Source organism: Diplotaxodon limnothrissa, linkage group LG6, assembly GCF_057381915.1.
Source record: "Diplotaxodon limnothrissa isolate DT_005_m linkage group LG6, D_limnothrissa_male_GT1.1, whole genome shotgun sequence".
NCBI lineage: Eukaryota > Metazoa > Chordata > Actinopteri > Cichliformes > Cichlidae > Diplotaxodon > Diplotaxodon limnothrissa.
This window is the reverse complement of record NC_140601.1, coordinates 36,403,902-36,462,691: the sequence shown is the minus strand read 5'-3', so window position 1 is coordinate 36,462,691 and position 58,790 is coordinate 36,403,902. Positions and strand designations below refer to the sequence as shown.

General features: G+C 41.0%; 1 protein-coding gene across 2 annotated transcripts; it reads right to left on the bottom strand.

The window, feature by feature from the left end:
- Positions 1-3,116: 3,116 nt before the first annotated feature.
- On the bottom strand, positions 3,117-56,094 carry grk4 (G protein-coupled receptor kinase 4). 2 transcript variants are annotated; one of them, XM_085355151.1, is made up of 16 exons: positions 55,792-56,094; positions 42,773-42,868; positions 33,628-33,740; positions 32,547-32,624; positions 31,885-31,985; positions 25,277-25,369; positions 24,742-24,805; positions 24,338-24,478; positions 20,109-20,299; positions 15,416-15,453; positions 14,800-14,889; positions 13,971-14,179; positions 10,340-10,477; positions 7,993-8,130; positions 6,637-6,768; positions 3,117-5,398 (listed from the first exon to the last, which is right to left on the bottom strand). In XM_085355151.1, exons 1-16 carry the CDS (start codon positions 55,841-55,843, stop codon positions 5,342-5,344), a joined length of 1,731 nt encoding a protein of 576 aa, XP_085211277.1. In that variant the 5' UTR covers positions 55,844-56,094; the 3' UTR covers positions 3,117-5,341. The 2 variants fall into 2 exon arrangements, with proteins under 2 accessions (XP_085211277.1, XP_085211278.1); XM_085355152.1 differs by having other exon boundaries at positions 5,350-5,398; positions 6,591-6,768.
- Between the last annotated feature and the right edge of the window lie 2,696 nt (positions 56,095-58,790).

Sequence of the window (58,790 nt, the reverse complement as noted above, 5' to 3'; positions counted from 1 at the left end):
TAAGTGTGCTTGACTTTCAGGGTTTGAGTTAGTGGCCAGATTCTCTAATTCAGGATTGTCTTGTAGAGAGCAGAGTTCATGATTCCATAAATTACGATAAGTTGCCCAGGTCCTGAAGCAGCAAAGTAGGCCCAGACCATCATACTATCACTACTTTAGAATTTATTCTAATAGGCACCAAATCAAAACTGACTAAAGTTCCAACCAGAAGTCTTTCATTATCCAGTGATAACTGTGTTGGCACACCTTCCCCTCCGGTTAAGAGTCTTGGTGTCATCCTCGACAGCACGGCACATATGAATAATATCACTCAGTCTTCTTATTTTCATCTTCATCATATTAACCGCCTTCGTCCTTCAATCACTCCAAACAGTACCGCCATACTTGTCAATGCTTTTGTTCCATCTCGTTTAGATTACTGTGTGTGTCTGACAAGGTAATCAGCAACACAGGGGCACCACAAGGGACCGTCCTCTCCCACTTCCTCTTCACCCTCTACACCACAGACTTCAGCCACTGCACAGAGACCTGCCATATTCAGAGGTTTTCTGATGACTCTGCAGTGGTTGGGTGCATCAGCAGGGATGATGAGATAGAGTACTGGGCTGTGGTTAACTCCTTTGTCACGTGGTGTGAGCAGAATCATCTTCTGCTCAACATGGCAAAGACCAAGGAAGTGATCATGGACTTCAGGAAGACCAGGAAACTCTTGACCCCTGTTTCAATCCAGGGGGTCAGTGTTGACATTGTGGATGACTATAAATACCTCGGAGTATACATTGACAATAAACTGGACTGGGCTAAAAACACCACAGCACTTTACAGGAAGGGCCAGAGTCATCTGTATTTTTTGAGGCGGCTGAGGTCCTTCAACATCTGCCGGACAATGCTAAGGATTTTCTATGAGTCTGTTGTGGCCAGTGCAATTCTCTACGCCGTTGCATGCTGGAGGAGCAGGCTGAGGGTCGCAGATGCCAACACTCAATAAACTGATCCGTAAGGCCAGTAATGTTATGGGGATGGAGCTGGACTCCCTTACGGTGGTGTCGGAGAGGCGGATGTTGTCCAAAATAAAGACAATGTTGGATAATACCTCCCACCCACTCCATGACATGCTGGTCAGTCACAGGAGCACGTTCAGTGAGAGACTGAGATTACCAAAAAGCACCACTGAACGACACAGGAAATCATTTCTGCCTGTGGCCATCTCCCCGTACAACTCCTCCACTTAACACACTGTATACCGCAATAGCTACACCCTTTTTTGCACACGCTCTTCTTTCTTTAGATGTTGTTCTGGGTTTTTTGGTGACCTTCTGGATAAGTTGTCAATGAGTTCTTGGAGTAATTATGGTAGTCGCATCACTACTGGGAATGTTTACCACTCTTCTAAGTTTTCAACATTTGTGGATAATGTCTCTCACCTTGGTTAGAAATGGTTATGTAACCCTTTCCAGACTGACAGATGTCAGTGACTTTGCTCCTTAATTGTTCTTGAGTTCCTTTAGATTGAAGCACAATGTGTTGCTTTTTGCAATATTTCTGTCTACTTCAGATTGGTTTCTATTTACATGATTTCCTGATTAAGAAGGCTGTGATTTACCAAGGGTAGCATTACCTTTCCACATATGGAGCGTGATGGCAAAATGCAAACTGCATCCAGGACAGAAACAACTCAGTTTTGCTGCTAACACAATTTCGGCTCTTTGCAAGCATCTCAGCAGACAGCATGCTAACGCTTAGATAGCCAACAACCCAGAGTGATGTTAAAGCTGATTGAATATTGACCACAGCCCCAGATATGCTGCTTAGTGATGGTGATGACTTTCAAAGCAGAGCCAATGAGAATCGATAAGGATTTTTAATCCATAAGTGATATCGATAATGGAATTGCTAAATTCTTATGAATTCCCATCCCTAGCTTCATCATGCCTTTAAAATGAAATCATTTAAAAATTGATTTTGTAATTACCTGGGTTATCTTTGTCTTACATTAAAATTTGATGAATGCTGAAACATCTAAGGGTGACAAATATGCAAAAAATAAGAAAAGAGGAAGGGGGGGGGGATACTTTTTTTTCCCCCAGCACTAGATCATTACATTTTATACTCTTCCAATCGATGGCCTTTTATTCACAGTAATAAAACAAAAAACACAGATCAAATAAGTCAAGACACAAGTATTTTTATACAAATGGCAGTGTATTATTTCATAATTACAAATGTCAGATATGGTACAACAACCAGTGATACAACTTGTACAAGAATTAACAATGACTGCAGTGGTTGAACGACATGACTGTACAGATACAAAATAAAGAAGAAAAATCAAGAAGTCCCAGGCCGAGTTTGAAAACCCATAATCCATCCATCATTTCTCCCTTTCTCGAAAATATTACTTAACTGACAAATCTGGACAAAAGAACGTGAAACCCCGCAAAACCTCCCAGCCTGTGTCGGTGGTCATCCCAAAGCTAGACTTGAGTAAACTAAATAACTTGCGCTTCGAAACGTCGCTGGTGAGCGCCATCCCAGTGTTCGGGAAGTGGCTTGACTCACCATCAGAGTCTTGGAGGAAAGGCAGAAGAGAAGGAATGCGCTTTATGAATTCAAAGACTCAGCTGGTCGCCTTGCGATTCATAAAGATGTCCTCAGATACCAGTGAGATATGTTGGCACTAGAAGGTCATAATTTACATATACAAGGAACCTGAAGTATTACAAACTGATACATGCTTGAGTAATAAAACATATGCATTTTTCTAAACAGGCATTACAATGCACTTAGTGCGGACATTCAAAACTGTTGAGCTGTTTAAAGTTCCTTTACGCAAAGGGATTTCTCTAAGAATGGACGGAAGGATAAAGAGGCTGAAAAAAGGCAGGATGTCAAAAATTAACTTGGTTATTGGCACATTTAATAAAGGCTGTCAGTCTTTCTCTACTAAATTCTTCAGATAACAAAGAAATTCTAATTTAGTTTATGTCGCTTTTGGTATCACTGGCAAAAAAACAAAATAAAAACAAACCAACAAAAGTTTAAAGACACTTTTCCCATAGTCATTGTCAAAACACACCATTAGTGCAATGGAACGAAAAACAGAATTTCTTCACTGCTATATGGAAGGTGTAAGAGTAAAGATGGTCAAAACAATGATAGAGTCATGGGTGGTGAACACAGTTTAGTTTCCTTGTGAGAATGAGTGAATCAGTTACATGTTAGAAATACATAATTTACAAGGTTTTTGAGGCTAAAGAGCTAAAAGGCTAAAATCTACAGAGGCAAGCAAAATCAGCTTCAAATGTGCCTGAGAGCAACAACAAACGAAATAAAGACACTAAGAAACTCAATGACAAGAAGCCGGCGACAGCTAGATGCACCCATCTGATTCCTGATAATGGAATGTGCAACAGGGGACAAACTCTTAGAATAAGCCACTTCTCCAAATTAGGTAATTACATAGGGGACCTATATGTGTGCCACTTTAAATGTATACAGTTTCAAAAGTGTTAGGAATTGAATCAAGCTCCTACATGATTCTGAAGCGCTGTATTGACAAAATGCAGACTTTGCTTTTCTGTAGAAAAAAAATTGATTAATCATTTAGGTTATACACATAAAACTAACATGTGCAGGTGGGGTATTCACAGCATTAAAAACAGAAGGTGGAAGTAAACAGCAACTGCCTCCAAAGCTAAATTCATAAAATGGGTCTGAAATGCCTCAGAAAAAAGCAAATGGTGAACATGTTTGTTTGTTTTTTTATATATATAAATGGGGAAAGTAAAGAAAATGTATTTGCTCTTGGCTGATTAACTTGGAAGGAAACAGGGCTGTAGGAAAATGTAAAACAATCTTGTTTCTGCAATTCAGAACTCAACTGATTGTTAATTTCTCGGCATCTGCGCACATGAGCAACTTTCTCAGGTCATTCCTGAGAGAGCAACATCCAAGCTCTGAATATAGTAGTCAAAGGTGCCCATCATCAGTAACAAATTCTACATGTATCTCAAACAGTTATAGCTAGGGAGGATAAATGGAGGCCAACTAGCGATCAGCCAAGCACAAAGGCCAAAGATGGCTGACATCTGAACCAGCTGATCAGGCGCAAGAGTTTTTGTTGTCGTTTCTTTTTTAAAGAAGCAGTTGTCAGCTGCAGGCCAGGTCTATGTTACATTTCCAACATCGCCTCCTTTATCATCTGTCTTCCTGTTCCAACTCAGTCAAATGTGTCCAAACACCCAGAGGCTTTCTGGTCTGCTTAAAACCATATGCATGCTAAACAATTCAAAACAACTGGACACAGTCAGAAAAGGAAATAAAAGCCAGAGAACACAGCAAAGAAAAAAAGACGAGGAATAGAGATAAATCACCCCAAAAATATTCAACCTAAGTGAATAATGTAACAGACTTTTACTCAATAGCTGTGCATCTAAAAATTAATGTTCTGAGCTTTTGCAGCTCATGAAAAAAAGATTTCTAGAGAGGTCCAGTAATGATGGGGATCAGGCTTCATGTTACTGCAAATGGCCTCCACCATATCATATTTACTATTTAACTCTTACACGTGCTAAATAAACCACAATTAGGAGTAAACTCGCCACCTCTGCTAGAACTGGGTCGGTACAGGCACCTAGAAGACAGTTCACTACACGGCCACCTGCATAACTGGGCTGAAGAGAGGGATCAGATTACCTCAACCAATTTAAATACACAGGGGCAGTAAGTCCTTGAAACAGACAGGAAAAGTTAAGCAGTGTGGCATTAACACAGCAACGGTAGTCTAGATTCATTTTTAACCCCGTTTCATTAGAATCTACACACTTCATTTAGAACTACCTGAGCCTTGAGGCATTTGGAGGCTAGGGTTAGTTTGAAACCAGGCAGAGCTGATGTACTAAAAACATGTCACGCTGGCCAAATCAAAGACAAAATTACAGCTCACAAGAAAACAAAAAGGCCTTATGCTACATTGAGAAAATAAAAAGACTACTGGTACTGTGCTTCTTAAAAACAAAACAAAAAAAAGCTCCCCAACACACTTTATCCATACTCATTCCAAAAGAAAATAAAAAAGGAAATAAAAATGTAAATGTATGCATTCAAGTGGTACTTTTATGGCTTTTTGTACAATACAACCTTTAGTGAAAATATACATCTAGACATAAATTCAAGTACAAATGTACAAAATCTTTAAACTCATACTTTTTTCTTTAATTATAATACACTTTTAATACAGCTCATAAATACAGGTCAACATTCACTGAGTTCCTAAGATTTGCGCTCGGTTGGAGTTTGTGGAGAAGTTCTGCGGCGGAAGGGTGCAGGTGAAGGGAGTGGTTTAAAGTCGCGAGGGCCCTTCAGTCTCGTCATCGCTGTAACTGCCCTCAAAACAGATCTGGGAAGGAGTAAAAGTGAGGATATATCACTAACATTGGAAACCTGCATCGCTGCACCAGCTCACATGTGCAAGATGATGTCACCCTTGCCTGTAACCCTCACTTAACCACATTAGATGTGGTTTTTCGGTAGGGCCAAAGCTGGAATTGGTAAAATACTCAACTGCAAGCGAGTTAGAAGATGACATACTGCAAGACATGCAATTCAACGTATCCATAATAACCAGAATAGAAAGTGGGACTGCTATGTAAATGTGTGCTGTTAAAGCACAAGCTCTCTCTAAAGATGTGAGCAGGCATCTTTTACTGCAAAGAGATGGCTGATCTTTGACTGATGTTCATTTTCTGAATCCAAGAGGGACCAGAGAACAGTGTCTGCAGTCTTCATCTCAGTCTTCTATGATCCTGACAGCTTCCACTAATAAGATAAGTTGGCCTGGAAGTAACCTGAAAGTCTAAAACAGGTCAGGAAGGGAAAAAAATCTGTAACTCTCATTCTCCTTATTATCTCTCATGTTCAGTGCAGCTACTTTTCCACATAGGGCCAGGCATATTTGGATGACTTTTTTTCCCACGATTTAAAACCAGAATTTTTGTATTTACTCTTGTTAAAATTTGTTTGATAACCTGAAACACCCAAGTGTGATGAGTATACAAAAAAAAAAACAAAAAACCCAGAAGACATCAGGAAGGGCGCAAATACTTTTTCATGACTTGATACACTATATACACACAATATTGCCCCACCTAAACCATGGGACCCTAAAGGGCAGTAAGGGATCACGTATCTTCTTATTCAAATCTCTGGGATCAAACAGAAGTTGTGACAAAAAAGGTAGGAATCTGTGTGAAATTACAAGAATTCAAGGGAAGTTTAAAGCACAATATAAGGTCCAGTAATAACAAACAGGAGGGACATAGTGAAAATACCCTGTAAGCTGAACAATCCTGCAAACAAACATGCTGTTAGAATCATTTATCATCACTGAATTTACATCACTATTAGCACATCCCCTAAGCACAAATCACCCCTTAAGAATATGCAAAGCTTTAGTGAGGAAGGGTTACAAAGAGAAGACGGGCCTTATTCAAACAAAGTTTCACAGCTTAGAGATAATATTTCAACATGCTGAGTTTGGATAAGGCCTTGGGAAAAAAAAGAAGCAAGGAAAGTAGGAAGAAAGGAAGTACCTTAGCCCCCACCCCCTCGCACAGTTGCCGGAGCACTAGCACTTGCCTCTCTTCTGAACAGGCGGTAGAAGAAGCCTCTCTTTGGTGGAGGGTTAGGCCGGTTCATGTCCAGGTCTGGGCACAGTGTCCCGTCTGTCTCGTAAACGTTGATTTCTTTGAAGCACTCCATCTCGATCATCTACACACACAAAGAGAGTGTGAGTAATTAAACCTCAAACAGGTGGAAATTAGTTAGTAGTCAAATCTGCTGCAAGGAATCTTTTGTCTTTTGAGATGCTCCCTGCTAATAAACACACACATAAAAATTAATATGTTGAACATTTTGAAAATAAAGTCTAAATTTCAAGGTTAAAGCCAAAAATGTATTTTGAAAAAAGGGGAAATGTGGAGATTATCGTTGTTGTTGCAAGACAAACTGCCATGTTTGCTATACCCTCTACAAAACGCAATGTTTAGAGCACCCAGTTAAACAAATTGATTGGTCGTCTCGTGATATAAAATACATCCACTTTATTGCACGAAGGTGTAACCATCGATAACCTTGCATCTGTCCATTGCCAGCCCTTTCCTTTTGTCCGCTCTTTCAGGTTGTGTTTGTCCGTCGGACCAGATGCAGCTTTTTGCACCATCTTTTCATCGTCCTCATATTTATCACCACACTTTATGTGCTAAAAGAGAAATCATTTCTTTCTTGGTTACAAGAAAGGGCGAAGGTGGCTCAAGAGTTGGGAGTTCGTCTTGTAATCGGAAGGTTGCCGGTTCGAGCCCCGGCTCGGACAGTCTCGGTCGTTGTGTCCTTGGGCAAGACACTTCACCTACCGCCTACTGGTGTTGGCCAGAGGGGCCGATGGCGCGATATGGCAGCCTCGCTTTTGTCAGCCTGCCCCAGGGCAGCTGTGGCTACAACTGTAGCTTGCCTCCACCAGTGTGTGAATGGGTGGATGACTGGATGTGTAAAGCGCTATACAAATTTGCCATTTACAAAAACCAATTCTTGAGTATGATTTCACTAACTCAGAGGGTACAGAAACTGCGGCAGTTTGCCTTGAAGCAAAGACTGTAATCTCCACATTTCAACTTTTTTCTCAAAATAAAATTACAACTTTAATCTTGAAATTTCAGCTTTATCCTCAAATTGGTCGTTAATATTTTTTTCTTATCGTGGCCTTAATACTCCTTCGTAGGAGTGACTGTCATTCCCTCTCCATTCACGTTGGACATTTAGGACATAACTGAACACCTGCACTTACACACATGCGCCAACTTCACATGCAATGTACACTTATTATTACTCTGTCTTCCAAATTCATCTTAAAGCAGAGTGCACATCATTTATGCAGGTGTTTCTATGTGCTGTGGGTGTAAACAATGACATCATCTCAACGGCCTGAGCTCGCAGTACCTCGTTCTGCCAAGGGATGGAGACACTGCCTGTGACAAACTTGGAATAAAAGTCGTCATCTGTGGGGTCAAGGTTCACGCCTTTGACAGTGGAGAACTGCTCAATGTCCAGGACATCTTTACAGTACACAGCTCGAGGCTAACAGAGAAAAAAAGAAGGAGAGCATTGGAATGACTCAGTAATGTCTGAATGATAAGGGAAACGCTAAACCAGACATACAGTGGGGCAAAAAAGTATTTAGTCAGCCACCGATTGTGCAAGTTCCCCCACCTAAAATGATGACAGAGGTCAGTAATTTGCACCAGAGGTACACTTCAACTGTGAGAGACAGAATGTGAAAAATAAACCCATGAATCCACATGGTAGGATTTGTAAAGAATTTATTGGTAAATCAGGGTGGAAAATAAGTATTTGGTCAATAACAAAAATACAACTCAATACTTTGTAACATAACCTTTGTTGGCAATAACAGAGGTCAAACGTTTACTATAGGTCTTTACCAGGTTTGCACACACAGTAGCTGGTATTTTGGCCCATTCCTCCATGCAGATCTTCTCGAGAGCAGTGATGTTTTGGGGCTGTCGCCGAGCAACACGGACTTTCAACTCCCGCCACAGATTTTCTATGGGGTTGAGGTATGGAGACTGGCTAGGCCACTCCAGGACTTTCAAATGCTTCTTACGGAGCCACTCCTTTGTTGCCCGGGCGGTGTGTTTTGGATCATTGTCATGTTGGAAGACCCAGCCTCGTTTCATCTTCAAAGTTCTCACTGATGGAAGGAGGTTTTGGCTCAAAATCTCAGGATACATGGCCCCATTCATTCTGTCCTTAACACGGATCAGTCGTCCTGTCCCCTTGGCAGAAAAACAGCCCCATAGCATGATGTTTCCACCCCCATGCTTCACAGTAGGTATGGTGTTCTTGGGATGCAACTCAGTATTCTTCTTCCTCCAAACACGATGAGTTGAGTTTATACCAAAAAGTTCTACTTTGGTTTCATCTGACCACATGACATTCTCCCAATCCTCTGCTGTATCATCCATGTGCTCTCTGGCAAACTTCAGACGGGCCTGGACATGCACTGGCTTCAGCAGCGGAACACGTCTGGCACTGCGGGATGTGATTCCCTGCCGTTGTAGTGTGTTACTGATGGTGACCTTTGTTACTTTGGTCCCAGCTCTCTGCAGGTCATTCACCAGGTCCCCCCGTGTGGTTCTGGGATCTTTGCTCACCGTTCTCATGATCATTTTGACCCCACAGGATGAGATCTTGCGTGGAGCCCCAGATCGAGGGAGATTATCAGTGGTCTTGTATGTCTTCCATTTTCTGATGATTGCTCCCACAGTTGATTTTTTCACACCAAGCTGCTTGCCTATTGTAGATTCACTCTTCCCAGTCTGGTGCAGGTCTACAATACTTTTCCTGGTGTCCTTCGAAAGCTCTTTGGTCTTGGCCATGGCGGAGTTTGGAGTCTGACTGTTTGAGGCTGTGGACAGGTGTCTTTTATACAGATGATGAGTTCAAACAGGTGCCATTCATACAGGTAACGAGTGGGGGACAGAAAAGCTTCTTACAGAAGACGTTACAGGTCTGTGAGAGCCAGAGATTTTCCGTGTTCGAGGTGACCAAATACTTATTTTCCACCCTAATTTACGAATAAATTCTTTACAAATCCTACCATGTGGATTCATGGATTTTTTTTTCACATTCTGTCTCTCACAGTTGAAGTGTACTTCTGGTGCAAATTACTGACCTCTGTCATCATTTTAAGTGGGGGAACTTGCACAATCGGTGGCTGACTAAATACTTTTTTGCCCCACTGTAAGTGAAATCAGATGGATTCTTGATTAACATGAACTCTTCACATGCTTAGGATTTCCACAGTGCTCTGTTTTTCCTCAACGTGGCCTACTCTTGTGTATAACCCAAAATAGAACCACAGATAACACTATCTATTTTCAACTATTGATTTAACCCCTTAGGTCAGTACTCTCCCTCCCTCATTCCATTTACGGCACTGAAAATCCAATGACTTTCACTTTTTTTTCTTTTCTTTTTTCTTTTTTTTATTTTTTATCTCTAAATCCCAGTTAAAGAAAACATAAACCCAACACAAAATTACAGTGCTACAGAGTTTCTGGTTAAACTAAATTTATCTGGGAACATCATTGCCATTAAAGAAGGGCAGCTAACATAACGACAGTGAAATTACACACCCACTTCTCACCATGATAACAAGCTGCTTATGTGCGTTTGTTTACTGTGACAGTGGCATTTCCTGCAGAGTTTTTCCAAGCTCTGAAATGTTCCTGTGTGTACTGTGAGTTTGGAGATGTGAGGCTCTTACATCTGGGATGAAGGGAGGGTCCAACATGTTGGCCTCCAGTCGTTTAAAGTTGATATTTCTGAAGATGGGGTGCTGCTTGACCTCTATGGCCCCGCCACCCTGACAGCCCAGTCTCTCCTTGGGGTCCTTGGCCAGGAGCTAAGACACAGCAAAAGAAGAGGAAGAAGGAAGACACTTATAAACACTGCAACCTTCAAGAATGATCTGCATTTGGCTCAATTGACCGAGGTAGATAATTTTATTGCCTTATACATTTCTCACTAGAAAGGACATCAAATTAAAAAACCCATTTAATAAATCACACACAAAGAAGAGGGAGGAGGTTTCCTGTGATGCAGGCTTTTACGACTAATCCCTCCAGTTCAGTGTATACAAAACACACATAGCTGAGTTGCATGTAATCCTCTTGACTGTTTGTTTCCGACCCCACATAATCTAATAAAGACTACGCAAATCCATATGCTCAAAGGTTAATGCAGCTCTATTATGGCTAGAATTAGAGAGCGTCACTGTAAGGACTTCTGGGTAATATTACCAGCACACCACCTACAGTGCAGCAGGCTGACGGTGCGGATTGAGGGCTGTTGAGTGGTTTGATACTAGCAGACACTCTCACTGGCCCCGTTGTCATCCTGATGCCGATCGCTTTCACAACCACCAAACCGGCGGCGTCTCACTTTTCACCACATCTTTTACGCTCTCTCTCTCTGGTTGTCCTTCGTTTCTCTTGTCCTTGTGCAACTCTCGTCCAATTTACACCAGGATTCAAAGCAGATTTTCACTCTCGCTTTCTCCTCTTGAAAAATCACATCACTTGTCTATTTTGGGATGTGGTAATAGCCATCTCTTTGGCACAGCAGATATGGTCCCCCACCACCCCCACCCCTCTCCTTTGCTGCATTCTCTCCTCTTCCTTATTTTCTTTCTCCCATTTCTTGCTGAACCCTTTCGTCTCCCTGCTCCCCCAACTCCTCCTCTCCCTGGGGAGTCTTTAAATCTGCTGAACCGTGGGTCACAATGTTCCACGGCGTCACACAAAAAAATGTACCAATGCTGCTTATAAGCAGAGCAGCTCAGTGGCTCCATCATGGAGATTGTGTCAGACAGAGGAGGGGGGGAGAGATAAGCTAAGTGAGCTGAAAGGAGCAGCTCATCTCCTTAAACAAACTGAGACACAGGGTGAAATGACCATGTATCATGTGAATTAGGTAAACAAAGCTTTTCAGCTTTTTTCAGCTCACTGTTTTGTCTTTACAGTGAATTCCAGCCAGTAAAACTGAAAGTGCTCGCCCAAGCCAGTGGTGTGATTCCACCAGATGCAACTCCTCTGAAAGTCTATTTTTGACAGGAGCCGCGTTGAGGCGCACAGAGCAGAAAAGAAAGGCAGGGAATGCAGGAACATCATATAGCACACAGCTTAAACATACCGTCCAAAAGCTGACTGTCACAATCCCGCCACAATGACACAAAAGGAAAAAAAACAACATCCAACCAAAAGCATCCATGGCTGCCCGTAAAACAACATGCATGACCTTGACCTGGAGGCACAAGATAAAATAGGTGATAACTGTTTGCAAGCGGAATTCTGACCAATACTACAGCATTAATTGTGATTCCTGTGAATTGGGATCGATAGATAGACTAAGAATACCTTGGCATGGCAATTTCTTCTGACGATGCTGTCTGTGTTGAGAGCTCAGTGGATCTGCGTTCGACTACTCCGCCTAGGCTGCACTGTCGAGCGCAGATACACTGAGCGCAGCGCAAGCTAGCAAGACAGAAGCTAAGCTCGTTGCAACATGGCAAATGCCTCAACGCTACCCGAAATTGAACCTCCCCCACCCTCATTCCGATCTGGCGTTTGGAACTATCTTGGTTTTCATGTATGACCCTGATGGTAAGTGCGTCATGGACACAAGTAAAACAGTATGCCGGATGTGCCACGCAATGCTCAGTTGGTGGGAACTAGTGCGCAGTTAGCTTGTTAACGTGTTGACGCCGTCCAGCCCCACGCACGGGGCGATCCGCGGTAACTCGTTAACAGAGATTTTCCGCGTTATGACGTTAAAGTCATTTTAACGAGATTAACGGTGATGGATATTTACGCCGACATCATCCTAATGCAAAGACAAGTGGAAGCAGACAAAACAACAAGCAGCATGCTACAAACTTTACCGGAGTCATTTAGACAGCCGTTAGCACATGATTCTCCTTATGGGGACCTGCTATGTTTAATATGCTGCTGAGAATATAGCCCAGAAGAAGCGTAAAGTATAGCTTTTATTTTGAAAAGAGCCATTTCTCTGTAATAAACTCTTTTCCAAAGATGAGGGATTTCTCGATCAGATAGGTTTATTTACTTTTTTTAAATTATTTTGTTGTTTCAGCAACATTACATTTAAAAACTGTACTTTTGAGTTAAAATATATATTTATAATTTTAATAAATGACAAATTAAAAAGGCATGAACATTTTTTTGTATTGAAAAAATATCAAACCGTGACACCCAAGTATCGAACCGAACCGTGAATTTTGTGTATCGTTACACCCCTACTATATATATATATATATATATGTATATATATATATATGTATATATATATATATATATATATATATATATATATATATATAAAAAACTAAACTGAAAAATCTCATCATTGTTTCCAGGATCAGCAGCTATGTCAGCTAAAATGAAGGTAAAACTGATAAACCCTCCACCAACTCAACCCCAGTTTCTCCAGGTCAATGCTCTGGATACTGATGGGAGACACTGCAAAGCTTCTTATGACAGCAGATACATAGGTGCCATTCTGGAACAGCTGGACTAACTGTGGAACATGAATGGGCTACAGGCACAGTTACAGGTCTCATACTAACAGCAGTGACAAGGACATTGGCAAAAAGCAAAACCAGTCACAGGGTTTTGCTTTAGCAATAGTCTCTGCAATCCCTTTCCCTTTTTTGGGGGTTTTGTGGTTGCTGCCTCTCCAGTGCACCTGTTGCCACCAAAGCAGGTGACAGATTCAGAACTTTTCAATATTTCCTAATTTGACAGAAAGATGAAGTTTAACTTACTTCAAATAAAATGTTCCCTTAAGTTGTTGAGCAGTGTAGTCGTCTACCTCAGTGTAAACAGTGTAGCTTTTTCACAAACAGAGAACTAGGCACACACTGACAGAAAAAATGTGCAGTACGGTAATCTTGGCTTGCCTCTCACCCACTAATTTTCTCCTTCCTACCTGAACTGAATGAATGAATATAGTTAAAAACTAATGTGTAGAATTTGGTCCACGTTAACTCAATATATAAAATAAAAACACCTCTTTAAAGATCTTATAGTAATTTAGAAATTAAGAATTTGTAGTAACATAACTTTACTGTAAAATTCAGCAAACGAGTTTTTCTTTAAACCAAATAAAAGCTAATAAATGAACAAAGAAAGAAATAATGCTACTCAGAACATAAAAGTTGCTACATATGACAATAATGACACGCTATATAAAAAGACCTGAATATTAAGTCATTGCTGCCACCACATCACTTTGTATCTTCATTTGCATTTGTTGGTTCCCGTCCTTCCACCTTTCACCTATTCTCAAAACTCTCGCTGTCATTTCTTCAGCCTCACCTGTCTGCAGATGTCTTTCGCCTCCTCAGAGAACTTATCAGAATATTCCTCCTGGTCCTCCCGCACTCGTCTGTCCACCTCCTCACGCTTGACACGTTCCTTGCGCTTGCGGAAAGGTGACTGGCCCTGGATCATCTCAAAGATCAGACAGCCCAGCCCCCACCAGTCCGGACTGAAGGTGTAGCTCTCATTCTGGATCACCTCGGGTGCTGAAATGGGAAGGAGTCATGAAGGGTGAGGAAAACTGACAGACAGCTGTAAAATCGGAACTTGAAATGTTGGCTTAACGTCGAATCGCATTTTTCCAGAAATTTCAGCGTTGCCAAAAAACCACCATACACACGGCCCGTTTTACTGACAGTGTCACAAAATGAGAGGACGTGGTATGCTCATCATTAGGTCTCAGGTGGCCATAAAACTCAAGAGCTGCCAGTATGTCCAATACAATAAAACAGAATAATATTATCATAGGTTGTTCTGTCTCGACTCTAGCATATGGCACATTCAGTTCAATTTAATTTATGTAGCATGACTTCACAATTACAACAATCACCTCAACATACTTGCACATTGTTTTTAGATGTGAGAATGTGCCAGACTTTGGTCTTTTACAAGTCTTGTCAAACTCTTCCAGTGTATCGGAGGCATAAGGAGAACTGAGATAGATGCTGAAGTTCAAATAAGGAAACCCAATACATGTGAAGAGAAGTTAGCAGAACAGTGCTGTGATTTTGCTAAATCAGTGCCCTGAGCAAAGACTTGAGAACAAAAAGGAGGAAGAAGATCGACATCACTGGGCACAATGCAATGAAAAGGAACCAGTTCTTACCCATGTATCCAACGGTGCCTACTCTCCCTCGTATCGTCTCCCCTTCAGGGATTTGCACAGCAAGGCCCAAGTCTGAAATTCGAATATGTCCTAAACGATACCCACAGATAAATCGCAAAATGAGAGAGTGTTCAATTTATGTTTCAGATTTAAATGCATGCTTTCTTAACAATAATTTTCAAGTTATAACTTACAAGGCACACGACAACATGCACACAAGACATCCACAGTGCCGTGGAAATGGCCACGTTACACTGACTTGGAACAGAAGCGGGGAGAAGGAGAACGAGGGGAAAAGAGCGGTGCTAAAAATGAGCACATTCCTCAATTTCAAGATATGCCCAATTTGGAGAATAAATGATCTAAGTGTGAGTCAGAGGAAAGAGCGTGATGTGAGAAACTTGAGATGACTTTTCAGCCCCAAAAGATGGGGAGACGTTCTGCTGCTGGGCTTGAACATTATGAACACGACAAGTTACAAAGTGCGTGTTTGTTTTGGACATTATGAGCCACAAGTTACAGAAAAAAAATAACGACAAAACAAAAAAATGTCTTTGGAACACACGTGAAGTAAATTAAACAAGAAAGCAACAGTGAAAAAAGAGCTAGGACATACCACGGTCATCCAGAAGGATGTTTTCAGGTTTCAGATCCCTGTAAAGAGAAAAAAAAAATGACACATTAGAGATGAATTCTGATTTTGTGATAATTTTAACAACAGGGAGAGAACATTAAACCCTTGGATAAATATTTGTATTATTTATGAATTTACTATTCTGTTTTCATTAGTTGCCTCTTCTCTTCTTGAGCTACTACAGCCTTTCATGTATCATATATCTTTATTTGCTTCATTTATTGCACCGGCCTGTAATCTCCTGGCTGAAGCTTTAAAACTTAAGCCTTTTTTAATTAAGCCCAGTCTATTCTATTCTATTTAACTTGCACAGCAACATGTTATTTTACTCTTTTGTAATCAAATCTATCGGACTGCTGCCAACTTAAAACCACAATGCCAACTGTGAAGGTTACTGTAACACATGCTGAGATCAAGACGCACGGCATGTTGTTATAACTACACCGGCCATGTGCATGTGGGTCTTTTAAGAACATCAGTGTTTATGTTAACATTACTCTCAGGCCCCATTGAGTTTGACATGTGAATTACACCTCACTGAAATCAGTACACCATTAATCTGGTCACACTTCATCATTCAAGATTTCCTTCTGCACCCTTCCCACTGTTACCCTCCGGTGGAATAAATCGCTTCATAACACCAGAGCTGGAACAAATGGTTGGAAATAGTGCTGGGTTTTTTGTTGTTGTTTTTTTCAGCCATCTTGAGCACTGAAGTTTGCCACTTAGGTCTTTTTCCTCAATGTATCCATATTATATTACTCTGCTGGGTTAAATTTGTTTTCAAAACGCACATTATTATTCTCTTACTGTACATTGTTACTGTACATATCTTATCACCCCTGGCCTGTTATGCACCATTATAGTTCCTGTTTCTTTAAGGTCAGACTGGACTCATACAAAGCCCAGTTTGCTTTGACTGGTCTGTTGGAATGACAAAAATGAGGCACAGCTGGTTACATAATGGCGTAAGGTTAAACTATAGCTCCAACCACAGTATAGCCACTGAGATTTTTGATGGCTGTGATGACTTGGAAATCCCAAGTTATACTTTTATGTTTATATATGTCATCTATTTTTAATCTAAATGTGACTTTTTTCTTTATAAAAAGGAACATCCTGGTGTATTTAATATGAGAGGTTTTTTTAATGCAGCTACAGAAAATTAAGATGGTACACAAGCTTAGGACAGAAGGCTACGCCCTCACAGTAGCTGAAAAATATAGCTAACATTGCAGCACAGACATAAATTTGTCACACGGCATAATTAGTACAAGTTCAGGATTTTAACACTTAATAGCTGCAGATTGAAAAATAGCCTGGTTTACATTAGTCTTTATGAGCTTCTGTCACTATTTTACAGTTGTTCCCTTGTCTGATTAGAAAAACAGAAAAGCGTGTCAGGGAGAATGGGTTTATTAGGAATTCTGCTGTTTTAAAATACAGTTTATAGAAGTACACAGAGTGGAAGAGAATAAACAGACGGTAATATTAGTCCAATTTACCCTTAGCCACACTCGAATGTATCTCCAAATATATATCATGTTTGGATATTGTATATTTCCTACATATTAATTTCATTGGACGCTTTGCTCAGCCGGTAACAGAAAATTTGGTGTGCTATAGCTCAGACATTTCACAGTTAAAAGTGATGAAAACCAGCTCTATCAAGGAAATAATGGCAGGCTATCCAGGTGCAGATGGGTGCATCTGGATTTAGCTGGAGCAGCTCTTCATTCTTTGTTTAACTGCATTTTAAAGTAGACTCTTAGTGGGTATTATGCCACCAAAGTTACATAGATACCAGAAAGGTTTGGACTACAAAGAAACTTTTTTGCAGCTTAACTGCAGTGTTTTCTGATGTTGAAAATAACCACATTTCATCTAAGACCACTATAGGCAAAAACAATTTCTATTCCATCTGCAGTAATTCATATTTGGCAGAAGGCTTCACCTTTCCATTCACATACTTGGAAAGGCAGAGGCGGGGGAGCAGCAACAAGACAGTCAGCCACAATCAAATATGGAAACATGACATGAAATATGGAGCTGGGTTCCAAGCAGCTTGCAGATCTATACTGAAGGTAGGATAAGGCAGCTTAAAGTATGCCTTATGTGAGATTTACTAGTTAGATTTGTACAAGGATCTTAGCTGAGCCACTGGGTGATGTGGGTTAGCACTGAGATCAGGTGATTTATCAGGATCTTGAACTTGACAGAACTGAACTGCCAGAAGTAATGTTGGGCATGGACTTTAGCCTTTGTAACTTTCCAAAGGTTTTACAAGCACTTTAAAATAGTATCCTAAAAATTTGCAATACAGGGAGTGCAGAATTATTAGGCAAATGAGTATTTTGTCCACATCATCCTCTTCATGCATGTTGTCTTACTCCAAGCTGTATAGGCTCGAAAGCCTACTACCAATTAAGCATATTAGGTGATGTGCATCTCTGTAATGAGAAGGGGTGTGGTCTAATGACATCAACACCCTATATCAGGTGTGCATAATTATTAGGCAACGTCCTTTCCTTTGGCAAAATGGGTCAAAAGAAGGACTTGACGGGCTCAGAAAAGTCAAAAATAGTGAGATATCTTGCAGAGGGATGCAGCAGTCTCAAACTTGCAAAGCTTCTGAAGCGTGATCATCGAACAATCGAGCGTTTCATTCAAAATAGTCAACAAAGTCGCAAAAAGCGTGTGGAAAAACCAAGGCGCAAAATAACTGCCCATGAACTGAGAAAAGTCAAGCGTGCAGCTGCCAAGATGCCACTTGCCACCAGTTTGGCCATATTTCAGAGCTGCAACATCACTGGAGTGCCCAAAAGCACAAGGTGTGCAATACTCAGAGACATGGCCAAGGTAAGAAAGGCTGAAAGACGACCACCACTGAACAAGACACACAAGCTGAAACGTCAAGACTGGGCCAAGAAATATCTCAAGACTGGTTTTTCTAAGGTTTTATGGACTGATGAAATGAGAGTGAGTCTTGATGGGCCAGATGGATGGGCCCGTGGCTGGATTGGTAAAGGGCAGAGAGCTAAGTCCGACTCAGACGCCAGCAAGGTGGAGGTGGAGTACTGGTTTGGGCTGGTATCATCAAAGATGAGCTTGTGGGGCCTTTTCGGGTTGAGGATGGAGTCAAGCTCAACTCCCAGTCCTACTGCCAGTTTCTGGAAGACACCTTCTTCAAGCAGTGGTACAGGAAGAAGTCTGCATCCTTCAAGAAAAACATGATTTTCATGCAGGACAATGCTCCGTCACACGCGTCCAAGTACTCCACAGCGTGGCTGGCAAGAAAGGGTATAAAAGAAGAAAAACTAATGACATGGCCACCTTGTTCACATGATCTGAACCCCATTGAGAACCTGTGGTCCATCATCAAATGTGAGATTTACAAGGAGGGAAAACAGTACACCTCTCTGAACAGTGTCTGGGAGGCTGTGGTTGCTGCTGCACGCAATGTTGATGGTGAACAGATCAAAACACTGACAGAATCCATGGATGGCAGGCTTTTGAGTGTCCTTGCAAAGAAAGGTGGCTATATTGGTCGCTGATTTGTTTTTGTTTTGTTTTTGAATGTCAGAAATGTATATTTGTGAATGTGGAGATGTTATATTGGTTTCACTGGTAAAAATAAATAATTGAAATGGGTATATGTTTGTTTTTTGTTAAGTTGCCTAATAATTATGCACAATAATAGTCACCTGCACACACAGATATCCCCCTAAAATAGCTAAAACTAAAAACAAACTAAAAACTACTTCCACAAACATTCAGCTTTGATATTAATGAGTTTTTTGGGTTCATTGGGAACATGGTTGTTGTTCAATAATAAAATTATTCCTCAAAAATACAACTTGCCTAATAATTCTGCACTCCCTGTATACTTCCGTAAAGTTGGCAGAGTTTAATCCAAGATATCCTTTAGTGAGAACCAAATCAAAAACTGCAAAATCTTAAAATTTGAGTCAAGACCATTCCCTCTCAAACTTTACGTCCAGCCTGTTAGGCATCGTGTTACAGGTAACTTTGATGGCATCACTGTGAAAACATCACGGTTATTTCTGACTTTAGAGAGTTCCTTTCAGAACCCCAAAAGACATAATCTATTTTTTTTCCTTTTACTGGTAACGATTCACATGAGAGCAAGCTGAACTTTAAATGCCAGGGCATTTAGCCAGCTGTAAGCAAATACTCTTGTACCACAACATGCTTACATAACGTGGTTCTAGGGCTTTAAACCTCACAATATCGTCCACAGAGACACAGATCCTTAAATATCTGTGAACAATTCCCAGCTCCTAAGCTCAATGCAGCAAATATGATGTCAAATCCATCCATCCATGTGGAGCATATCCACAAGAGGTGGGGTACAGCCTGCACAGGTCAAACTCACCTTCACACTTACAGGCAATTTAGAATTACCAATTAACCTAATAAGCACATCTCTGAACTTTGGGAGAAAGCCACGGTATCCGGAGAGAGCCGAAGTCATGAGCAGCACATGCAAACTCCACCCAGAAAGGCCAAAAGCCAGCCCGTGAAATCGAACCTAGGATAATCATCCTGTGAGGCGGCAGTGTTAACCAGCATGCCACCCATAATATGGGGCTACTGTTTAATTTACTATCTACACCTATTCCAAACTTTTTTCTGACACCATGTGTGAGCTTACCTGTAAACTATCCTCTCACGGTGCAGGTCCTCAAGGCCACAGCAAATCTCAGCAGCGTAGAAGATGGCTCTTTGCTCATCAAAGCCTGAGTTCCCCATGTTGTAAATGTGAAACTTTAAGTCACCGCCATTCATTATGGTCAGCACCAGGCACAGCGCATCCTTGGTCTCATAGGCGTATGCTAGACTAACCTAGGAGAGGGAGGCAAATTTGGGGAAGAGGTAATAATGGGAGGAGGCAAGAAGAAAGGAGAAAATGTTGAAGAGGGCATGAGTGTGCTGGAGGAAGAGGGAAGAGAAGTGCTAAGAGACTACTGAGTGGCTAGAAGAGCATAATTGCTTTATTTGGTTTGCTTAATGTCCCAAATAATCATCCATTATCCAGAATGGAACGTCAAGAATGTACACAAAAGAAACAAGGAGATATATAACAGATACAGAAAATCATCCTCTCTCTAATCCCACCATCCGTCTCTTTTCTTCCCTCATTCCCACCAGCCTCCCTTCATTTCCCCTCCCTGTGGGTCAGTGACACACAGGGTACAGTGTGCGCATACGTTGTTGTGTACAAGCAGGAAGTTGCTGCCATCAGGAGGATTTCCATCTGCTAGAGCATGTAGTCAGAAACAAACCACAAAAGGAGATGGGAAATATTCTCATGGGCCAAGTGAACAAAACACACACACTCATATATACATATATATACAAAATGTACCTAAACAAACACACAAATATGTGCTCCAAACCAAAGTAAATAATCTTTCTAAATTCTTGTTTATGTGCTGGCAAAATACATCAATTTATTGTGGCACCACAAAAGCCTTTTAGTTTGCTTAGTGATTCATTAAAATGTATGAATCACTATGAGCAGACATCCAAAAACTCTCCCAAATATCGAAGACGTTCAAGTGTGTAATCAAATGTTCAGTAATTGCTACTCTAGTATTATCGGTTCAGCTTTTGTTGTGTATGTCTTGCTGTATTTATGGTTTACACGCATGCAGCAAGACCCTTAACGTCCTGAGCTCTACTCCTTTGCCTAAAAGTTAAGCATTTTCGTAGAAGTGTGGTTTATTTCATTTATTCTTATTTATTTTACTGTGAAAAGGGAAAAATCCTGTTTCAAAGAATATGAATAAAAAGTGTCAGCAAAAATAATAGAAATATTCAGATAATTCTCATATTTATCTTTGTATTTTCATGCTGTTCTTCTATGGAAAAACATGAAATTACAAGTCTGACTTATCTGCAGGGGAAAAAAAATATATTATATAATAATTTCATTATATTGGTACCGGTATCAAAAAAAAATTCAATATGATATGATAGTGAGTCAAATCTGCATCGCAGTGAGGCAGCTCTACCTCATCCTCACCTGCTGGAAATTTTAAAGCAGGGTCACCCTGCTCCGTGTCTCACACCCACACACAAAGAATATGCGGATAGGTTATTGGTTAAAACATACAGCAAACTAACAGTATGCACTGACTAATACCATGCAGTGATCACAAAAAGGTAAAGCAGAATAGCGAGAGAGAGAGAAATGAGGGGTTTGAGAGAGCACTTGACTCTTCTGCTTGCTACTGCTGTTTGGTCAGTGTTGCTAGGCAACAGAGCTGCTCTCGTAGGTAGAGAGGCACATGAAGAGTCATCAGTTCTGCCTGCAGCACCGCGAACAAACACGCACACACACAAACACGCACACACACAGAATCATGTGCCAATCCCAGGTGACAAGAGCTGCAAGTCTGAGGTTCTGTAACAAGCCCACTCTAGCCTGTGTGTGCGCGTGTACGTGTGTGCACATGCATGCTCGTACACATGCTTCTGCCATGACTCACTCAAACAAGGACAGGCTACATAGCTCATGCTGCATCACAAACCAGCTAATCCAGCGTGTAGTACAACTCAAACGGCAGCCAGTACATTCAAACAGTGAACATGGACAGGCTTTGAGGCAGGGCTGCAGGAAAGCCAGGTTACTGTACTACAGATAAATATCACTGTTAAGTCAAAGTCACACAGTATTTTTTCCTTTATGCACAAAGTACACACTGCATACAGACCAGACATTTACATGAGTATTAGCCACTCCTTGCCATGTTCCAAGAATGTTAAATGAGGACTTGGTGTAATTTTGTTGTCTTTGGAACAATCAGTTTTGAAATAAGAAGCAACACTGAGCCAAAGCTAAGCTTTCTTTTCCGGCCTGAGCACCTGAGATGTGTTTGTGCATGCAGCTGGACGAAATGGAAAGAGAGGCACACATCCCCAGTTTTCCAGTGGGATCGGAGTCTTGATGAGAATATGTAGTATTTAAGCTGGATCAAAAAATTCAAGCATTTCATTTTTTATATTCATGACATGTTGAAAGGGGAATAAAGAAAATCAGAGCGCAATACAAGAGGAAGCAGTGCACTGCTAGACAGGTATGCACAGTCAGACAGAAAAGGGGGGCAAGAAAACTCAACTCAGTTATTCCACAAAACTATCGCTTAATAAAGTCCTACTTTAAATATGAGCCATGACTAATACGATATTTCTTTTAGTAGTAGACTTCTCCTTTTGGTTTAGCACTGAAATTAAAAGATTTAACAATAACCTCTACAGCAAGGGAATCTGGTGGCTCTGTTACATTGTGCTAGCATGCTTTCATAGGCAAGAGTGACTGTAGTGTTACTGCGGTTATACAATGAAGAAACATTTTTATCCTGATGTGAATGGTCTCTTTTTTTGTCCGTAAGACACGAGGGTTTACTAAATGGTTTAACGAAGCTAAAAGTGATTCAAGTCATATGTTATGGCCTTAACATATTTTGGAACAAAGTGTTATATAGCACACTTCAAATCACGCAGTGAGGGAGTATCTCAAAAGAATTGTGTTCCATCCATCCAGCAGACTTCTACAGACTTGGAGAGTCAGTTCAAAGGCACACTGAAGCTGTTCTGTTAGCATGCGGCAACCCAATACCACACAACGACACTTTATGTTGTTTTTTCCTTTAATTTGTCACCTGTCGGTAGGTGACTCCCTAAAAAGGTTTCCGATGCGCTGCTAGCCAAAAACCACTGCTTACTCATGCCTATGGTTCAATTTATAGAAATCCTCCATAGGAAAATCAGCCAAGAGCAATGGCATCACTAAGAGCCGGAGGCACAGTGGCAGGCTAATGATTTTTCTTTTCCTTAGGCTGGCACACATGCTCAGAGAAAGGATACTGTACCATTTCATTCTGCAAGCAGCTGCTCTGCTAAAATGTGACTTGTGTCTGCAACTCAGATGCCGCGGGTTCTCTTTTTAAAAACAATTCAACATTTCTAACAGCCTTTGTTTTAGGTGGTGCGGTTGGACAACAAGGAAGAGCAATTTTGATGCCATTTCCTGATGAAGGTGGCACCAATACTATTGTGGCATTCTCTGGAGATCGTTTTAGCTTGTTCCTCAGATTGATGCTTCCTCAGAATTTTCAGTTCCTTAAATATCACATTTGGGTTACACACTTTAACATGCTGCTTTTACTTGATGACAGATTTGTTTTGGTGAAATGAATTCCAGTCACATATGGCAGGAATGTCTGAGAAACTTAAGAGTGTCTGCGACGTAATGCTGAGCTGTCACAGAGTGGCAATCTTAAAGTAAACCATCATAGAATTCTGGGGGGAGCATTATTTTAACACCTCTGCCCCAAGAAGGCAAAAAAAAAAATTTATTAATCTAAAAATACACAGGAACAAAACAGTAATTCAGTAATGCATTGACAGATGATTGAGGGCTGACAGTATGCTCCAAATGAAATCAAATCTGGCGTGTTTGCAGAATAGCAGGTTTCTTATGAAAATAGCCAAGCTGGCTTCGATTGCTGCAGCACAATCAGCGAGCGCAGCTGAACTTGTCAACGTGTTTCCACATCCTCCCTAAACGCCCCGCAGAATGCTCTCACCTGCCACTGTTCAATAAGATCATGCGTCTTTTCCCCCCTTTTGTAGTTTTATCTCATCATGTCTTTTTTCCACTGTGGCTCACAACCTCACTAAACAAACAGAGCTCGAGTTGTGGCGTCTATCTTTAAGAGCTGATCGACAGCCTTTGCAAACACGCCATTCCGTTTCATTTGCAGGATCCTGCAGCCGACAGTGCTCTCACATTCACGCATGCACGGTCTCGCACATAGACGGGCAAAACAAGTAAAATTCGGTTGAAAGGTTGAATAAGAAAAAAGTAGTACTTACTACAAAACTACTGTTAACTTTTTCTAAAATGCGTTTTTCGTTTAGTGCCATTGCTTCACCTTTTCTTTTCTTCACTCGTTTCTTTTCCAGCTTTTTACAGGCGTACATCTTACCGGTGGCACGTACTTGGCAGGCACAAACCTGGAAAACAAGCAGCGAAAAAAACGTGATCGCACTCACATGCGCATTAAAAATAAAACACACGCCCCTAAAATATAACTAATGGAAGTTAATATGTCACACTGCAGATTTTCCCACCCAGCATCACTGGAGTGGCGACAAACGCTGGTGCATTAACTGACAGTTAACAGTTACTTGTAACCAATTAACTCATTAAAGTTTAACTATAACTTTAGTCATTATAATTCCACCTTATAAAACATTATTTATTCCTCATTTCTTACCTCGCCAAATCCACCTTTTCCTAGTACTCTGTAATGTCTGAAGGTATTTTTGGTTACTGGTTGCCTGCAGAGGTGCAATGAAGAATAAGAAAGGGATAAAGACAGAGAGACAAAACACAGAGGAGACATTAAATAGGAGTTTATTTCATTTTCACAGACCATGTGATGTTGCAGACAGAGTAATGGTCTGATATATTATTAATCCACCCTGATGACTGCTGTTTCCACCCTGCTTTGGTTTCAAAGCCATTATGCAAAGCATCATCAATTATTAACCACTCACACAGAATCACCGATTGGCACTACCACCTGTTTTAGTGCAAAAACCGTTCCTGCTGCTATACTTTAATATTTACTTTTTCGTTATATATCTCTTTTACTGCTTTAGCGACAGTCAAAGACAGTAATTGTTCAGCCTCAGACGACCTGAACAGGGAACGTTTAGTATGTGCATGTCACGTTTTTGATGTAAATCTTAATGTACATGCTTTGCATGTTTGCTTTTCCAAGTGTGTAATACGCTGTGACTACCCACCTCTCCAACCATTTCCACTGCAGGAAGCGAGAGAAGTACATGGACTCCTGGTAGGAGGAAAATGGAGCTCCACTCAGATAATCACGAACTATTCTGGAGCAAAGGAGAGACAGAGAAGGGGGAGTGGTGACCATTTTAATAACATATCAAATATAACAATAACATCTTACATGTCAGAGTAAACCAGGAAAAAACCCAGATTTCATGTTACCCCTAAACACTTCCTTTTTTTAAACCTTGGCAGTGACTACAAACAGACACATCCTTTGACTGAATACCCACTGGATTACATACGGCCACATCTGTATATATCTGTGAACTTTTGTGTGTGCCATGGACATTGCAGAGTTCAAAAGTCACTCTCAGTGGAAAGATGGAAAACACTGAATGTCAATATGCCACCATGAAAAACGAAAAATGCCTTTGAGCAGGGAAGTTCCACTCAGTTCAACCAGGAAACGGGATTTATGGAAACCGTTTTTTATTGAGTCTGAGGTTCAGCGGAACATCTAATCTCATTTTACCTGCCACGTGAATGTGGGTGTAAGTCTGGAAACACACACACACAAAAAGGACTGCATTTTTCTTAAATTCTTAGCAAAAGACGGAAGCCACTAACACCCAGCAAAAATATAACTCTCTGCGGGGTCACAAAGGGTGACAGTCTCACCGTCTCCTAGCCGTGCATAAACTGCCACTCCGCTGGGAGTTGTTAGGACACGACTCTTTGACATCCGTGCGTCATCCTCGTAGATCAGTGTCTGTTTTCAATGGTCTCACCACAGATGTTTGACTTAAACACCATCTCTTGACACTAAAGCGGTGAGCTAAACAGCACTGATGTGTTGCGGTTACTTTAAGGCTGAGCTATCTACTGTGCTTGCGTTGAGTGTTGGCAGATTACATATTTTAAAAAGTAGACTGACATAACCACCAGGACGTCACCCAGTGGCTTTGGATTCTGCATTTTGAAGCTTCAGCGTTGCTGCTCTTTAAAAAACAAAAAACAAAACCCAGAAGTAACTGTTATGGATGAAAGGGTGGAGTGCTGAACAATCAGTTAACGTTAGCTAGCTTAGTTAGCAAACTGCATTCTTAATCTGTACAGATGCAGCATACAGACACACATATTCAATGCAATTTTATTTATATAGCACCAAATCACAACAGTCGCCTCAAGGTGCTTTGCATTGTAAGGTAGACCCTACAATAATACATACAGAGAAAAAGCCAATAATCATATGACCTCCTATGAGCAAGTGACAGTGGGAAGGAAAAACTCCCTCTTAACAGGAAGAAACCTCCGGCAGAACCAGGCTCAGGGAGGGGCGGGGCCATCTGCTGCGACCGGTTAGAGTTGCATATCAACTATTTAGTGCTAAATAACAGACTAATGAAATAGTAACAGAAGCACAAACATGTTAGATGATCTGTACTACACAGCAAGTCATATTATTAGCTTTGTAATCTATAAAAAATGTTTCAAAGAGCCTTTTTCAAACCAGCCTCAACAAACCAGCCTGACACAATGAGGAAATGCAGTTTTTAACTACTTTTTTTTAGATCCAGGGGGTGCTCCTTGAATTAAATGAAAGGTCAGTTTCTATTGCTAAAGTCTCTACCAACAGAAAATGGCAAAACTGCAATTCCTGAAGTGGCCACTTAAGGCTGAGTCAGTCATCATTGAAAATGTCCAAGTTATCAAGATAAAAAGGTCACTGATAGCCTGGTACAAACATTTATAAATATTTTAAAAAGGGTTTCGTCCCTATGGGCAGCTTCCCCTTCAATAATAATCATAGGATGGGAACATTCTTTCTAACTCATCTTTAAATGCCGGTAGGGCTTAAACTTTATCGGCAGCTACAGTCGATAGCTGTCTGGCATCACCTCAACTAGCTGAACTGGACCTCTTAACCATATTTGTGGTTTTGGAGTCTTTGGGTTCATTTTTAATGGATCGTGACTTGCTGTTTGATGCAGACTATTCAAGGACTTTATGCTTCAGTTCTGGTGAGAAATTGAAATATTTTAATAGTCTGTCACAAATTAGAAGGTATTTGTGTTTGTGCACGGATGGAGCTTTTTAACCATTCTTCATCTCATCCAAATACAGAATAATAATTTAAACAGAGAGGAGTCATATGCAGATACTAAATTAACTAAACTTTCCATGAAAGATGGACCTTAGCAATCCAAACCCCCAGGTCGCAATGCAAACATCAGCTTAAAAAACAATAATAATTTAATTATTAAACAATAAAACAGACTCCCAAAGACTCCTTACAGTGCCCCTCTAAGCCATTTAACTGTCAACTATAATAGTCAACATGATGCAAAATGATCAGTTTCTTCAAAGCAAGCAGTAATCATCTTCATTACATTTATCCTTGTGACACAAGCTGCACTATTCCCAAACTACAAAAACCCCACATGAAATAACAAATACTCTGGGACAGTCATGACAACCACTGCCCGGTGTGATCACAACCTCCTCTACCAGCCAACAACACATGACTAAAAACCAGAGTTACAGCACACATTCTCCTCAGCCACCCAAATGTCAAAGATATGCTCATATTTATCCAGCAGATTTTCCTTGACCATATTTTAAAATTACTTCATCACTAAGGAGGACAAGGATAGCTGCCTGTGGTTACCAACAGTGCTGGAGTAGCTGTTCTTGGCAAAAAGACTTGAGAGTAGAGAGTTTCCATCGGGGAAGCACCCTCGGCTGTGTGAAAGAAAACTGAGTTATGTCATTATGGAACTCAGTTGCTCTGTAAATTAAGTGAACATCCATTTGAATTGTTTGCAGGAGTAGAGTGTCAACAGGATTTTATCAATCTACCCTTTGTTGTTTCTCAGCCTACAAGGGGTTTGTGTACATAAAATCTTTCTCCTAAACACGTGCATTAGCATGTTTCTTGTTCCTTGTGTATCAAACTTCAGTTTCCACTCTGTCACTGAAGAAATCAAGAAACAAAAACTATTTCCTCCCAGATTCTGTTCGCTTATCGGTTTGACAGGCCTGAAAGGGGCTCCAGAAAGGAAAGAGCTGAGCAGAGCTGCAGACAGCCATCACTGGGAGTAGAAATAAACACAGCTACAATATGGCTTTTGTTAAACAAAGGGAGCGGGAGAAGACAAGAAGAGGGAAGAAAAATCAGCAGTGAGACCTTTGTCAACACAGCGGATATACAAAACATCACGATACACATGAGATGGGCCACACACACACTACTCTCAGTATGACATAACAATATGTTCCACTGCACCAAGAAAATAAAAAAATAAAAATCCACAAGTGAGCTAATATATTTCTGTTAGTGGGAGTGCAGCTCTGCCAAAAGTCACGTTCACACGTGCAGCACCATGCTTTCCTACAGGTTTTCCCTTTGAGAGAAAAAAAAACAAACAACGGAGCAAACGCTGGTTCAGAATTACACATCGGAATAAAATATGAAGTTACACAACGGAATAATACAAATAATGATAGTGAAAGGAAGAAGTGATGACCAGAGTTGGACGGGAATCCCATTCAAAAACATCTGAGGTGCTGCTGCACGGCTTCAACACGTGCCTGTGTTGTTCTCTTCGCCGTTTTGCCCCGCTCTCCTTCACACTCTCTTTCCATTTCTCCTCACTTTTCCCCTAATTCTCCTTTTCGTCCTCCTTTCCTTACTCTGTGTAGGTTTTCTAACGATGCGTCCTCATGCTCTGCATTTCTTCAGACTTATCACTTCATCACCTGCTGAGTTTTGAATCCAGTCAAGAAATGGAGCAGATGCTGTGCTTCTCACATCAACAAAAGCGCAGTATTCTGGTTATCCTCTTTCTCACACCGTTTCCCTGCTCTCCCTGATGCCCTTTGGACAACTTGGAGGAAGACATTTATGCAGGAAGAAGGAAACTTGCCTAAATGAACATGACTTGAGATGAGAGACTCTGTGGAGGTTTTTCTGGGTTTTGCTCATCTTAAACATAACCAATGAAGCTCCCAGTTTTAGTCCAGCACAAACCACATCACCTCACTTCTTCTACACATGCATTTGCCAACTTTTTCCTTCACACACCACCTCCTGCTGTGTGTCTGCATTGCTCACTCAGCCTCTAAACCCTCAAGCAAATCTCCCCAACACAGAGAAAATTAAGATATGTGAATAAGCTTTAGATAAACTAAACAAAACTTCATACTCAATTAAAATCATCGGGTCGAGGAAACTTTTTGGGAAAAATTAATCACTGCTTCAAAACATTCTGGCAACCGCACGCTTGTCCCTGTCAGCCACTTTGACTAGCTAACTTTGCATTCCTGTCTTCATGGGTCTGTGAAAGTGGCCGCGCTCTGTCAATCAGACATTTGCATAAAGGTTCCCTATACCTGAGGGAGGGAGATAATATCTGACTGTATGCAAGAGTGCATGCTGATGTCATAGCTGGGTGTTTTCTCAGCAATGATCCCCACTTCTCTTGAGCTCCTGTTTGGTGAAGCTTAAGTGAATCAAAGGTTAGTGACAGCATTTCCAATCCAAATCCATTTGCCCTTGTGGTTATGAGCTCAGACTTCACAGAAATTTTGATTTTGCCAGCAATGACAACACATGGCTCCATCAGCCCACTGATTTAATGCATGCTGTACATGTTACATGTAAACCTGATACATTTGAGTTGTTTATTTTCTGTTGTTTAAGAGTAAGATTTATATTTTATCTGCTATGTGCATAAACTAAATTAATCCAGTTAAAAAAAAACGTGGTGGGGGCGCACCATCTTCCCAGAAAGGAAGCCCACAGATCGAGTTTTAATTTGCATATTGCCCAGAAGCTTCCTGAAGATGACCTCAAAGATCTTATCATCAGGAAGCTTGAATCTATTTAACACTACAGTTAATAATGTCTTCTTCTGTGATGTGATCAAGTGATTTATCAACCAGAGACTGATAACAGCTAGATGGGTGCACAACATTTAAATGCTAAAAAGAAAGGTTGGGTTTTTTGGTTTGTTTTTTGGTAACCAACCAACTGATTCCATGGCAATGCTGTTTCATGTACCAAAAGAAAAATATATGAATTATAGTTCCAGGCATTGATTACAATTATTTCAGTAAACTAGTAAAAATAAAATAAAATACAGGAATAGACCCCAATGTGTGTTAAGCAGACCTGGGTCACCGAGGTGGTTTGGTCAGTTCACTGTTAAATGTCAAACAATCTGAAAACATCACCTTTGTAAAAGTAATCTGATGTATTGGTAAATATCAAACTCGGGATAAAATAAGAATTGCAAAGCTGCTTTAGTAGAATTACAGAATCGCAATGTGCACCAGGAAATTTGGCAGAATAAGCTCTCTTTAATAGTAGACTTGTCGTGGTCCTTGGTCTTTGACCTAGGGTTATCCTTGGTTTTGTTTTTTGGATCTTTAGTTGTGATTACCTTTGTGCTATGGGTTCTTGTTTACATTTTAGTATAGATGTGCATTTACTCCTTTGTGTGTTTCAGGTTAACCTAGCTTCCCTAGTGTTCCATTGTAGTTTGTTGTCAAGTTTTTGTCTCAGAGTTAGATATTTCACTGTTTACTCGTTTCCTGTTTTATTTTGACAGTCATGCATCTTTGGATCTTTTGGAGATTCTTTGTTAGCTTCTGCATTTTGGACTTTGCCATTTTCTGGACCAAGAAGCATGTTGTTTCAGGTCCATGAAGCTTTTTCCTCCACATAGTGTTTCTTAAGAGCCTGGTTAGAGTCTGGTTATCATTTTCCAAACATCTTGCCAAACTAAATTCACCCAGTTGGAATCTAACTAAAACAAATGCAATCAGCTAACCAATCGGCACACAGTGCAATCATCTTAGGGATTAGGAATAAGTCACTACAACGACTTTAAGTAATAACAACAGAGTATAGCATATGCCGTTAAAAATATGTAATATGCCTTTTATGTGTGAAATGATTACCATTGCACTTACCACTGTAATATAATTAAGAAACCAAAACACAAACTGAGATGATACTACAAATATGAGCGCATACCCGAGTATCGCTGAGGTGTACGTGTGTCACTGTATGTTCAATAAGAAGTACATGTGTGGGTAATAATCCCCAGTCTGTTTGCTTCTCCTGGCTCTCAGAGCAGGAAGGAGAAACACCTGCAAGTGTGTTTGTGTGTGTTTGTAAACCTGTTTGTGTGTGTGTATGTGGCGAACACTGAGGTGGCTGTTGTTTTCATGCCAGCCATCCGGATGCTCTCTCTGCCCACTGCTCCTTTTCATTTGGCTCAACTATGCGTACGTATTTGCGAGTGTGTGTGTGTGTCTGTGTGTAGTACGGCATTCCAGGTGCCCGCTGCCTCATCATCAGCAGTGACAGGGAGCAATGGTCCACACACACACACTTTCTTTCTCTCTCTAAAGATTCTGCTAGTGCCTACACTTAGATGCCCAGACGCAACCATGGCAAAAAAATAATCATAATAATTATATTTTTTTAAAAAAAGAAATAAATCAATGTATAAAATTCCATTTGAATTTTCCCTCCACAGCCTGTCTGCATGAGGGCTGCGCAAATAAAAGAACAAATAAAAGCAGCAAGTTAGATTTAAAAACATACTTGGTGCAGTCATTGAAGAGCTCCTTACACGGACTCTGCTCCAACCTCTCCCGGCACCCAGCGACAACATCCTGGGGTATGTCAGGCAGATGGGCTGCCGACTTGAGGGTTTAAAGAGACAGAAAAACAGCAGGTGAGGCAAACAGATGCAGAGAGACAGAAGAGAACATGCTCAGTGTAACATGGTCACAGATTGTTGAAGATGTGAAAATAGATTTTATACCAGAATTGTGCTTGAATCTTTCTGTTAGTGAAAAAACAAAACAAATTGAAGTTCCCCTGTCTGTTTGCTCCGACTCATTTCAGTCAGTGAGAACATTAGCATTTATGTGAATCAGCTTAAAAATAACTGCCTTGTGCAGCTGTAGTGAAAACACAAAAGAAGACCTAATGGGACAGTGAAGTACACATTCACACATGTAAGAGCCAGAATTAAATGCATGACTTGACCATTTTATCTCCAGCTTACTTTATTTACCGATAGCTGAGCATATTTCCAGTTAACAAACAATTAAATAAACCCTAAGCAGTTTTATTACACTGAATAAAATTCAATGAGACGATCATCTGGAAGTGCATGTATTAACTTAAACTAATATATAAATCATTTATGGCCGTATCATGCAGCCCTGTAATTAAATGAGCAGGTTGGTGCATCTTACCCCATTATTAAAGTATGTGTCTAAAACATTCAGTCCACAGTCCCTCCTTTTCTCATCGGGAGCTAGCTGATACATAGCCTGTCACAGAAAAACAGAAGTTGTAGGAACCACAGCAAGCCATGCTCATTCAGCCATCTTTAAAACTTCTCCAAATAAGGTCAAAGTCACAGAGAAGAAAGCAAAGAAGGCTGAAGCAAAGAGGGAAAGATGCTGTGTTAATGAACAGAGGAAATCCGGGACAGCTGACTAATGGTGGAGAGTTAGCAAAGACAAACATCTCGTTTTAGTCATGGCAGCAAACTGGGAACTATTTTCTTCTTTTCACCATCACAGATTGTGTCTTTGGTCAAATATGGCTGTAGGCAGGGACACAGTCTGGAGTTTGACTGCTTTGCGCCGTGTGTTTTGTTTGAAAACACGCTCCGCAGAGACGAATGGGACTGAGCAGCACTACTACGCATCAGCCAAGACACAAAGTCCTCGGGGAGACTCGTGGCACATGTTGACGACTAAAAAGTTGCTCATTAAATTTCAAGCATTTGTCAGTTGGTGTGTATATATGTGTCTGCCTACCTTAAAAAAAAACCCTAAAACTAAAAGAAACAAAAACAACACAAATCTAGGACCCCATTAAATTCCTCGCCTGTTTTCCTTCTTGCATACCATCAGGGGCCTAGACACAAGCTTGGGCCTGTGTTTGCCTGCTCACCCAGGGGACCTGCCTCTGACGTTGGCTTGACCTCATGGAGGAGTGCATGGAGGAAGGGGAGGAGTCTGCTCCCTGACAGCTTCTCTAAGTCGCTAATCACCCACTACGCCCACCCCACCCACCTCCCTATGTGACTGCCAAGAACAGGCAAGGGGACTTTGCACTGACTTTCCTTTCCTGTCCTGTCCATTGCTCTGCGGGCCCTGATCCAGGAAGGTCTCGTGGGAGAAATCATAGACATATGAAGGTAAAAAAGACGGAGAAAGTGAAAGACTGGCAAGAAGGTGACAAAGGGGGTTCTGTAAGACACAAGAATACTTATAAGGATATCAGAGAATATGCAGAGTAGTTGCAATGGACTCAAAGTCTTACCACAGCATCCATAAATTCCATGCAGCGCTTCAGCTCTGGCCTTGTGTCACAGTACTGACGGAATAACAGCCGACCAATGGGCTGCTTCTCACATAGACTAGTGTAGTCCCTCTCTGAGAAGAAGACAGGGGAAGGAAAAAAGATGAGGGGGAGGGAGATAGAAGGAGAAATGTAATACAACACACACTGGACATTACGCTACACCAGCGAGTCCATGAGATGATTACGCTAGGAGGAAATGATAACCCTGCAGCATGAAACTGTAAGTAACTGTATATTTTTGCCCAGCGAAACAAAAAATTGTTGGAAACCATTGAGCTATATCACTATATTAGTGGGCTTAAGGGATAAATTGTTTTCATTTGAATTAACTTTGCGTTGTGAGCCAAAGTGAGAAACGAACTGGTGGATGCCTTTTATAGTTCTCACAGTTAAACTCGAAATAGTCGCAAAAGGGCAATTAAAGGGCAGGAACTGTCACGTTTCCTGGTGACAGCAAAACAGTAAGCAATTTTTTTCTGCTTCTGTTTTGAAACACATCTCCATCCACATGAAATACAAAAAAAAATGCATTTAAAGAAACATATACATTTCAAAATACAGGACAGGCTTAATGTCTGAAAATTTGTTTTGAGGAGCACAAAGAAACACTAAAAATTACAGTATGTGTAGAAACACGAATTGTCAATTTTGATCACCCCATTCGCTTGTGAAGCGCCCTTTTAAACATTTTAAACCTCAGCATGAGCATTTTCACAGCTGCCATCTTAGTGTTTTGACGTGGAATGTGACAAGAAGGGGCAGGTCTGTGTGTAAAACCGCACACTTACTACAACAACCTGGCTGTCAGTCACAAAATCATAAGCCAACGAGCATGCCGCAGATAATCCACCATTTTGAAACATAATATGTATGTCAAACATAGTTTGAGCTAAAATGAGTAGCTGAGTCCACAAGCTCAGAAAAACAAATGTCTCCAGAGTTCAAGACAGAAAACCATTTTCTATAGGAGTTTTTTTGCAAACACACTTACTGTCATCTGGTGGTCTACAAATAAGAAGCTTCGTTTTTCACACCTGAAAGCGACGTCCATGTTTTACAATGACAACGTACCAGTCCTCTCGTCCTTTGTTAGCTAACAACAAGCTAGCACTAACTAGCTGCTTTACAAAAAATACAATAAATAAATTTTAAAAATTAAACTTTTTCCCCAGCGTATATTTTGTTTTTTATTATACAGAGTGAAAGATTTGTATTTGTATTGCTTGGCATGTTTAACCAAAGAAAAGCAATACTTGCTATAATCAATAGATTAGGATAATGGACACTGAAGTTGCGTAAAAGAAAAGCTTAAAAACTGGGAATCTGAGAAGCGATTATCTACAGTACTCTGCAGAGGTTTTCAGCCACCCGTCATTTTTTATATTTTTCTAGAAAAATGTAAAATGTGTGCAGTGATTTTTTGAAACATGCAAACCTAGATGGAAATATCGTATACAAAGCAAAAACAGGGGGTTTTTTTCCATCTGAAAATACAGATGGAGGCACTTTGAGCAGACTGAAATGTAGAATGCAGAATGGAAGTAAAATATAAACAAATAGGGAGTGGGTCAGGACTTTTCCTCATTATTTTATATCTAATACGTCTTAGCTAAAACAAGGTTTTTCCTACAAATAAACACACTTTTTCCCCCAGACAGATCTAGCTATTAATTTTCCACAAAGTAATGGGGATCTACACAAAAATAAAAAAAAATAAAATAAAATGTAAGGGTCAAGTTAAAAGAAATTCAGCCTCCACACCACGGAAAAAAATGAATTCTACCTTAAAAAAAAGAAAGAAAAAAGAAAGAAAAAGCGACGTATTATTTTCTGGAAAAAAAGAAAAGAAAAACACCACATGATGTCACATATCTGTTTTTTCTGTACATATCTTAGCATTTTTGGCCCTATTAGCACTAATGGTGTCCATTTGAGTCATATTTCCTCTTGTACCAGCTTTCCATCATTAGTTGACGCTAAGGATGCGCAGGCACACAGGCAAGATAAACATACAAACAAAAACAGGCCACACACATTCATATACACAGAGGAAGAGAGATGCTAGGTATGAAAATTTGGGAGTGCTGACAGCTACAGGCAAACCTCCAACAGTAAATGAAATCTTCACAACAGCCCTCTCTTCTGCACTGTTTATTACACAGGATTTACTTCTGCAGCTCAGCGTTTCCTATTCAAACTTGCCACTTACATGAATACAGCACCTAACTTATCAGGTTGGTCAGCAAACAGAATAGAGATAGGATTTTTTTTTTTTTATTACTTCCCTTTACACAATGAGGCTGCTGTATTTAAAATCTGACCAACAGAAGCCCTTTCACAAAACTTTATACTGTACTTTGTTACACTTGCTTTCAGACATTATCTGTCATCTTTGATCACCAAGATTTCAGAGGCCTGCTTTGGTGTTTCCCCATCAGCTCTGTGCGGGAGCGGGGAAAGCCCTTTACACTCATAGCTGATGAAGGCAATTTCAGAGCGTTTGAACAGTATTTGGAGCAGTTTATTTGAACTCTGGAGTGGAGTGGTCTGGCTGGAGGAGAACAATGGTGTAGCTGTGTATGACATCTGTATCCCCAAATGTGGCTCGCGCGCTACTCTTGACAATCATTGAAGAGGTTACTGACAGCGTACGATTACGAGAGCACAAGTGGCTTTTATTTAACAGGGGACAATAGGCGATGCGAACCACAGGAAGTTGGTAAAAAGAGACAGGGCAAGATACTCGTCCCATATTCATTAGCAGGCATAGAGAAATCAAAATATAAAATGCAAATTAATTAATCATCCAGTTGGTTTAAATAAACCATTAGATCATCGGCACTGTAAAAAGCTGTACTGTGAAGTGGTGTTGGTAGAGGTGGTGACAGAGGAGAACCAGCTCAGGCTGTCTTCTCTATGTCAAGATATTTCATGTGAAGTAGAAAGCTTGAAGAGGCCATGGTGGTGCAGTGGTTAGCATAGTCACCTCACATTAAGAAGATTCCTGGTCCAAACCTCCTTTCTGTGAGGATTCTGCATATTTTCCACATGGTCTCCAGGGACCCCAGCTTCCTCCCCCAGAGTCCAAAAGGCATGCATGGCGGGCAAACCGGTGATTCTAAATTGCCCATAGGTTTTAGTGTGAGCATGAATGGTTGTCTCTGTCTCTGCATTGGCTCTGTAATGGACTGGCATCTTGTGCACAGTGTACCCTGCCTGTGTTCCTGTGATAGCTGACAATTTAGGAAAATAGGTAGAGAATACCCAAACTAATAAATGGCCAAAGCACAACATCAACATTGGCTTAGTCTGATAGTAATTTTCAAGCAACAAACCACCAGTGCTAGAAAATTTACCAGTGAAGTGCTGAAGAACTGCTGGACTAAGTGTGAGAATGGATTTTTACTTACTGTTGCACTCTGCTCAACCAAGACATTCTCTAACTGCTCTAACTTTGTCCTCTTTAATAAAAACAAAAGCCAAAGAAGACAACTGATCTTTATATATCTCTTGTTCTTAGACAACTGAATGCATTAACACCCCTCACAGTGGCCGTGAAGACAGTCTCCCAGAATATAAAGTACTGCATATAAAGTGTGTGAAACCGACCCAGAGGCAGAACTCAACACATTTTATATTTTCATTGTTTTAGTGGTTTTTGTTTTTTACTTTCAAAAGCATAAGACTGTAACATTTCTGCTATAGCACACAGGGTGCTGCACCGCACCTCGCATAACTCAAAGGCCTCAACAATCAGAAACAGCTCAGGCTGTGCTTTACAATATCGTCCGTGATAAAACCAGAATACATTTTTCTGTATAATAAAAATGTCGTAGTGTGATATAACAGTCTATAACAATACCATGAATTGAAATGCCCTATGTGCGCAACTACGAGACAAGCCCAGGCATGTCTGAAAGCAAGAGCACATGTCAGTGTCCGATTGAGACTAATTATCTAAAAAGACTTCAAAAACATGCAACAAAACAGTACTATGCAAAATACGTGAGAAAAATGTTCCTGCTAAATGTACAGTAATGTCGAAAACAAGGGCTTTAAGCAGTTATTTTACACTTTTACCTGAACATCCTAGGCTATTAGTCCCATGCATGGGACTAATAAAGGTTATCTTATCTTATTTCGCCTCCATTTCCTACACTTCTAAATGCTGCTGCCTGCAAGCTGTAAGCATCAAGAACATTTTTTCAATCTTTTTTCTGTATCATCAGAAATTTCATTATTATTATTCATTTGTAATTATTACTATTCGTTATCCATTACAACAAATTATCGGATAGTTTTGAGGCTAACCTACCCGTCCTGACAAACAGGTATAGATCAACTTTCTAATGCTTTCTTTTTTCACCATTTAATTTCTCACTGAGCATTAGACTAGTGAGTTCAGCCAGCTGACAAAAAACATGAAACTTTGGGTTGGCGTCCCGTCGGCCGTTCTGAAAATTAAACAAACATTTCTTTTGTTCAGAGAAAATGACCTCTGACAAGGTTTCAGTCTAGCATGAGAAGTTTTTCAAGTATTTCGGGACATTTTCATCCTAATGACGAGTTTTGCTTGTTGCTCCAGTGGTGGCAGTTCTCTGCTGAATCACAACACAACTGGCTGACTCTTTAGGGTGACAACATCTAATTTGCGTAAGAAAGAAGCCACAGAAACTATTGTGAAATTGTCTGGAAAGCATTTTTTTTCCCCACTAATTGCAAAAATATACCTGTTTTTCAGTAGGACTGTCAAAATTAAGAAAAGTATCTGTGTCACATTTCATTTTTACTCAGTAAGTTTCTCAGAATTATTTAAATAAATAGTACATTTACACCAGTTGTTAGTGTTTGATTTTTGCTGTACCCATTCACAGGTTTGCAACACACAACAAATCTTTTTATGAATAAACACTGGAGAAATTTTTCTTTATTTTTTAACAATGGTAACAAAGCGTTTCTATGACACTGCAGATCCACTTCATTGATGTTGTGCCTTCTCTCTCCAGTAGATTTTTCGTCCTATTTGTTGTACATGGTTTTCCATCCCAACCAGTCGAGGCAGATAGTTGCCCCTTCCTGATACTGGTTCTGTCCAAGGTTTCTTTCACAGTTGTGCTTCCTCAAAGGTGACTGCCTGAATGTTGGGGTAATCTCTCTAATGTTGTAGGATCTTTACCTTACAATTTAAAGGATTCATCTAGAGATGATTGTTATTGTGAGCTGATGCGATATAAAATTTAATTGGACTAATGCTTTTGACTTTTTGACTGTCATTTGTGTAGAAGGGAGTAGTTTAAGCAATTTGAAGCACATACATTTGTTTCTTTTATTGCATACTCCTTATCTACATTTATATTTCTATGAGGATGTTTACTCATACTTTTTGTGCTCCCCAACTGCAAAACCCCCCTAATTTCTCAATAATGTCTTCCTTGCTTATGAGGAACTTATCCAATTTCCTAAATATGAACAAATATGAAAGGAGATTGGGAAAGAGGGAACGCACACAAGGCAACAAAGTGTCAGAGAAAAATGGAACTGGTAAATAAGGGGATTAAAAAGAGAGGAGGGAGCACTGTAAGGCTCGAACTAGCACGGGATACTAACTGTCTGAGCCAGTGAATGCAGCTGTAATTACAACTCAATCAAAACTCCAATTTAGACCAAGACAGAGTAGATTAGTGAGACAGTGAACAGTCAGCTAAATGCTCACAAGCGTGCAATGGGTGCAGGAGTGCATGCCCGTGTTTGTGTGCAAACAGACACCTGCACGGCCAGTGCGCACTGCTGCTATGCAACAAGCATTTAGTCTCCATCCAAAATACCTATGCTTTCAGGACCATGTTAACATGCTAAGGTGTTTGCAGTGATCAAAAGTAAGAGGTGCCCATATAATATATGTATTAACTATGCCAAAAAAATAGAATGGTAAGAAAGAGATGGACAAAAAAGAAAGAAAGATGGAGAGAGAGGTCTAAGGCTGGCAGACAAAGTGCCTGCAGCCCACATAATGTAATCTAAGCTTCCTAGAATTACCGTTCACTTGTCAAGGCTAAGGTCAAATGCCTGACATTATCAAGACACAACAAAGACTCTGCTATCAGTCGCTACACTGTATTCTGTCCACTGTGCTCGCACTCTGAACGGGCAAGTGTGAGTGTTTCTGCACGTGTGTATGTGTGCACGCACATAACTACACGCCTGTGTGTTTAAGCACACCAGGAGGATTATTTTGATCTTGTACTCAGTGTGATAGGGAAATTACGCAATAGCATCTATGTAATAGTGACGTACATAAACCTTAACAGCTGCTGTATGCGCGCATGCACACACACAAGGACAAACACACACATGGGCAGGCACTTATTGCCCATTTTTAGAATCCTGTGCACATTAATATCCAAATGGGAATAAATACATGCAAGGTTATATTTATGTGCTCGGTACCATCCTCCTCACACATTAATAATAATAATAATGATAATAATAATAATAATAATAGATGGATTGATTTCAGGTTACACAAAGAGATTTTACATTAAATAACCAGAATTGCTGCTTTGCTGTTCTAGGCCTGTGCCTACCAGTTAAGCCAGCGGCCCCCAACCCCCAGGCCATGGACTGGTACTGGTCCGTGAGTCGTTTGGTACCAGGCCACGAGAGTTGAGGCTCGGGTGTGAAATTTATGGTTTTCAGGGTTTTTATCGGTTTTATTTTGTTGTATTTATCCACGACACCTTAAAGGCCAGTCCGTGAAAATATTGTCGGACATAAACTGGTCAGTGACACAAAAAAGGTTGGGGACCGCTGAGTTAAACTACAGCTTACGAACACGTCTGTCCAGACAAAGGCAGTGGAGGCTGTGAAAAAAGCAAAAATGATCATAGAAACTAACACATTCAAACAAATAACGGATAAACATCGTGAGTTTTGAGTAGTGATCTGAACATCAGTGCTGGCTTGGAGATAATGATCCAGGAGGAGAGAGCTTTAAAGAATTCTTTCGCTTGGTCCTGATTGGGGTTGACAAGAATTTGGCATTAAATGAGTAGAGGCTGATGGAAGGTGTGTGGTGATGAACAGAAGGACTCTGAAATGGATTCTGGTGTGGGACAGGAGCCCAGTTAAAGTTTTGAAGGGACAGGAGTAATAGTGGTTGCAGGACTACGGCATTTAGCAGAGTTGTACAGGAGTTTGATTACTTGTACTGTAAAGAATGCAGTTGCAGTAGCAACATCTGGATGTGCTGGAGGCATGGATAAAAGTTTTGGAAGTAAAGAAAAAAAAAATTCCTGGGGAAAAAAATGTTCTTTGCTGCGACACGCTGAGGTTAAAGGAGAGAAGTGCCAAAAATTACTCAGACGCAGAGTGGAGTTGCTGATGGTGAGGCACATTTGGGGGTTTGGGACCAATCATGTCCTGACTTATCATTTTAGTTTGAGCCAGTAAACTTTCATCTGCGATTTAATGGTGCTGGTGTCCAACCACATCATGTTGAAGTATGACGCTATCAAAGGGAGAGGATCCAGAGGATGAATAGAAGAGGGACAAGCATTAAACACAGGGGATATCCTGTGATAGAGGTGTGCCTGGGCTTAAGTTCATGAACTGTTGCTTTGTTGTTTGAAATACATGACTGAGAGGCTGTGGCAGGGTTATTAATGTCGGGACAAAAGAACAGTGTGGTTGTTGGTATCAAAACTCGTACTGAGTTCGAGGAAGATGAGGATGCAGTGTTAATCAGAGGCCGAATGAGGAAGGGAGAATGGTGAGAAGAGATAAGTACACACTGGGGAATTCCCCAAGGAACTACATGCCTAACAAGCATGTAAAGAAATGTGTGTGTGTGTGTGTGTGTGTGTGTGTGTGTGTGTGTGTGTGTGTGTGTGTGTGTTGGGGGGTAAGGATGTCCATATCCATTGTGATTGTTAGCTGGTGTATTGCAACTCCTAGACACAACCATGACTGTGAATATGAAAGTTCACCTGACTGTGGACAGGTTGCCACAGACAGGCCTTCAGTTTCTCCTGTATGAAACTGAAGGCCTGTAGTGGCAACCTGCCACTGCATGTGGCAAATAAAATTTGAACTTGAACTTGGTTCCAGAAACTGTACAGCCACTTACAGTTATTATTATTATTAAGGCGGACATGGAAATCACCTGGGATAGGAACAAAAAGGTGAGAATGCACACAGCTGGACCAGAGATGGAGATCGATTTTTTTCAAGATTTGGATAATTAGTTCTATGAATGAAGACTTGCGATCTGAAATCAACACGACGACGAGTGCAATCAACACCGAGTATGAGACATGTCCTCCGCGAATATGTGCATCTACATCTTTGACTCTGCCTTCTTCCTATCCTCTCCTGTCCTCGAAAGATCTTTTCTCTCGTTGTAAAAAGCCTCTCTTTCCCTCTGTGTTTCTGTTTTCCACTCGTGCTCTCTGTAACTCTCCTGTTCTGCCACTCTTATGTTTCTCTGAAGTGGCTGAAAGAGTGAGAGAGAGGGAAAGAGCTGCAGATAGTGGGAGGGAAAGGCATGGAGATAGAAAAGAGGGAGGGTATGCGAGTATGTGGGGGAGGGTAGCACTGCAATCTCTGGCAAAGATAGCTGTGACGCACTATTACACAGACACACACACACACACACACACACACACTTGTGCTGTGGCATTCAGGGAACCATGGTGGGTGGGGGCTGGGGAGGTGAGAAGATAATGAAGCCCAAGAGTAGAACTCTTGTCGGGGGCCACAAAGAGAAAATCCTGCCAGTACTTTCAAGTTAGACCTGGAGGTTGAGAAAAGGAAGGAAGCTGGGGTGAGCATGCTTTCATTTGATGTGTGAACAAGCACAGCAGAAATGTTAAAGGAGAGCTTGAGATTCAGAAACAGCAGTACAAACAGATTCCCTGTCTCAGTCACACGCACACAAACACACACACAGGGTTTCCTGTCCCTTGCTTGTAACTACGGGTGGAGACGGGTAGAAACAGGAAGGAAGTCCAATCTGAACTTCCTCACAGAGTCAGGCCCACCCCAACGACACAGCATGGCAAGTTATCTTTTTGTCTCACACCCACATGCACTACCAGTTTCTTACCGATGGTGCGACGTAGCTCCTCACACTGGCTGATGTGCGGGAGTTTTAGCATCTCTTTCCATTTCTTGCTGCGGCCATTCCTCTTTCCTCCTCCACCTGAGACACAAAATGAGAGTTTCCTCGTCAGCCCATCTATGCTTTAATATTGCATTTGGAGTCTTTAACAGTTTCCATCCATTGGCATTTTCAACACAAACATATGAATAGGGCTGCTGTGAGGACATAAGCCCCACCCATCTGCTGTTCAAACCTACTGTGTGCAAGGATCAGCCAATCAGAATAAAGAAAGGGAGAGGAGCTAAAACAGCTTGTTTTTATTTAGTTATCCTTTACTTCATCCAATAAGGATTATTTTTTTAATTATGGAAAACAATTCTAGTACAGTCAAAAAACATAAAGGTGGAAATATGGAAATGAGCACAATAGGTTCACTTCAAGTGTTAGGAAAAGTCTCAGTTATAACCACATGTCTAAATTAAAACCTCTCACAAGAGAAAAGATTAAGACATTTCATAACTATCAAAATGAAATGAAATACTTCAGACTTTTTAAGACTCATGGGAACCGTGTGTGCGCGTCTATGCATGTGCGTGTGTGTGGGTGTGCACAAGCTTGTTCATGTTGACCTTGCTTTGACCAGAGGCCAGAGCAGGTGGTTCATCTCACCAGTCGCCTCCATGCATCATGGCAGGGCATGTGGTGAAGAATGTTGACAGCTTCAAAGATCATGGGGCACACACATATTGTGTGTCTCTCTCTCTCGTAAATGCGTGTGCGTGCACACACACATACACTCGCACGCACACACAGTAATGTTGGGCAGTCGTCTTGGCAGATCAGACGACCCTGATATGAGTGGTAAACGATCTCAAGGCCCAACAGCGCTCTACAGAGGACCCCAGTCACTCTGTATATTTCACAAGGAATCTCATTCCAATAGCAGCAGGGGTGTGTGTGTGTGTGTGTGTGTGTGTGTGTGTGTGTGTGTGTGTGTGTGTGTGTGTGTGTGTGTGTGTGTGTGTGTGTGTGTGTGTGTGTCCAGAGAAATGGGGAAGAAAAGAAGTCAGGAATGGGAAACAATCCAACTGAGGAGGTTTGCCTGCAGACTGTCTCATCTGGAAATCCCTTGCATTTCCCCTCGATGACCTTCTCATCTCAAACTCTTGCCTCAAGCTCAGCTACACCGGCTATGCTGCAGACATTACATAGTCCACACCCAGCCAGATCCTTTACACAAAATCTACGCAATGTCCAACTGAGCCAATGTAAGAATATAGCAGAAAGCTATCCATGTAATTCATAGTGGGCAACCAGTACTCTTGTATCCTGCCTGTAGCACACTCATGCTATGTAAGTTGTAAGTACAAATCCAAAGTGGATGGTTTCCTGATATTTGCTAGATGTGAGCATGTGTGGATACTGTTCCAACCTTATTCCGTGGACATTATCCACAGGTCATCATTCCATCATTACTGGATCACACACACACACACACACACACACACACACACACACACACACACACACACACACACACACACACACACACACACACACTTAAAGAGAAAATCTGATATTTTATAACATCTGTCTGCAAACTCGGCCATTATTAAAATAGGTGATCAACATTTTAAAAAGTAGCTCGACACACATTTGCTGATTACAACATCATTTGATTAGGACTGGTATTTTATGGTTTACACAATGCCAGTAAAGTTCCTCTGTGCTATCTCACAGCTTTCCTGCCTTCTCTTCACTATCCTTTCTTAATAAAAGCTACAAAGCGTACATAAAAATATATAAAAACAATGATCCTTGGAGGACCATCCTGACAAAGCACATGGTTCAACACAAATTCACAATTACCCATTTTCCACTATTATGATGGCCTACTTGTGCATCCCAAATCATTGCTAACAAAGGCTGGGGGAATTATACAAGGAAGACAAAAAAATAAATAAATAAATAAAAATATCACAGTTGTATCTGTGAATAATCTATGAATATTCCCTCCCACAGCCGCTTGCGTCAGAGGTTCCTACTTTAGAGCCCAGCTATTTTGTGGTGCCAGCTTTTAGGGACTAGGAGCAGTCCTTTTTTTCTAGTAGGAATACAAAGACCTGGTTCTAGATTAATCTCGTTCATTAGGGCTGTTCGATATAACGATATATATCGGATGACGATATAAAAACGTCTATCGTTTAATTTTATCGTTTGTTTCGTGGTGTCGCAAAATAAACTGTTTACGGCAATATTTTTTCATCGTTTTGATGGTCACTGTAGTGGCTATATTAATTTCTTAAAGTTCTCTCTTTCTCTTGTATTTAATATAACCACACTACAGACGAGCAAGCATATGCGTTGTCGTTAGCAACAACGACGATAAAACCATCGCAGCACGTGTCCGCTTATTTATTTTCCACATAAACATTTCACAATAAAGCTCAAGATCCTGTTGAGACTTTTCAAAATAAACTGAATCATGTGAAAGAGTATTCAGAGTGTTTACGGATGAGAAGCAAAAAAGAGCCACCAGGTGCTAAAAAATAAACCTTAGACTCAAACGTTAGAACAGGCTTTTCCCCGCAGCACGCTGTGTAATAAATACTCACAAAGAAAACGGCGGCCGTTACAACTCATGTCTAAAAATGTATAGTTTCATGCATCGGTTAAAACACTCGACTCCAGGTACGCAACGTGCAGCTGGAAACACTTCACGCAAGTCGAGCTGCCCGAGATTCACAGAATTTACAAAAAATTTAGAATTTTTGTGATTTATATCGTTATCGGACGATAGATGTCTTATATCGGGATATGAGATTTTGGTCATATCGCACAGCCCTATCCATCATCAGTGGAAAGGGGACAATAAAAAGATAAAAATAGCTAAATGTCTTTAGCCAATTCTCATCTCTAATCATTTCATATCTGCCTCTGGACTGTCTATTATACAAAAAGGATGCAAATACAAGGCAGTCTACCTTCCTGAAAACCTCCTCCCTTCAGACAGGCTTGCGTGTTTGCTTATGCCGCAGACAAATGGATGATCAACACTCTTATGACTATGTCTGAAGATCTCTGAATATCAAGATCCTATGTGTTTAAAAGTAAAATATGCAGACATGTGAAAATCTGTCAACAATCCTGGAATAGATAAAGTTTTTTTGTTTGGTATGTTTTCCCATGATTTGGTTAAGCGGAAGAAAATGGATGAATGGATGGATAGTTGTGGACTTTTTGTGGATAAATGTTTGAAGCTTGTGGTAAATTTATGCAAGTGGTTACCTGATTTTAAAACATGCAATACTGACATTTTATGCGCTCACAGTACTGTGACAGTCAACAAGGAGAATAGGGGCCAGTATTAATGTTTGATAAGTCTGTGCATTTCTAATTCTGAAAATCTTTTCTTTTAAAAATTTAAAAGTAGATGCATTTCTGCATGTTTTAATAATTTAAAAAAAACATTAGTATTTATATGTGACAAAAAATTCTATCAGGGGAAGAGAGCAACCCATCTTCTTGTTTCACAGTCAGTGAATTTAAAATGATTAATGTTGGTTTTTCTCGATTACTATGTTACATCAGTACATCAGCCAGCCTAAGTGTGAGTGAGCAACATAGACAGTTTGATTATGAAAACAGAGAGGGAAATCCTCTGCCCCAAAGTTCACTAGACACCAGCTGGCCTGGCAGAGACATGTGACAGCTTCAGCACAAAATCTCACAGGAGGCCATGACGGTCAAACACCTGCAGAACGAACAGTGTGCACGCTCAGAACACTACAAAAACAACATCCTCATACATCTTCTTCTGCATCAAACTACTTTAAAAAATAAAATATGAAAGAGTTCAACTTTCTGACTTTGCTGTCTGTTGCTTGTTGATTTTCACCCTGAACAAACTGCCTGAATTAGTTTTACATGCAACATGCAACAGTAGTACACACATTACCAAAAAAAAATTATTTTTTTTCTTTTAACCGTGAGAAAACTTACACTGTTTAACTGGAACTGCTTGTTGATATATGAAGCTTTTAAAATCATGTGGCATCAGGTTGTTGAAGACAGGTATGCTGACGGACCTGTTGTGAGGCTCCAGGGCACACACACCACACACACATACACACACACACACACACAAAGCTATGTTTCCTTGTTGCAGGAAAACTGAATACACAAACAAAAGAGGCCAACGAAGAAAAATGTTGAAGCCAAATGTTGGATTGGCTGTTGCACAGCTGTTGCTGTGTGATGATGGCCAGTTGCAGGAAAAGTCTGCAAATATATTGAGCCAAAAACACTGCAAGATTGATGAATACAATCAAACTTGCTCTGCAGAAAGTAAGAAATAGACAGAGATTTACTTCTCTCGTATTGCCTTCTTATACTGTGAGTAGGAAATGTGAGTGTTTCAGCTAATGGGCTCTATACTGTAAAATTACACGAGACTCAAATTTCCGATGGAAAGAAAGAGAAGGAAACAGGAAATAACTGACAAAAAACACCAGATAGACAAAGATATTGAAAAGAAAAAAGATTTTAATAGCAAGCTTTTGAAGAATGTGTGTATGCGCGAGTGTGCTCATGCTTGTCAGAGCCGGCTGGGCCACCCCACCCTGTTTAAAGTCACTCTGACGTCAAAGCCATGTGTGCAGGCCCTTAATGCAGACAGGATGGAGCAAGTATTTATTTAACTTTGGTTCTCCCCTTCGAGAAAACGGGGCCCTCCATAAACACTGACTTCAGAGAAGTTTTGCTCATTCATAGCCGAGCTACAGCCAGCGCTGAGATCACCAAGCAAGATCTGCAAAAGTCCAACGCATGTGCTGCAGTGACGAGACAAAAAAACCTAAGACGGACTGAGGAAGTCTGACATCAAAAACAAGACATGCAGCTTGAGGATATGCGAGAATGCACATTCCTTTCCTGAAAGAAAAAAAGTTATAGAAAGCGGGGTCATCCCGGTCGTACATCAGTAAGATGTAGCAACATGTCACCAGCTTTTCTGGTTTGAGTTAGACTGGCCACAGTTGCCTCACATCACTCCCCTCTCCATTTCCCCTTGTTTCCTGTCACTCGGTACTGTCACCCATCCAACCAAAGCAAAATGCCACAAAAAAGGCCAGAAAAACTGCTTTGGCAACAGCTGAATAGATGACCCAACATAACACTCAGCTTGTTTAAAGTAACTTTATGTAACCACGTCTTTCTTTTTGATAACAGCCAACAGTCTGTCATTTGTTAAAGGGGACACAAGTGCCATTTGTTCAAATGTGAATAGAGAAATTATATACGTACAAATATATATAAATAAATAAATACAAATTATAGCAGACAAAGTCACTAGCAGTGTTATTTATCTTCCTGAAGTGTATTTTAGTGTATTTTCTGAAGTTTCAAGTCTAACCGGTTAGACACGTATAAAACTGAGACTGCAGAAAAAATAAAAAGAGCACATGTGTACACTAAGTATCTTCATGGAGCTACTGTTTGCAGTTCTGTCTGAGGTGAGTTATGGCTGCTTTAATGAATGTACATTCATTGTCCTCTTTTGAGTCTGCTTTTTCTCCTACTCTGTGATCACTGGTGTGCTTGTAGCTCATGTGCAAGACAAATTCAGTCCGGTGACATCCCTATATCACTGCCTTTACTTCTTTCATCTCTCTTTCATCTCAAGTGAAAGAAGAAGCCAGACTGGAGGTTGCACATTCGACTGTAGCAGTATCGTTTCAGCGCAGCTCCCCCTGCCCAGCCACATCCTAATTCCTGCAGCAGTTACAAATCCACACTTCAGATTTGCCTTTTATTAATACCAGTTCAAATAGAGTTCACTAGTTATTTCACAGAATGTGTAATAGTACAATTAGGCCTTACAAGTGAGACAAAAACAGTTTCTGCCTGGAAACAGGTGAGACAAAACAGAGACGCAAATCAGTCAGACGATTAGTGCATCGAGGATGCATCTAAATCCAAAACAGCTCTGCACTCCATGGACTCCACAAGACGTCTGAGGGCTTTAGGCACCAAGCAGCAGAAAGTTCAGTAAGGTACAAGGTGAAGCCTCCGTGGATCGAACCTGTTTTTCTAACAACTTCTAGAGATCAGTTGAGTCGAGATATGGCGAAACCTTTGTCATGTTTTTCAAAAACATTACATGTTTTCTTTAGTGAATCAGATTATATTATCCCACCATCGCCATGAAGGGTCATAGCAAACTAAAACTGCAATAAAAATGTTAAAAAAACTGCAATAACATTTAGGCAGGAGGTACATCTCGAAGTAATAACCACATAGACCCCAAGTTTGCTGGCCTTGATATGGCCCTTGTGTGGCTGGTGCCACTGACATCAGGAGGAGGGCAACTTTTTATCTCTGTGTGCCACAAATGATCATTTTAATACTCAGAAAAATACACTCTAACAAAAAAGCGTTATTTAAAAATAAGATGAAAAGTCTTATTTGCTCCGATATTGGGAACTAGAAAACAACAGTTCTAAAACACTTAAACGACAAAACACCATCACCGAGTATTTTCTCTGCTGTGATTCCCAGCTTCTTCAGATGTTACCGTGAACATAGAGCAGCGCTGCTGTCATCACAACTCGTTTTTATTTTGAATCACCATATGGCGGAAGACGCCCGGCCATCTGATGAACACATGTCACATGCTGACACTCGGAATAACAGCCACAAGGCCAGAAAATCCAACTCGTCTGTGACAGTCACAGCCTGACCGTGGCAGTAAGCAGCCCGTATTCACACAATATGATTCAGCCAGTTAGGCTACACACTTACGCAGAGTGACTTTTAATGAGTACGTGAAGGTTTACTTCTTTGAACTCTGACATAAAAAGCTGCGTGAAGGTCAAAGATGGGGGTCACCATGTACTTTTGGCACAGAGAGAGGTAATAAGCCAAAAACATTGTTGAGTAAATTAACTACATTGCACATGAGAAACGTTTTTCTAACTTTCAAAACACTGATAATAATGTTTACCAGGATATTCTTACTCAGTACAATCACATCCTGAATATTCGGCGCTTCTTCTGATTTGAAGCCTGTCCAACAGCAGCAGCATAGGTGGAGGTTTGTATTGGACTGCCGCAGCCGTCTCCCAAAAACACGACTTAAATAGTAGGAAATGAAAGAGGGTCACACATAGTTTAGGCCCATTGTAATACGAGCATGCACACGCACATAGGCACAATGGAGCCTGGCCATGATAAATGAATGGTCTGTTGCTTTCCCAGTCACTCTCATACAGTGTGTGATTGGCTGGTGCAGCCCCTGATAAGGAAAATATTAGCTGTGAGTATCTGTGTTGCCTATTGAGAGCAAAGGCCCAGTGTTTGCGTAAGGTAATCCATCTGTATACTTGCACTGAAAGACACACATCAGCTGAGAGAGAGGAAAAGAGAAACATGTGAATATCAGCCAGCTCTGCTCTGCTCTACTCCTCACCTCGCTCACATGTTCTGATTCAGCCTCTTGCTGCCCTCCATATATAAACAGTTCTCTTCTCCCGTTATGCCTTCATTAATTCTTTATAACCAGACTTTCCTCCTCCTCCATATGGCCCTGAGAGAAAGAGTGGCTCGCGTGCAAAACTGCGAGGAACGCTGCAACATCACAGTAAATTCCAGTGACAACAAACGAAGAAGTGCGTGGCAGTGCGTGGGGGGGGGGGGGGGGGGGGGGGGGGGGGGGGGGCAGCGGATCTCACATCAGGTAGGACAAGCAATTTCTCACATGAGCAAAATGACAAGCACGAGCACACACACACACACACAGAGCACAGCACTTTGCACATAAACAAGCTCCCGTGCTCATTCCAGCAGCGTGCTATGGTGTTTTGCAAGACCTTTTCTTCCTCATGTCTCTGTGCTTGAGGTATTCCATTAAACCGAGCCGAGGCGTGCTTGAAAACTGACCCTTGTTTTCACAGTGTCTTAGGGGAGAAGGGGGAGGGAAGGACAGTACGGGAACATGGTCAGACTAAACTTGAGCAAGATACCGACAGACTTCATGTGGGTTTAAGAGAAGAAACTGAAAGGTTAATCATCTGGGAGTTATCTACAGCTGTCTCTTCAACGAAGGGTGGAATGGTTAATTTCATAGCCTGGCAGGGAAAACTGAAACACAGAAAAGAGGCCTTCCCAGAACGGGGCCCTTGAGCACAGGACACATAGAAGAGATTACACCTTGAAAATGAGCTTTAACAGGACAACACATCGAGTCATATTTGAAGGCAGGACTGACGTGAAATTTACCAAGGACAGAATCTAAAACTGCGACTTTATTAATGTTATAAAAAGAAAAATGTATAAAGCATGAAAAATCTTTAAGGGCATTTAATACACTTCCTACAACTTCTAAAAAACCTCTTTAGAGAAACAAAGCATAAGTCACCACAACACTCCGAATCCGCTCTTACACATAACCTACACATTGTTAAAAGCAGACTGACAGCTGGGTTGTCGTAGGAAGAATGCCCATTTAACATTTAATAGATGTTCATAAAGTGCTTCAAAAGTGCCTCTTCATGTTTACTCAGCTTGCCAAGAAGACATGTTAATGAACATCCCAGCAGCCACCCAGCTAAGCATCCCTGCTAAAGGTATGCAGCAGAGCCGAGTACGCAACACAGTGCATCTCGTTCTCCGCACAGCCCATTTGTGGGTGTAATAACTGTAAAATGAGTCCCACATCAAGGGACAGTCACAAAGCAATGTGTTTTATGAGCCTCAGCTGGAGGAAACACCCCAGAGTGATGACAACGAGTGTTAGCCCAGCTACAACCACAAAACTAATAAAGCTACGCTGGCTAACGTCACAGAAAAACCCTCACAAGTGGTCTGAGAGGAGTGACGGGATTCAAGTTTGAATGGTGGTAAGGAGAGGGCAGCGCACGCACAGAGGTTAGTGACACCAACACCAACGCAGCCATATCTGCTTATACCTGTATTGTTCTATTGCAAAAGAAATTTGAGAGAAAAAAAAAAAATCAAAGCTCATGTGAGCGCTGGACAATCCACATTCCTTCCATTTTAGGTCTGTGATTACATTTAATTCCAGAAAGTCCGAGATTGAAATACCACGTAGGTTCAGTCTCTTTAGCGTAACTCTTGGTGATTACATGTCGAGGTCTCCAGTGGAGTTATCTAACCCTTTACCATAGTCTTCTGTAGATAATTCACATTACTACTTAGCGATTATACTGCGTTTGCGTCCCAGGAGATGAATGTAAAGTTGGTGACAGCTGAAACAAATTAAGATTTCTGCTTTAATAGGATACAAGAGCATATTTCCATTTATCAAATGCATAATACTTATATTGCAGGACAGTCAGATCAGTGCATTTCCAGTCTCTCAATATTTAAGAATAGTTGCTGATGTTTTTTATTGTTTTGTAATTTTTTTTTAAAGCTATCTGATTTCTGTGACAGCTTCGCATATCTGCTGTTCTACAGAAACAAACAGAAAACACCCATCAAATGACATGAAAAAAACAAACTAAATATCATTCAGTCAAAGACAAAATGTTCTGATTGAAGAGATAAATTTTTTTTTCCTCTTTGCCCCCATCATGTCATCACCAATCCTCTTCCAGCAACTATATTTATAACACACAGCTGAATACAACAAGTCAATGCAGGCTCTCAAAGAGCACTCTGGGAAACGCAGTTTCAAAGGCAACTAATTTCTAATACCGGCACCAAAGACTCGCCAACAGTAACACACTGTGTTAGCAGTTTCAAGTCAAGCTTCACCAAAAGGCCCGAGAGCTAGCTGAAAAAAAAAAAGTACTACAACACCCATGATCCTCAGCAGTTTAAACTTGTAAAGTGCAGCTTTAATACATATGGTAATACCAGTTAAGGCATTTTGTTTTGTTCTAAGATATAAATTAAGCCTGAGATGTTAAAGTGCTGTCATCTGTCAGCATTACTGGATACATGTCTGGATTTTTCTAGGAACCTTTTCCGTTTTTAACTGTTTACAACACCACTGCTAATATTAAGCTTCAGCATTAGTTTATTTTTCCAGGTGTACAAAGGGAAGACGTGTCTCATAAAGTTTCTGGCTTCCTTCATAATCTCCTAATTAAGACACAGCTGTACTGTTTGCTTAAAAGCAATATACCAGTGTGTGCCTAAACATCTTTCCCATTTCACGTAAACCACTGTTATATTGAAACTGATCACCAAAAGGTCTCTGCAATGCAGCCATTAAAAACACTCTGACATATAAGTGCAATGGGAGGAGAACTTTTTACAGCAGAAGAGTAAACATAATTTTTCCTCAGCACTCTTCACGCCACCATCTGCTCCTCTGTGATAGGGTGCTCTGCCAACTCAGGTGCCTGCAAAGTATTGTAAACAGTGGAGTCTGCAAGACAAACTATGATAACAGTTTTTTGGGTTTTTTTTTTAATGATCTCAAGTGCCCGTGTTTAAATGTCATGTATTAAATATTTTCTGTGAACATGAACCACCAAAACCACACATCAAATATGTAGTGGTCAGGTTTGTTTATTTACAGTTAAATATTGAACATGGTTGCTTAACACAATGATTAATACACTTCATCGCGGGATGCTTAATGAAACTGCTGCGTTAGGAGGAACTCTTGATTTTTCGGTTGAAGTCGTTTTCTTCTTGGTCTTCCCCCAAACGTCTTCAAACTTCGGGACTTTCTGTTTAACTTCTCGTCACAGTTTAAGACCGCCTCCCCATCAATTAAATACTGTTATTGTTACGCTTTTCCTTTTACATTTTATAACAAATGCATGTGTGAAATTCGCATAGGCAGGGGTGTGGAGCATCAGGAGCAGTGTCATCTCAAACCACTTCCTTTGACGCATGTCATTTCCACTGTGCCAGACTGAACACACCCTATTATAACACTTCTCACTGTGGCCACCCAGTTTCACATGCACAGGTGTATAAAGAATGACTGTATAAAGTGACACTCAACAGTTTTCTGGACACCAACAAATGTGTAGCGGTGATTCAGAGAAGACGAAAACTGTCAACAGAACCCGAGTTGGTTTGCACAGCTTAAGACTAATAATCTGTAATTTTCTCTCTCCACAGTGAGGTCAGAGAGCTACAGAGCAAGTGATTTAATGTCTTGCTGAAGGACACATCAGCAGGGTCACGCAAACGCTGTTATGTACAGTATGGCATGAAGGTAACCAAAGAGAGACTCTTGGATAGAAGGCCACTGAAATGTGATGCATAGAAGCTGCTTTCTGTCTGGATTTGTGTGCTTTTAAAGGTGCTGTTCGCTCTGCAACTAGTTACTCTGCCATTGTGAAAGACTTTGCCAGCTGAGAACACCCACCTATGGAAAGATGATTTAACATCCAACTAGTCTCCAGTGAACCTTCCAGACATAAACTGAGGGGCTGTTGGCCGTTTTAGGCTTAATGATAATTAAGACAATGAATGGTGAATAGCATAGCAGGGAGAAATATAAAAACGCAACTCTAACTATAAGGAGGATGCTTGTGGTGCTGGTGATTTCACTTTCCACCCTTTCCAACCAAATAAAAACAGTGTAAAGGTGTAATAAGCTAGAGCTTTGTATTTTCGCTCAATAAACTGATGTGATCAACTGCCTGTTAAATGACTATCCGGTTAATCAATAAATCTTTCCGTTTCCAGTGCTTTAATTATGTATAACATTGTGAAATTGTTGACAGATGTGCTCTTCCCACTATCTTTGTGCTCCGAGGGCCTCCGAGGGGGGTGATAAGAGAAGGTGAACTCCGGCAGGTATTGAGCCTGTAGATCCGACTCTTGTGCAGTAATATCGGGACATTCGTGGGAAGCCTTTGCCGAGCACCATTTAAAGGCAGCGAAAGGAGAGCCTGGTGCTTTGTCTCGTACGGAGCAACTGCTGCTATGAAATGGATTCACAGCTGCCGTGAACAATCCATTTCACGGCAGTGTTGGCGTTCAGTCTCCAACTGAAACGCATTCTGAATATAATGTAAACCATAAGCAGGGAAGGCCTCTGCACACCGAGGCGCGACCCCCACTCCAGCCTTTCGGGCTTGTGAGTGAATTTGCTTTCGAGAAAAATGCATCAGCTTGCATAATATCATCTGAAATCACAAAGCCTCCTGCTCGATTTTGTTTGGAAGGGGAAGAAAGAGAGAAAAAACACGAGTGGAAATCGTTGAGCAGTAATTACACTTCTTCTCTCCCCCCGCCCCTCCTCAGGCTGCTGATACAGTGTTGCACACCCACCCAGCGCCCACTCACTGGCTACAAAAGTGGCCTCGCTGCTCTGCCATCTCATGGAAAACAGATGGATACTCGCCTCTTTTCCACCTCCAGGTGAGCTGCCTCTGTGGGATCCCCGGCCCACTGAGCAGTGTGCACGATCGAGGCTGTGGAGCCTGGGCCGCCGGGGCTACCTTCTAGTCTCCAGAAGCCCCTCACTATCACATAACCCCCTTCCCGTCTAATCAACAGCCAATGCAGCCGCATACTTCTGCGTCAAAACACCACACGCTGACTTTACCTGCCTAATTAGGCTTTAAACACACCGAAACCTACAATGACAGGTAAGAAGGCACCGGCGCAAAGAGCCCCGCTGCGCAGCCGAATTTCGCTCCACAGTCAATAACGTGGATATCATTAAATGTCTGTTATGTCATCGTAAATATCCACCAAACCACTGCCGCCTGTGTGAAAAAATTCGCTCGACAGCCTTCATTTAACGCAGCCATCTAAGCACGATGCTGCAAACACTCCCTGCCTTGTTCATCTCCAGCCTTCGGGGCCTTACGTTAAGGTGCCCCGGTGAATCTGCGTGCAGTTCTTGTGCGAGCAGCAGATTTCGGCAGAACATGTTTGGGTTCTGCCCGGAGACAAAGCACTGCGCAGGGATGCGAGACAGAGAAGGCATAAATCCCGAGAAGGACAGGCGGAAAGCTACGGCCAAGTCGCCGAAGAGGGGGAGAAAAGACGATTCATTCTTGAAGCCATTAAGCTGAACTTACCTTCCCGTGCCTTCAGGAGAACCGTGTTGGCCACGATATTTTCAATCTCCATTGTCAGAATGTGAATCCCGAGCAGTCGCGATACATTTCACTCAGAGGAAAAAAGACGGTTTTTCTGATCAAACGTGCCGACGACGGTGAGGCTGCTGCACGCGCGCAAGGCGGACTCTGCGCTGGCGCATAGTAGGAGTTTTAATAGTGGTCGTCGTTCCTCTCCATTGCAAGATGTGTTATCAAACCCTACCTACACAGCTATACGGTTACGACGGGGCTTGTTAGCATTCACAGCCTCCCTCCCGTCCCTCTCCGCCTGCTTTCCTTCCTGTTTCAGCTCCCTCCTCCTCCTTTTCTTCCTCCTCCTCCTCCTCGCCCCTTCTCTGCACAACGAACCAGCAAGAGCAGGAGGGATCAATTTACAAGCGGCACAACTACACACAGATCCACACACAAGTGCATTCATGTATACATGCATGCATGTCCAAGACTTAACCTCCTGAAACTGCCTATGGTTATGTCATTTATTTGGGATTAAAACGTGTTTATGTGTGAGGTTTTTTCCAAGTTTCTCCCGGGAAGAAAAACATAACGTGATACATTGAGAGCTTACTGGAAAGATCTAGGAAAGGAGACCCCCCCCATCCCCATTTTTTTAAATGAATCCAAAAAGCCTTTCTAAACATGAATGACTGTGTTAATTGGTAAAGTTTCCCTCGCCAGAATTTCCTGCTCAGCTGTTGCATGAGCCGCTTGCTCAGGAAACACGGATGTCACAGAGGCCTAAAGTTGTGTGAACAATGGTGTCGGGGTTTAAGCTGCTGCAAGTCGAAGCCTGACGTACAGCGATAACAAGTTGGTTTTCCGCCTATCATGTCCCAGAAACCAACTGGGACTGTAATCTGACTCATTGATCTAGTAAACCCTTAGGGGGTGGGGGTATGCAAAAAGCACTCCGCCTCCTGAGATAATGTCGAAGAGGTAACACTTTATCAACTTTTGTTTAAAAATGTTTGGAGTTTTGTGACTGGTTTTGCTTCTGTGCATGAGAATGAGCAACTACTACAACAACACAAAGAAATCTCTTTCGGTTTATGTTTTGCTACGAGGGTCATGCAAGAGCGCCCAGGGGTAGGCTGTGGAGAATCAAAGAGCTCAAAGGTCACTGATTCTCACAGGCTTTTGTTAGGCTTTTGTTCAAGATACAGAATCGATCAAACGTGTTCTGCCTGGACTGGATACGCGGTGTGAAAGCAGTAAGACCGAAAGTAAATGTCAGAATAAATGTATTTGTTAATAAGGATGTGTGTTGTGTTGCATAAACAATAACTGCCAGCTTCCTCGTCCAGACCAACACAAATCATACTTGACAAACAGTGGCTCGGGTGGTGCGCATAGATTCAATGCCTCCACCTTGTGGTGATAACACAGAAATACAAAACATGCATTACGTCATACAGAGTTGCATCGTTACAGTTTAAGTAGTATTTTGAGAAAAATAAGCTTTTATTTAGACAGATAAACGTATCATGTGTGAGTCTGACATGCAGCTTTTGCATATTTACTTATTTATTGTATGTAAAGTATTTAAAATAAGTAATTTGGCTAATTTTAAGTCATTTAAATTAACATAATCACCATGTTGTAACAGAAACCTGGTTACTCGGATTGTTAATCAACCATAGACAAAGAGTTTTAATTCATTTGAAAACCTGAGGTTTAGCCTTGGTCACACTAGCTGGAAAACTCAAAAATCAGTTTTATTTGTTGTTATCTATTGCCCACCGGGGCCTTACTCAGACTTTTGAATCTGGTTTAGTGCTCAGCTCAGATAAAATAATCATTGTGTGTGATTTTAACATCCATGTAACTACTAAAGCTCATCAGGTCATATAATCTATTATTAGACTCAACTGGCTTTATTCACAATGTAAAAGAACCCACCCACCACTTTAATCACGCTCTAGATCTTGTTTGAAAATGTTACAAAATCGTGTGACAATCTCACAGATTAATTGTGTGCTGCTTGTTTTAACAGATTGTGATGTTTTCTTGAGGTTAACGATTCAAACAGATAATGGGTGGGATGAGATAAACTTTCCAGGTAACTGTCCAGGTAATGAGAGGTAAGGATGTCTTCCAGGGTAGGTAGCTGTTGGATTGTGATGTTTTGTGAGCTTTTATGACTCTCTGCAGAGCGTTTCTGTGTGCCTCAGTACCTCCTCTTTGTATGCACAATCATTGTTTTTCAGAATTCTGAGAAAAAGTCTGAACTTTTGTCTTTACTTGCCTTGGAAAAGAAAACTTATTTACCACAGATCATAACTGTGATTGCAAACGTTGCCAGAAAAGACTAGTTACAAAAAAACAAAACAAAACAAAAAGGTTGTGAAAGCAGCCTTCAATTCTAGGTAATTCCGTTCAATTTAACAGCCATACTCATTTAAATATATTTAAATAAAGTTAGTATGTAATTTATAAATATTTATAAATATTACAACCATTAAGCACTGTGATCACTGCTGTATCAAAAGAAAATGCCATCTATAATTATCAATATTAAGTCAACATTAATTAACCAAACACAAAAATGTTCTAGTAAACAAATTTGTTAATTCATGGCAGAATCTTCTTGCTCTGAGGTGAGACTACTAACCACTGCAACACCATGTCTCCCTATTACAGATCTATGTAAACGCCCCCTCTAGCAAGGCACCTTTTCACCTCTGTAGACCTCTGTTCTTAATGTGCACTACATACTCCCACTTTACTGTTTCACTGCTTTGAGATTCCCACAATATCCTTCAAAGTTCAGCAGGTGTCATATAGGGTATTTTGACTGCAAATGTAAAAATAGGTCAAATCTTCCCTTAAGGCAACTTTCTTCTGCTTGGCTGCGTCTAACCAACCTTAGAAAGTTTTGAACAGCAGGTGGGTGTGGCTACTGTGCTCACAGTCTGAGATTAATTATTTATGCCCTCACTAACATCATTAAGATCCAACAG

Bases quoted from the DNA above. Each gene is read 5' to 3' on its own strand.
- grk4 (XM_085355151.1), bottom strand. From the start codon at position 55,843: ATGGAGATTGAAAATATCGTGGCCAACACGGTTCTCCTGAAGGCACGG. The intron at 20,300-24,337 runs GTAAGTACTACT...TCCCTCTCCTAG, and splicing joins AAGTTAACAGTAGTTTTGTA to GTTAGTCTAGCATACGCCTA. The intron at 6,769-7,992 runs GTACTGCGAGCT...TTGTGTGTGTAG, and splicing joins CCATCCCTTGGCAGAACGAG to ATGATCGAGATGGAGTGCTT.